Below are 72,089 nucleotides of genomic sequence, written 5' to 3'. Positions count from 1 at the left end.
CACTGCGTCTTCCACCATGCTTCCTTTACTTTATTTGTTGCCCGCCTATATTTATTTTTAACTTTTTGTGCATCATTTTGCCTAACTCTGTGTTGTACATTCTTCCATTTTCTCCTCTCATCCATCTTTGTAAACATCTCATCGGTTATCCATTGTTTCCTAGTCCTTTTCGCGGTAACGGTTCCAATAGTGTCTTTTGCGGCTTTAGACAACCTATCCTTGATACCCTCCAATTTTTCATCGATAGTCCCAAGCTCTTTGCCATCCTCCATGATTTTTTCAACAGCCTGATGATACTCCTTCCTTGTCAATCCATTTAATATTTCCACATTCCATTTTCCGACCCGCCGCCGCATGGGTGACCCCTTACAAGGAGCAATTATTATTACTCCGGCCAGTACAGTTCTAGGGGTCATGGGAACGTACAAGCCCTTACACCACGTCAAGGTTCTTGTCCGGGGAGGGTGCGAATAAATATAAGAGGGTCATCCGGAAAGTAGTACCCGTTCGTGAAATAAAGACACAAAAGTAAATATTAACAAACATAAAAAATTTTATTTGAAAGAGGATACTTTAAACTACTTCTCAACATAAACTCCAAGCAAATTAAGGCATTTGTCATAACGTGTGACAAGTTTCTGTATTCTTGCTGCATAGTCCTTCGCCGCCAGCTCATTGAGATACGCGAGGGACCCATCTTGCACAAATTTTTGCATAATGCAGATGGTGTTTAACAATTTCATGAACAATTGTTCGAGAAACATTGGGAAAATGCTCACAGATGTCATCAATTGTGACGCGCCGATCGTTCCTCACGAATTCGTCAACTGAGCTCACCAGTTGGTCTGTAATGACAGACGGTCTCCCCGAACGCTCATCGTCGTGTGTGTTCCCCCTCCCCATGTTGAAGTTGCGACACAACCGCCGAACAGACGACTCGTCCATTACATTGTCTCCATACACCTCCTTTAATTGGCGATGAATATCACATGGGCGAACGTTTCTTGCATTGAGGAATTTAATCACTGCCCTCACTTCACAACTGGCGGCGTTCTCAATTTTTTTAAACATTGTAAACAATCACAGAAACAACACAGGCAATGCTAGCGTCACGCAACTTGGCTCAGAGAAGGCAGACAAGCCACTGAAGCTATCTGACCTCGTCCAGCGGCTACTCGCGTCGTCAGCACTTCATGCGGCACGAACGGGTACTACTTTCCGGATGACCCTCGTAAATATATACACACACACACACACATATATATATATATATATATATATATATATATATATATATATATATATATATATATATATATATATATATATGTATATATATATATACTCATATATACAGAAACAGATATAAGGAAAAGGGATAGGAACACACATAAAGGACGAACACAATAGAGGTGGTGAAGGCGGAATCGAACGGATCACAAGAGTAAAAATATTAAGAGCAAATATTAAGGTTAAGAGCATCCGCCCGGCAAGTGGAAAGATCCAAGGTTCGAGTCCTGGTCAAGGAAATATATTTACTCTTGTGATCCGTTCGATTCCGCCTTCCTCACCTATATTGTGTTCGTCCTTTGTGTGTTCCTATCCCTTTTCCTTATATCTGTTTCTGTATATATGAGTATTTATTCGCCGTTTGGCGGGATTTCGTGTTTGAATGTGTGTATATATATATATGTATATATATGTATATATATATATATATATATATATATATATATATATATATATACTCATATATACAGAAACATATATAAGGAAAAGGGATAGGAACACGATAGAGTTGGGGAAGGCGGAATCGAACGGATCACAAGAGTAAAAATATCTCCTCAACCGGGACTCGAACACCGGATCTTTCCACTTGCCGGGCGGACGCTCTTAACCACTTGAGCTATCGAGGATATGTAATTTACCCTGAGATCCGTGGGTCTTATATGTCGCCAAGCGCCCCGATTCTTTAGCCAAGAGATGGCGTCAGGGGGCTGTTTCACCCACCAAAGGAGAAATAGACAATACACAAGAGGAAAGGACAGTGGTTAGAATTCATACAACATCATACAGGAAAAGAACAGTGCGTTTCGTGGCACGCATAGCCAGAAGAAAGAGATGAGCCACATTGGCCAAATACACATTCAAACACGAAATCCCGCCAAACGGCGAATAAATACTCATATATACAGAAACATATATAAGGAAAAGGGATAGGAACACGTATAAAGGACGAACACAAGCCCGGCAAGTGGAAAGATCCGGTGTTCGAGTCCCGGTTGAGGAGATATTTTTACTCTTGTGATCCGTTCGATTCCGCCTTCCCCAACTCTATTGTGTTCGTCCTTTATTCGTGTTCCTATCCCTTTTCCTTATATATGTTTCTGTATATATGAGTATTTATTCGCCGTTTGGCGGGATTTCGTGTTTGAATGTATATATATATATATATATATATATATATATATATATATATATATATATATATATATATATATATATATATATACTTCATTTTTCCTAACTCTGTTCTTACATTCTTCCATTTTCTCCGCTCATCCATGTTTGTAATCATCTCATCCGTGATCCATGGTTTCCCAGCCCTTTCGCGTTAAAGGTTCCAATAGTGTCTTTTGCGGCTTTTGATAACCCTTTCTTGATACTTTCCCATTTTTCTTCGATAGTACTTAGCTCTTTACCATCCTCCATAATTTCCTCTACCACCTCTTTGTATTCCTTCCTTTTCAAACCATTTAATGCTTCTACATTCCATTTTCTAACTCGCCGCCCCTGCCTTATCTTTTTGTAACGGAGGCTAATTTCATAACAACTAAATTGTGGTCAGAGTCCGCATCCGCTCCCGGGAAGCTGTGCGACTTTACTACACTGTTCCTAAACCTTAGTCTAACCAGGATGTAATCTAGGTTATAACTTTCTGAGTCACCTGGCATTTTCCATGTATACCTGCGTCTTTTGTGGTGTCTAAACCATGTGTTGGTGATGACTAGCCTCTGTCTCCCGCAGAACTCAACTGCTTGACGGCAACCGCTCATTGGCTCTCGTAACACTAGTGGACACGCACAAAGACACAGAAACACACAAAAAAGTAAAGAAACTCACAAGTTTTGATTTTTCGGTAGTATATCGAGGATGAGAGGGATAGAGTTCTAGTTCTAGAGTTTTTGGCAAGGTATATTTCCATATATTTATTCACTGGAAAATATAAATGCCAATCAATTCATTTGCCTTTGACCACATTTAAATACTATTTATTACACGGCCTCTAAATTCAAAACCTTTAAAGACATACTTTAAAAGCCCCGGCCCGCATTTTTAATGATACTACTTATCAGTCCGTTAGTTTTCCCGTTCCAATTTTTACTCCTAATTTCTTTCCCCCCCACATTCCCCTGGCGGTGGACATAACATGAGTGGAAGACAGAGCTGGTCGTTAAAAACAAAAAACACTTCGTAGACAAAACTTAATTGAATGACCTGACCTTTTTCTATGAGAACATCGGAAAAGGTCAGATCATTTTATAAAATTCCCTGGAATACGTAAAGTGATTGAATCGTTGAAAGACTGGGCGAGGAGTGTGGATGAACTTCGTGCGAGGAGGGCGGGAGTCTCTCTCTCCATTTTTAAAGTGGCTTTTGAAAATGCAAGACAGCATAAAAATTAGAACCCGTCATGGGGCTCTGAAATGGCAAACTCAGGAAAAAGAGTACCTAGTCTGAAAGTTGAAACGGCGGAGGGTTTCAATTAATCCTTAAGCTTGCGCGACGCCCAAAATCCTGAAGAAGGATCCACGCCGCGTTCGGGAATTATCGTCACCCAAAAGGGAAATGATTTGACCGAAGACGGGACTCTAGCCAAGAAACAGAGCGAGGAGAAGCCTGGATTAGGAAAACCGACGACATATGCTACCATCCCGTATGTCGCCGGAACGGCTGAAAAAATAAGTGAACTCCTACGGAAACATAACGTAACAACTAGGTTTTCCACAGCAAGAAATATCAGCGACATCATCTCTAAGCCGAAGGACCGAATCCCCGATCTCATGCACGATGGCGTATATGAGATGAAGTGCACGTGTGGGAAGTCCTACATCGGCCAAACGGGAAGGTCCATCGGATGCAGGAGCACCGAAGGGCCTCACACGGATAGCAGTTCCGACTCTCGGCAATTGCCGAATATGCGTGGCCGACACACGATTAAGCTCGACCTGATGAGAGTGCTCGCAAGATGGAGAGGTATTATTTGTCGAGACTCAAAAGAGAAGCGGTAGAAATAATAAAGAACCCAAACAATTTCAACCGTGAGGACGGCTACACCCCGACCCATGGAATAGGGTGATTCCTATTCGCCGCCAAGAAAGAGCCAATTGGAGAACTCCGGCCAGTCAGCGTCTCCTATATTATTATTATTTAAGAATTACGTTGCAATTAGGCAATTGTCCTGATGGCAACGGTCAAGTTTGGTCAATGATCAGTCTTACAACGAAAATTGCATACATACACGCACTACAAAAACAGATAAGAGACAAAATATTCTTACATACAGTGACACTTCCACATCAAATACAAAATGCCATCCACATCACATGCAAACAATATTTTAATAACTACAATGAAGTTCATTACCCAGTGGCTGCTTTACATTTATACTTAAAACTTCTAAAATTGGACGGAAAGGGCTCAAACAGACCTCCAGGCACCTGGTTCCAATCAATAATAGCTCTATTTTAAAAAGAGTATTTTTTCTTATTGGTTTTTTGCGTCCTTATTTTTATTTTGAAACTATGGTCGTTTTTTCCCTTGAAGTTAGTCTTTTCTATCTCTTTCCATAAATCTTCCCACGCTTCGTCCTTCTTAACAATTCTATACATCGCGCCTAACCTGCTCCTTTTTCTTCCATTTTTCACACTCTCCCATTTCAATATATCCAACATTTCCGTGGCATTTTATGCTCTTTTTTACCTTTCGAGTACATATCTCGCTGCCTTTCTTTGAACTTTTTCTATCTTTTTAATATGTCCCATCTCATATGGGTCCAATACTATGGACAAGTATTCTAGGATAGGGATAACCTTATATGCTTTTCCATTTGTGGCTACGCTGCTTCCTTTTAAATTTCTCATTACCCAATGCAGTACTTTAAATACACAGCGGTCAAATCGCGACGTAGATACTGCTACCCTCTTTTGTGCCCTTTTAATGCTATTTTCCACCCCGTCTAGGAGTCAATCCTAAAAGGGAGTTTCCGTATTGTTGTTCTTAAGTTTCCATTGTATCTTACTGAAATAGAAACCTTTAAACCTGAAACCGAACGATGGAGATCACTTTGACCTGAAGACGCCTCGAGGCACGGGGGCGAAACAGTTCAACACGCGAAGGTAATTCCCGGGAGCAGCGCGGATCCTTCATGGACGGAAAGATTCGTCCAATGAAAAACCGTTCCTTAGTTAATATTAAAATATCTACAGGTAACTTCCTCGACCTTAATGATTTCTTCGTCTTAATTCGAGAGAGGGAGGAATTGTCTATAATTTCAGCGAATCAAAATTGCGTGTCCTTAATTAATTATGGGAGCACGCGCAGAGCGAGATTTCATGGATGAATTAATCCTTAAGTAGCGAGATAATTAGACTCAGAAATGCGAATCCGCTCGTGGATAGCTTTAAATATCCGCGGAGAGTTCAAGCTTTAGCATTGATTAAAAACCAGATCGGAGGAAACAAAGCACTAACGGGTGATGCGGACATAATCATTTGTCCCTATCCAAATGATTCATGCGCTTTTTTTCCGAATATTTACTTATTTTGGAAACATTTGTTTAGAAAAAGTTTAAAAAGTGCAACATAAGCTATTTGAGTAATTTCTAATCACTTAACGCCAAGGCTCGTGGGCTGGCTACAAGGATGTATTCACGTTGTGCATCAACAAAAATAAACGGTCGGATACTTTTCAAACGCCTGCAATTTAGGTCGAATGCAATTTTCATTATATTACTAAAGCACAATGACAAACCTTCTGCGCAAAATTTAAGCCAGCAAAACGCCCGAACCGAGCTGTGTACATGTTTGAATTCTGTCGAATCCTTTTAATCATTTATAGCTCAGAACACGTCGGATGCGACCACTTACTAACAATAATCTTTTCGGAAGGATGCTTTATATCGTGAAGATGTGGGCATTATGGCTCCTTGGTGGATCGCTTTTCCCACCGAAACTTCCCTTTACAGCTTCCGTTTACACCAGAACCGTCCAGAATGTCACCTCCGCTTTCGGGTCGCGTGAGCACCAGTGGAGGGCGCCGAATGGTCGCTGTACTGACGCGCACAGCATAGGTCAGTACGCCTCGAGCTGCAGTGGTTGGAAGGTCGCACCGCTTGTCGTTTGTTTACAATAGCGAGTCAAAATAAAAAATACAATCGAAATTTTCGCCAAATGTGAAGTCCTTTCCGTGATCAGGATTTTACAGATAAAAAAACTTCGAATCTGCTGACATTCGTCGGGGAATGCGTGCTCTGTACGGACCAAATGTGATGAGTGGCAATGAGAGCTGTGCGTCCGTGCTGTCATGTGCTTAAGAGTGAACACAAATGCCCATGATGATGGCAGAAGTGGGACCCCCGCCCGTCGGTGATGAGCAATAAACTGCACCTGAAAATTTGAGGAGAAAGTTCGTGAAAACCGGCGTTTTACGATACCCGAAATTTTTAGATTTCGATCCACAGAATTCTAAGACTGTTGCGTGGAAACAGGACTGAAAAGTAAAGTCACAACATAAATGTTTTGTGCTCGTCTCGATGATGTATTTCAAGATGCCGCCATCGGTTGATGGCGATCTCAAGCGACAGAATTTTATGTTGATGGAATTTGTAAACTAGGTCAGAGATATGACAAAGGATTAAATCTATTAGGTGAATGTATATAAAAACAAGATATGTGTGGTTTTGAGATGAAAACAATTAAGTTTCAGCATCTGTTTCAATGTACTTTTAATGGATAAGCAGAGGTTACTTTCTGGACAGCCCTCGTACTTTCGTCGTCCCTTGCTATCAATTTCCGCAGCGGTGACCCACTTGTGGGTGGGGGTCACTCCTTCAGCCAAACCTTCCTCTGATTGGGAGACCTGCATGTAACTCGAAAGAGGTGACAACAGTGCTGAGGCTAAACCCTTGCCTCTACGACTCTCATGCAATGGCCATGCAAGTTTACAAGCGAACCATCTACTGATGAGACTTGAATGGAAATTCTGCCTGAGTGAATTGGCGTTTGATGATATCGCCAGCAAAAAAACATTCTCGCCTTTGCTCTTCATGAGACCACCTGGCACAGTTCGACCATTGAAGATTTAGAAAACATTTTACACGTAAGTGACCAATGCCAACCGCGACAATACGAAATGAGTTGGTACGGAAAACCATGTTGACTCAATTTTATTTTTATTCTTACTACAAGTACTTGTAGTTTTATCTTTGATTTCAGCAACTAAGCTTCTAATACCGATTTCTAATAAACTCGTAATATTCAGTAATGTTGCAGGATATTAATGAATAATAATATAATTTATGTCTCGTATCAACAGGGCATTTTCGTGAAAATATTACGGAATGAATGCATTTAAAGGAATCACAGCATCGCCACTATTAGGGTCCGTCCATTGAATAAAACAAGTACCTTCTTCCTTTTCCAAGATTATTCGGGTCTCCCACCGGGTCCACGTTCGTAGGGTTGCCGACGTTTCGATGGCCGAGTCGTCCATCGTCTTCAGGGCATGTCGGTACTCAGGTATTTGGCCGCCTTATATAGTTTGGTCGGGGGGTCAGGTCACGTCTGATTGGTCGGACGCTTTCCGCCTCTTGTTTTGCTTGATGTTCCTCAAAATGGGTTTCCACGCGTTACTGAGGGAGTATCCGCTGTCTCGGTTAATGGATTTGTTTTCGAGCCGGATCGCTATTGCTTCCTTAGTCAATCTTTCCCAGAATTTTTCTTCTCGGCAAAGGACCCTTGTCTCCTCCCACCGAATGCTATGGTCGGAGATGATGCTGTGCTCTGCGATGGCTGACTTCTCAGGTTGGCACAGTCTGAGGTGTCTTCGGTGTTCTTTTAACCTTGTAGCAATGGTCCTTCCGGTCTCTCCCACGTAGACTTGGCCGCACTCGCAGGGTATTCGGTATACTCCCGGGGTCATGAGGCCACAGGGGTCCTTTGCCCTTACTAATTCGTCCCTGAGTTTGTTACAGGGACGGAAGTAGGTGTCGATGTTGTACCTCTTCAGTATTCTCGTGACCTTCCCCGAGACCGTGGAGACAAAGGGTAGACCCGCCCTTGCCAGTGGTTTTGGTTCGGCTTCCTTCGGTGTGGAGGCCCGCGGCTTGACGGTCCTTTTTAGCGCCAAGGCGATTTCTCTCTCGCTGTAGCCATTTTGCCTGAAGGTGTTCTTAAGGTGCAGCAGCTCCTTGTGAAGACTTTCTGTGTCAGATATTGCTCTTGCTCGGTGTATAAGCGTTGATAGAACCGCCATTCTCTGGGAGGGGTGATGGTGACTTCTTCCGTTGAGGTAAAGGTCTGTGTGCGTCGGTTTGCGGTAGACGCTATGTCCCAATGACCCGTCTGCTTTCCGGTGGATGAGTATATCGAGAAATGGAAGGCTATTGTTGACCTCCACCTCCATGGTGAACTGTATATTTGGGTGCAGGCTATTCATGTGCTCCAGGAACTGCTTGAGGGTCTCCGATCCATGCGGCCAGATGATAAATGTGTCATCCACGTACCGGAAGAAACATTTAGGTTTGAGAGGGGCTAATATTAGGGCCTTTTCTTCGAAATCTTCCATGAAGAAGTTGGCGATCACAGGAGACAGGGGAGATCCCATTGCTACCCCATCGGTCTGCTCGAAGAACTCGCCATCGTATTTGAAGTACGTGGAAGTCAGTGCGTGGTGAAAGAGATTCACCGTGTCACGATCAAACATGGCTTCCAGTAGTCTGAGAGTGTCTTTGAGAGGCACGCGAGTGAATAACGACACCACATCGAGGCTGATCATGAGGTCTCCTTCTTCGAGGCGAAATTCAGCCAAAGTTTTAAGGAAGTTCAGTGAGTTCTTGATGTGGTGTTCACACAGTCCGACGTGAGGTGACAGGATTCCGGTGAGGTGTTTGGCCAAATTGTATGTGGGTGACCCAATGGCACTCACGATGGGTCTCAGGGGTACGCCGTCTTTATGAATCTTGGGTAATCCATAGAGTCTAGGAGGAGCAGGTGCTGGAGGAGACAGTTTTCTGGCCGCATCTGTGGGAAGGCCTGTCTTCTTGATCAAAGCGATCGTTTTCCTAGTGATGGAGTCTGTAGGATCTCTGGTGAGTTTCTGGTACGCTTGGTCCCGTAGGATGTCCTGCATCTTATGGCGGTAGTCCTCGGTGGTGAAAGGGAACCATTTTGGAACGCTGGATAACGCAAAAGAGGCCGTGAAGAGGTGCCTGAACGAGATTAATCGGTTGGCAACGATGTATCCGTGCGCAAGGGTACGTTTTAGAAGAATTTTAGGAATTATTATTCTAATCTCCAATAATTTTTTTCCTAGATTTATTATACTTATTTTTGGAACAGAGCCTGTGTATTCATAGCATACTAATACAGTATCACATAAACCATAGCGACGAGACCGCTTGCACATTGCCTGGCCAACCCTAAATAAAAAGATAATTCATTTGGGTTAACAGAGCAGTTTTCCTTTCCGCATTCCTTAGTGGATGCCCGAAATTACAAATTCAGAGTTTAATATTTTTATCACATTAATCCGAAAACAGCGCTTTGACGTTTACATTGGACTGTTACCTATGATGCATACACCAGTAGAAAGCGTTTATAAACACCCAAGTTCTAGATGGAGAAAAAATAGGCGGGAATCGAACCCGCGAACTATGGGTTGGCAAGGGATGACGTTACCCCACCGTCTTCGGGGCCTGGGTCGAAAAAACGAAGCAAAATAGTGGGTCGCTCATTCCCTAGGTTGGCGTGAAGTACGGTCCCTTAAAGAAAGAATTCGGGCGTCCACACGCATTCGTTCATTTATTCCCCGGCGGCGGCCGTCTTCGTTCCACCAACCGTCGTCATGGTCACGCGACCCTCCCCCCCCCACCACCCCTCCCCCCACATCACTCCCTCTCTCATCCTGCGAAACACTTACGCCACGGTTTACGGCAAGGGTGGTAATCACCCCTTGGGACACGGAGCGGGTGTGTCAACGGCATTATTGAAGGCACACTTGGTCGGAAGAACACGGGGAGTCCATATGACTTGAGGAGGGGCGAGGAGAGGGATGATGCCCGGCGAAGAGATAGCGCCTCCTCGCGTAACGAAACTTGAACGTCGTCCAGCGTTATGACCACGCCCTGCGGGTGGGGGGGGGGTTGGGTGAGAGAAAGAAGGGTGAGGGGCGACAACCCCCGGGTGCGTGACGGTCGAGTCTCCCATGTAACCCTTTTCCAGCCACCTTGGCCCGGTCGGGTGAATCAGCGGAGGGATGAGCGTAGGGGCGATTTAAAGTCGCAATTGAGGCGGGGCGTAGACGGGAGAGGAGGAAATGAACGAACGCCCCGGGGAGAACGCAGATCCCCATCAAAAACATCACGGAAGTGCATCAGTATGGGAGGAGCAGTAACACGGTATCAGTGAGCACATTTAGTATCCGAAAGAGGTGCAATTAACTTCTCAAGAGTGCCCGCATTGCTCGTGGCAGGGAGCACGTACTGTATGTCCTGAATTGTGTTTCGTGCATTCGCTAGTAAAATATTTAAGACCACTGCGTCAGGCTCCACGCTTCGTGCCGTAAAATTCATTTATGGCATCCTTTCCCTCCAATTACCGCCAATAAAGTGCACCTGGCTGCGAGTGCGAGAATGAATGCGTTCGCTGGCTCGCGCGCCTCCGCCTTCGCCTTCGTCCTCTGCCCCCTCCGGTTGGCGCGGGCGCCAGGAAGGTGCTTTGTCGGGGAGGGACGCTGGTGATGGACGCGGCAGGGTGGCAGGATGGCAGGGTTGCACCACCAAGGTTCGATTCTAAAGGAATGTCGTGTGATCAAAACCAAAGTCGTCGACCAGCAAGCTGGCTAGACGTGGAACGTGCGAATGGAGTGCACTTCACGGCCAGGGAATTGCAAATTAGAGCATATAATGATTTTGTCTACCCGGGTTTGGTCAACATCTTTATTTTTAATTATAATGGATAAGAAGAATAATCTGTGTTAGATTACTGCGCTCAAAATATGGTAACATTTAGTAATAAATTAATTAAAATATGCTAAGCCGCTCACTGTGTTATTTTCTGAGAAATGAAAAATAATAACCTTGTAGTTCAGCGGAATCACAAAGTTATTATTTTATTCATTTCTAATATGAATCGATTTCACAAGTTTACGCCTGAAACCATCAATTCTCCTTTGAGAATTATAAGAATTTTGTGCAAAAAGGCATCTCCAAATATTACCTTGCTAAAATATCCATTTATAGCTCTCTCCGATTCAATGTATGATTAAATATTTTGATTCATTATTCATGTCTTTGGGAAAACATGAAAGAAATCATTTTTTACGAACGGTATATTCAACATTAAACTCACATACAACGAGCCATGTGAGGTCTGCCGAGTATTCTACGAATAAACGAAGAAGGATGTGCTTGGCGATTATTAATTTTATACAGGTGTAAACATAATGTAGAATGAAATATGCACTACAAGAACAATAGCAGCCGAATGCTATACGTTTAAGGTGAACATGCAAGAAATCACATACACGTAAGTAGAACAAAGAGTTGTGTTTGAATATGAGATGACCGAGACAAAATACTCGTTGAATAAGGGGGAAATGAAATGAGAATGAACATAACGAGAGGGCGAGAAACGAAGCTAGGAACCTCTAGTCGAAGGACTATTGACAATGCTATTTGAGAAAATAAAATCCAAAGGAAATTCCACTCCTTATGAAGGGCAGCCGTGCAAAGAGCAACAATTTCTCAAATACATCCAGGAAGCGAGATTTACGAGCGAGAGAAGCGCGTCCTTTGATCCCTATTGTTCAAAATAGGTTCACAAAGGAGAATAAGATCTCCATATTTCAAAGATGATGAAATTTCACGGCAAAGGGACACTTGGGGGTTGCGTCCGCCCAAGGACTCGCCCTGTGAGCGGATTCCGAGAATAAACTAGACTCGGCCAAGGGTTTGCTCTTTGAAGTCCACTCATCTTCCTGGCGGCGAAGTCGTTTAGTCTGACGTTTGAAGGAGGGCCGGGTCGAAGCGCGGAGGACGTCACCCCCGAGCGAAAGAGGAGGGCTCCAAGGAGGAAGGGTCCGGGGCCTCGATGGTGCCCGGGCCCCCATTAGGTGTGCCCGCTTCTAAAGAGTTGAATGCGGAGAAGGAGCACTCAATAAACAGGAAATTCAGGTAAATTACGGAAGATCACCGTCAAGACTAAACTAATAAGTTAGCCGCCGGACGCGCTCCCTGTCATGAGGTAGTTTTACATTTCAATTCATACTACTCAATGCACACGAAATGAATGATGTAACTACATTGACTCAAAAGAGGCTAACTGGAAAATTTATATCATTATCGCGTTTACTTACAATGTTAATACGCACACTATTAACAGTAGTGCACCCGACAACATCAGAACTAAGGGAAATTATACCGTACCAGTGAACTCCGCTAAGTACTCGACACTCAAAGAGTACTAGAACCGCAAGTAATGCAATAATCTATTCGTCAAATCCACATTTATTTTGCCCCTTCAATGAGTCTAACAAACCATTTCTCTTCCGCCTCCCTCCCTACCTCCCGCTCTTAGCTAATGGTTTCTCCTCTACAAGTAACAGTATTCAACATTCAACTGCCTCTCATTACATGTAATCAGTATCCACTTTTCCTGCCTTCAAATTATTCCTAAAAGTCTCCTCTTTTATCATACCTAAAATGTCTAAGAATGCAGCTTTAAGAAGACATTTTTCAAACAAGTGTCCGGAACAATTGAAAACGACAAAACCAGGGACAAATGTAGGTAGCCAGGCGCTAGTCAGCCACGTGCGTTGTCATTTCTTCGTTATTTTTTTCTAGAAGATATATTCGAATGCCTTGAAAGGTATTTCAAACTTAAGACAATGCAGTGCATGCCTGAAACGTCTCTTTTTATTTGCGAGAAGTTGGTGTATTCTTCCCGGTCAATGTTTCCCTTCTGTATGGCCCCCGCAGTACGGAGAGAAATCACCTTACATGCACATTCCAGCCCGCAGCAGCATTGCGATTGTCCCGTTCAATGGCTTTGAAGAAGATCCGATCAATGAAACCTAATGCGTCCTCGCAATGCAATCGTATTCTAGGGAAAGTACGAAGCCTCAAACCGGGAAAAACCGGATGAGTAGGTAGGTATTCGAATTCGCGGAGTCTCCAGGCGGCACCAGGAGGGCTCTTAACCGGAGGAGCATTTATTCGGGCGAGAGAGAGGGCCCCAAAGGGACCCTAACGTCTCACCCCCCTTTCCAACGACCACCCCGGGCGACCATCGCGTTTGGTCTCCGGGGTCTGCGAACACCGCAAAACCCCGATTTATGGCGCACTCACTTGCTTGCTTTAAGCTGTGGCATATCTCCTACCCATGGAACATTTCACTACCCCTCAATATTATTCTTGTAAATATTCTTATTAGGGGCATTTGAAGACTGATCTAACATTTAGAGCATCTAAACTTCTAAAATCCTCAGATTACACGACACGATTATCTAAAAAGGCTAACCTAGTAGTAGTATTTTAGGGGAAGGAGGCGACCGACAGCTGAGGTCATTTACACCATCAGGGATAGATAGGAAAGGATGAAGGGTGGAGAGTAACCCGGCGTCGGCAGTAGCCTATTCTTTACGAAAGGCGCCAAGGGGTCCGCAGCTTAACGTCCCATCCGACGGACGGCGTACTCACTCAAAGTGCCCTCCACAAAGCACCTCAAGTAGGGATCAAGATACCTCTGAAAAATATTCAACACCGTCGGGATTTGAGCCCGGGCCCTCTGGGTGGGAAACCAGTATGTTAGCCCCCGAACCCTTGATATCATTAAGTAGTCTGTTTTTCCCCGACAAATTTCATCTGAAATTATGGTGTTATTCACGCCAAATGCAATTCGGACACTTCAACATAATACTATTTCTTAGGAAAACTTCCGAACTGAATAAGGAGCATGCGTGACATTTGTTTCTTTCATGTCGCTTTCTTATTTTTAAGCGAAGTTCCTTGCGAATTAAAATACGTTAACAATAGGCAAGCGAAACCCCAAAATATCCATAGTTTCCACTGAGATGCGCCAAAAAAATTGACGAAAGACACGAGACCCTTGAAGCATTTTCATTGATTTGACATTGCGCGCTACACGTTAATTTAATGTTGCAACATTTAATAGGAATTAAATGTGTATGAAATATTTTACAAATATGTATGCATGTCCATACATGTAAATTATAGCAGGGAAATGCGTTAATACACCATATAGTTACAGTAAATATGCATTAAGTAATTGCGACGGGTTCTTCCATCGTTCGGAACGTAAAATTTTAAGGAATTAATTAATGGAACGTTCATTTTAAGGAATAATTTTAATGTGGTGGTATAACAAGGCATTATGAAGGGATTACTTTATTCACTTTACAATCCATATAGCTAAATAAAAGATTATTAAAATTGGCGTGCAGTTTACTATAAAGTCAATATGTGCTAACAACCTTTCGTTTCGTCTAACTCGCTATCACGTAGAAAAGCTGGGTAAGGGCGAAACCATGCCCCAACGTCTCCTGCTGGATTACGGCTGTCGTATTTTGACACTGCAGAAAATGCGCTACTTTCAGCCTCAAATGTCTCAATTAAACAATTTTTTTTCATAAATATTCTCTTTAGAATTTTCCTAGAGAATTTCTCAACCCAATATTATTCATTATCGAGCATCCTCCATTTAATGCCGTTTTTTAGCACGTTTTGCATTTGAGCAAAAAGAAGTTTTTACCAAAAAACTCTTTTTGCTCAAATGCAAATTCCTGCCAGCAGTGCGATGGATGTCGGGATGTTTATAGTTTGCATTTTATTGTTTTCACAAGACCATGAAGCAGACTGCCGCGTCTGTGCAATTTTCGCCAGTGCAGACAAACCGGAGTGTTGATGTCACGTATGAAGCATACGTTACCAATTGTTTGGACCATTTAAGATCATATGGGTCTTAACGATGAGCCTAGACTTTACCCTGCCTTGATCTACGCTAAAAACCTGTGGTAGTAAATCCTGTTTTAAAATTGAACCCCCAAACAGCATCGTAGCAAATAGATGTGAGCAAATCAAACGCATCGATTCCGTGATAATGTCCTAAATTATGGTGGATGAATTAATCCACAGAATCACAAAGAATCGGACTTGAAGACGATTGATTGTTTTGCCTACCGGGATATTAGAGCCGTTCAACTCGTAGAGAAAAAATGAACTCTTTCTTAAACTAGCATCGTCAGAGAGTGGTGGTAGCAGAGCTGAAATCGGTACAAAATATCTAAAGAACTGAAAAGATTGAATAGTGTAGAAGTATGTAATCTTGTCATGTACATTATTTAACTAAAATAATTGTTACTTCAACGATCTTTTCAACGCTAATGAGATCCATCACCGGTCCCAATAGTCCTCGATCCCTCGTCAAATAACGATGACCAAATTAATTATCGACTGCCTCAGCCATTCCTAATTTTTTCCTCTGCTAGAATGAACCGTGGGTTCTGTACGTACTCATCCCGTACAGCATTCGACTCTTCCTCAAGAATACGCACCACTGGGTTTGCTACCCAAATCCTTTCTCTCATTTTTAAGGCTCTTAAAGGAGAAAACTTATCGCGAAAGTGTCGACATCCATCGGGAGAAATCGTAACAGTAATGGCCTCCTTTTATTCTGTTAATTTCGATAAAAACAATGTTGAATATTCATTCTTTAGTCATAAAAATGGGCTCGCTGGCTTTCCCGCAAGCGCATTTTTCTTTTCCCATGTCATTAATTGACTGCGGCAGCAGAGCGATGGAATCAGCTTCAAAGTTGTTTATTTGAGAATTGAATTAATTAAACCAAAGCAAAAGATTTCATATTTCATCGATTTCGTTACCAGTTTGGCGAAGGGAAAAGGGTTGAAGGAAAGGCCTGGGAAGACAAAAACGCGGAATACTGTCTTCTTTGTCTTCTCTCTAAGGCATCATAATTTTAAATTTTCATAATTACTGTCGTTCACGCAACGTGCAAAAGGGGTTTGAAATCAACGAATTTATTCGGAGAAAGGCGAGGACTACTCAATCTCGAGTAGTCGAACTCGGCAGTACTATATGTTGTCTAAATTAGAGATTAAACGTCGTTTAAACTTGGCTTACACTGACGGAGATGCAATGGCGCTTGTGATGAGGGTTGATCTAAAGTAACGGCGAGATCACGCATAAAAATAGCGAAATCCCTTTTTTCAACAACATGTCCGTCGTGTGCTTTTTGTTCGGTTTAGCAGACGCCTGCCGGCAGTTTAACTTGACTCTTATAACTTCTAGTATTTCCAAAGTTTGGAGGTGCCTAAGGAGGTGACCACAGCATATACTCATTTTCGATCCGAAAATTCCAAATTAGTGGAAAATAAAAAGGGATGAAATTGCAGCGTTCATATTTTGACTGTTTATTTCTTTCTTGTATCTTTGAATTGACCTTAAAAATGTTGATAAACCATTGCTACCGTAAAAGAACCAACTGAAAGTATGAGATAATAGATCCTTACCTACTGCACCGAGGTGCGTTCTCACAGCATCTATGAATCTACGAGGTATATCTCAAAAGTAGTAGGACTAGTCGATTAAAAAATATTTAGCTGAATTCTAAAACATGTCGTGAGTCTCTCTTCCAGTTTTGCTTAGTTTCGAAATCACGTAAAATTTGATGGCGTGCAGGTCTTCTAATAACCGATTCATGGCGGAGTGTAACGAAGTCACGAATTGAGGTTTCGCCAACGAACGATCCTCACTCCGCAACGGCTGGGATCCAATGGCCACCGACATCCAGCCTTTCCTTGAATCCGGCCAGAGAAACATCCGTCCGCCCGTATAACCGGGGAAAAAATAAACACTACTACTTTTGGGACAGACCTAGTTCATCCCAATTCGTTGCTTTCTGACAGCATACATGTATATATCCCAATTCCATGTTTTCCATAATATATGGAATTTAAGTACTCATAGCTGTAAATTGGCATTGCTCTTTTTTATTTCAACTCAATATCGATAATACTTCCGCCAATTCATTGTGCATATTTAGGAAAAGTCTTCCCAAGGATGCATTTGAATCAAGTGTGCATATATAAATGCTCCTGTATTATCATGAGTATTGTGTGCGTTGCGCGTTAAAATTAACCTTCCAAGTGGACCAAGGTAACCTCTACGCATGAATCACCGCTCAAACAATACTAATACCCTTAAAGAGCGAAAGGGGAACCCTGGACGATGGCCTGGATACAAAGCCAGGGTAATTCTGATCTGCTTGATTTAGAGATGGCTTTGCACGCTCGCGATGACGCATGAAGATGAATAAATGAGGCAATGAAAGATTTCCTGCGCACGAATCTCGCGAGAGTCTTGAATAGAATGCAGCCCCGAGAGGAATCATAAGGTGATAATTACCAATCACCGATCATCCGATAATTACCCAGCATGGATCATGTTTCATTGGTGATTTTTAAAGACGAGTAAATGCGCTGCATTCATGGTACCGCATGTAATCGCTTCTCAAGTGACGACATACGATGCATGCATGCTGTATGAATGTGACATTCATTTAACCATTGCCGGTGGCGAGCTGGACTAATAGTCTCCCCGCCCCGCCATGGGAAAGACCCTGGCAAAGGAAACGGTCACCTTAATACCCTGAATAATGATAGGATTACTCAAACCACACGGCCAAACATCAGATTGCCTCTCACTCCCTATTTATCAAACTAAGCATCGGGATTAAAATGTAATTTTACTCTGTATGCTTGCATCGAAACACTTAAATATAATTAAAGTTACCTAACATCACCAGAATCTATGAATAAATCGATATTTTGTTTCAACTGGTAATTTAATGCAATAGGCTATAATTAAACTAATTGGTTATGTTGCCCCAAGAATATTTTTAATGGCTTCCTTTCCTCATTCACGTAATTGACATTTTTAATTTGTACTTGATCATAAAATGTATTTATTAAATGTATTTCATTATGATTAAAGCGTATCAGTAGATTTTGCGGAATTCCCACGCATGCGCTTTCCTGCAGCGAGTTATTTTTATTAAGGACTACAAACGAATCTTTATCTTATTTATAAAACAATGTACAAGGTGTGATCAAAAAAAGACTGGACTGGATTTATAACTTGTTTATTTCGACGGATACAGATTAATCGAACTTGTCGCCCTCAAAGTACATGCCTTGGCTGACGACACACCTTTGCCAACGTTCCATCTGGCTCTCGAACCCTGCCTGGTAAGCCGCCTTAGGGATCCTCTTCAGGTCCGCCGTACAATTAGTTTTAATGCCCGCAACAGAGTCGAATCGGCGCCCTTTCAAGGTTAATTTTAACTTTGGAAACAAAAAATGTCTGAGGGAGCCACGTCTGGAGAGTAGGGTGGCTGCGGGATCACGGAAGTTCGGTTCTGGCGAAAAACCGACCTCTTTCGGCTCACTGCGACCCTCAGCCTCTTCATAACCTTAAAGTATAAATCTTTGTTGACAGCTTCACATTGGACCGGGACATGCGAGCTTTCTTTGGTCGCGGAGAATGAGGACCTTTCCACTGAGAAGCCTGGGAATTTATCTCCGCATCATTACCGTAAACCCAATGGTTTGAAGAAACCCGACCTACATTGGTTTTAAGAAACTCTGGGTCGGCATTGGCTCGATTCAGGAGTTCCAGACAATTATCCACACGTTCTTGTCTCTGTTCATCAGTCAGCACCCGCGGGAAGAATTTCGTTGCGACGCGCATCATACCCAAAATCTGTCAAAATTGTCTGACAGGATCAAAACTAATGCTCACTTCCTCGGCTACCTCCCTAACATTCAAACGGCGTTTTGCCTGCATCAAATTGTCATGGCTGGAATCTGTCGAAGTGGAAGGCCGCCCCATTCGCGAATCTTCATCTGTCGAGGTTCTGTCCGATTTAAGACGACTGTACCACTCAAAACACTGGCTTCGACTCATAGCTTCATTAACAAAGGCTTGCTGAATCATTCCAAATTTCTCCGCAGCACTTTTGCCAAGTTTGAAGCAAAAAATCACGCAGACACGCTGTTCCTCTGGCTCCTTCATTGCTGCTGCCGTTGCACGCGGCGACGAACAGGTTAAGACACGTACCGCTGCTGCTGCGTATCGGCTCGACGTAAACAAACGCTACACATCTCGTTCTAGTCATCAAATTTGTCGCTAGATGGCGCACTGTGTGTCGTTTTGATCTGTGGAACGGTTTGAGCAGAATAACATCAGTCCGGTCTTTTTTAATCACACCTTGTTTATGGTTGCATACATTTCATTTGATCAAATCATGTCTTCCAAAACAAACTAAAATCATATTTATCACTGAATGACATATGTTTAACCTTGTTGTACGAGTGGAAATGCACAATTATCCATATTGAACAAAGAAGGAAATAAAGAGAGCTCAAGACGCCGTGACATGGTTTTTCTAAGGTGAAATCTGATATCATGAGCCCTGGACATAATGGCTTCATTTCTACCAGCATGGATTAAATTATGATCACTGAACGAAATTATTTAGATTTTGAGACCTTTCTTTTAGTTCTAATGACGTAGAAGTAGATAAAAAAATAAAATCTAATTATCACCCGGAAATCGTGTTAATATGTGATTAATAATGTATGTTCCATATCAGTTTCTTTCACTGTGGATTTCCTTTAGCTCCTCAATAAATACCGTTCGTTTAAATGGATTAACTCAACCGTTCCTCTCCCGGCACTATCTCCGTTCCACTCGGTTGAGCAAGAATCTCCAGCGTTCTTTCCCCGCGTCCCAGCCCCATCCAATTCCTCCCCCCCCCCACATCCACCCCTGTCCCCCCAGGACCCTGGTGGACAAATACATTTTTTGGTCCACTGTACACAACCGTAGGAAACCCCTCCCGAGTCTCATTCCGGTCGACTAGTGATGGTTGCCACCGCCCCTCTCTCTCTCTCTCTCCCTCCTTCCCCCCACCTTCCCCTTTCCCCCTCTCCTTTTTCCCCCTCCTCCCCCGTTGAGACCGCAGATCGGAACCAAGCTGCCACTCGCCACTTTTCGACACCTGATGCTGACATTCAACAGCGAGCTCGGAGCTGTAGCTCAAGTGATTGCGGGATGCCGTACCCATGCCGAACCCTCCCCGAAGGGTTTACAATACTCCAGTTTCACTTCGAGTCCCCGAACGTCGCTCAGAGTCAGCGACCTCACTCAGCTCTGTGCCGGGCGCACTACGGAGGGCGTGAACTCACGACAGCGATGGCCTAACACCGTCACCAGCTGCGACCGAGGAAGGGTTAGCGGGAACGAGTTTGTCCGATCCTCCCCGCATTAAGGAGACAACGCGCAAACAATTTTGCGAACACACATCCTCTCCGTACACGACGCAAACATAACATATCCTATCAGCTACGAGAAGTCCAATTGCATTTTGACAGTGAGGTAAGAGCGTGTCCTCATTTGCAGTGTTTAGATGTGTTACATTTTTACCATCGAGAACTGAGCGTAAGATACACATCAAACGCTCCTTCCTTCGTCACTGACGTCCCTTGCGATTAAATGTGGGCTAAGGACGGACCCTTTAAATTATCGAGCCCTGCCTCTCCAGCTCGTCAAATGTTCAATGTACCCCTCCCTCATGGAACCACGTGAATTCCCTTTCCATACTCCTCTAACCTAACATTCTCCATTCATTCGCCATCCTCTCCCTCCACCTAATCTCATGCGTCGTCCTCGGTCTTCTTCCCTAGAGGTCGTCTTTGTACCATGGTCACCTGGGAAAATCTACAGTCCCTACGTTTTCTGGCCATAAGGTCTTTTTTGAACCATAGTGTACTCTGGCAAATATTGAGGTATTTGTTGATATTTTTAAAGCTATTTCACTTCGGGTACCATTTTCCACTTAAACCACTTCTTATGTAAAGCTTAAATTAGGCTTCCCATTTATCGAGAAACTCTTCACTTGCGTAATCCTTCATCGACTTTATTTCCACGCCTCGCTCATTGAACATGTATGAAAACACTTGAGAGTAACTAAAAACTCTCGATTGAACGACTGTCAGTTGTTTGACCATTAGCAAGTGTTTATAACACCGTAATGCCTCCCTCGCCTGTTATTTCCACTCCGAAACCAGGCCCCTCCAATTGATTACGTTGAAAACTCTGGTGACAGCGGAGCCTATTATTGCCCATTCGGATTTTTCCTCTGCAGCCATTACTGGGCAGGTTTGATTCGCGTATAGTTTCCGGCTAGGCAACATTGGCATAAATTTCCCGCGATCCACCAAAACGGTGTTTGGCAGGGGGCGCAAGCACCAGGGGGGGAGGGTAAATAATAGCTTGGATATGGGAGACAAATGGAAAAGGGAATTTGTTAAAAAACTATCCATAAACGTGTAAACTTGAACACATGTTTGATGAAGACCAAATTCAACAGAAGCGTTAATTCATCAAAATAAACTAGTCACTTGATATGCGAAAAGAGCGAATAAAAATGAACTACTACTATCCATGCGACATGCCGACACCAAAAAAGGACAGATATGAAAAGCATACGGTCCATATACTATATTACTTTCACTTAACGATGCACGTGCTCCCATGGATTTCCCGGCTCTTCCTACATCCGAACTCCTCTGCGCCAGTCGTTTGCTCGACAGCGCAATACGTAAGTATTCATGATTTCATGTCAGCTTTTTCCATATGAAACTATCATCTAAAAGGACTCATAAATATCTGATTAATGAATATTTCCAGGATGGTTCAAATGGACCAAGTGAAGACTTCTGACGAGACTTTTTTCTCGCTAGATTTATGAGTACGTAATTAAAAAATATGTAATATTTCTAATTTCCCCTAAACTATATATATATGAATCCATGCTGATTTCCGGGAATTACCGTCGCGTAGTTTAGTTGGTGGACAACTACACTACGCGACGATAATTCCCGGAAATCAGCATGGATCCATCCATCCCCGGACTACAACCTTGACGTGGTGGAAGGGCTTCTGCGTTCCGATGACCCCTAGAGCTGTGCTGGCGGGAGTAATAATTATTGCTCCTGGTAGGGTCATCCATGCCAGATAGGTCGAAGGTTAGGAGCCAGACGAAAGGTAGTCCACGCAGCGTCTGTTCCTCAGTGAGGCGGCTGCAATGGCGTCCGACCCCAGTGGGGCGGCCAATAAGTGATGGTGTCACGTTAAAAACACTATTGAGAAAGGCAACGGGAAACCACCTCAATTATCATTCCCAAGATGTAAATGATGGTCACTCCTGAGATTTTGAGTCCTCGCAACTACGGGGCTCGGCCCAGTCGGCCGTGTGTCGTGCCCAGCAGCGGGGGAGGCAAGGCTTCCGCGGTCGTCATCCCACGAAACCCTTGCAAGGGAAAAACAGCAGCAGCAGGACCGAAGACAAAGGAGAAGAAGACCAAATTAGATAGAATAGCAACGTGGAATGTTAGGACAATGATGGGGACAGAGAAATTGGAGAATGTTAAGCCAGAGATGGAAAGGTGAAATATAGATATTTTAGGTCTATGCGAGGTGAGATGGAAGAATAAAGGGGATTGGTGGAGTGATCAGAATAGAATAATATACAGCGGCGGGGACGAGAGACAACGAAGGGTTGCCATAGTATTAGATGAAGAGGTAGGAAGATGCGTATGCAACATAGAGTAGGTAACAGATAGATTATTAATAATAGAGATAAAAGCAGAACCGACGAACTTGGTTATTATTCAGGTATACATGCCACCGAGCAACCATAAGGAAGAAGAGGTCGATAGGATATACGATCAGTTAGAGGACATACTTAATCGCGTGTGTTCCCGCAGGAAAACATTTGATAGTGATGTGGGATTGGAATGCGACGGTAGGCGAAGGAAGAGACGGTGATGAGGTGGGGGACTACGGATTAGGCACGAGGAATGACCGCGGGGAGAAAGCAGTTGAGTTCTGCAGGAGACAGGGACTAGTCATCACCAACACTTGGTTTACACACCACAAAAGACGCAGGTATTCATCGAAAATGCCAGGTGACTCAGAAAGGTATCAGCTAGATTATATCCTGGTTAGACACAGGTTTAGGAACAGTGTGATAAATTCGCACAGCTTCCCGGGAGCGGATGCGGACTCTGACCACAATTTAGTTGTTATGAAATGTAGCGTCCGTTTCAAAAAGATAAGGCAGGGGCGGCGAGTTATAAAATGGAATGTAGAAGCATTAAATGGTTTGAAAAGGAAGTAATACAAACAGGCGCTAGAAGAAATCATGAAAAGGAAGTAATACAAAACGGGCGGTAGAAGAAATCATGAAGAATGGTAATGAGCTAAGTACTATCGAAGAAAAATGGGAAAGTTTCAAGAAAGGGTTGTCTAGAACCGCATAAGACACTATTGGAACCGTTAACGCTAAAAGGATTAGGAAACCATGGATCACGGATGAGATGATTAAAAAGATGGATGAGCGGAGAAAATGGAAGAATGTAAATACAGAGTTAGGCAAAATGAAGCAGAAGCCTCCTTTGGTCAGCCATCGTGACTTCCGCATTTAAGCACCAGGCGCCCTTCACAGCAGCAGCACTCGTGGGATAATGGATCTAATCCCCGTAGATCCCCAATATGGCGGAGGCGTCACGGCAAACGTGTTCGCTTGACCAAGCCGCTGCCACCGATAGATTGTGCTCTCTCAAGTAATCCAGCAGTGAAAATATCAGACGATTGTCACCTCCCGAATTGGGCGAGTTCTCGGGGAAGTAAGTGTATGGTGCGCGATTCCATTCAAGCGGGAGGGAGGCGTACCCCAAATTAAAGCGTCGTTTGCTGGGGGAATATAAGTTTCTCAGCGCGAGGTGTCGGCAATCGTCCACGTGCCGTGGGACTGAGAGTCGCGTTTCGCCCGTAATGCGGACCAATAAAGTGGTTATTGCTCCTAATCCTCTCCGAGGGAGTTTCAACTGTTTTCCTCGCTGCTGCCATCTGTTTTGAACAATGAAACTGGAGCCGTTTGGGTGGGATGTTCGAGTGTTTGAACAGAGGGTGTTAATCGATATAATAATAACACTAAAACATTAGTGTTACATAATCACATCAAAATAAAACTCGGTTTCATAAGAAGTTGCTTCCTGAGAGTATGTAAAAGAAAAGTAAATGTTGTTAATTCAAATAAAAACAATATTTGGAGTGATATTTATTGTTGGGTTTGAAGTAAAATTGCCTCGGAGAGCCAAAGAAATTTCTCTTTCTTCGGTACGCTTCCATTTGCAACCTACCTTTAACGATACACTACCAGTAATAATAATGACTTAAATTCTAAATACTGCAGCCTCATTTTAGGTCCATTTTAGCAAAGCTTTAATTGCTGAATGTCGTAATTTTAAAGTTAAGAAATTGTCATCTCTTTACATTAGGCTTAGAATTTGTGACGTCATAAATAATACTGATAATTTTTCATGTCACCTCTAAAGTGCAATCAAAGCTCATCATCCTGAAACGCATTCTAGTTTTTGAAAGCAGTTTTTAATCCCAATTTTACCACAAAAAACTTTTGCAATAAAATCTTAGAAACCGCCATAAGTTTAAATGTCGTCAATTGTATATTTTTTCTAAACATATATAATGAGGAGGCAGGGAAAATGTATGAAGGACGTATTGACCGGCATTGGGATGTTGAAGACTGTAATGGAGGGGAAAACGTTAGGCAAACGATGCAGAGACAGGAATAGAATAGGGATGTTAGACGGGATGAAGGGAGGTACAGAGATGAAGAGGGGCTTGTTGCAGAGTAAGGTGAAGGGTTGTGTTTTCATTGGAATAACAAAATGTTTAAAGGTAGTTGTATGCTCGTATGTACATGTATACATTTCCTGCCTCCTCTCCCTTGAGAAAGGTGGCTTGTACCACCGAAAATTCGAAAATGTGTCAGTTCCTTTTCTTCTTTGTGTATTTCTGTGTTTTTGTTCGCTAGTGCTAACTTCATATACATTATTATTCACATCCGTGAGACTTTCACATAAGTTTTATATATATATATATATATATATATATATATATATATATATATATATATATATATATATATATATATATATATTTTATGTGTGTGTTAGATGTTCACGTTGCAAGTTACGTGAAAAGTAATTTTAAAATATTTATGATAACTTTTCACTGACAGTGGCAGTAGAAACGTAATTTTATCTTTCTCCGTAAAATAACTATTGTGGTAATTCTGCTGTTCTTCATATCGTCAAACAAGTTTTATTTATGAAATTTGCTAGAGCTTCACTTATTTTAACGCAAAACTATGAGTCTTCCCATCCAAACTCTTTTAAATTCACAGCAATGATAAACTGGATGCCTCAGAAATTGAGGGGAAAATTCCCTTCTGCAGAGTACAAAACATTCCTGGAGACTCGTCCCCAGTCCAGCTGCATATGCTTCCAGATGTTTCAGGAATTCATCCACTCTACTTACGCCGGGTCCATTTTCCTTATTTTTCAGGAAGATGGCATGCGTGGAATTACACCCGTAATGGGTTTTTCTTAAATTTGTAAAGCACTATCGGAGATATGCGGGGATCGATTTTCGAAACTGTCTTCCGGTCAAGTCATATCTCCAGACAAAATCCCAATTCAAATGTAAAGAAGGTTTAATTTGAAAAATGAAGTTTTTAATTTTTCTTTTGAATGTGTAATTTAGGCTCATACTGCCGATTTATTTTTGCAAAATACCGTTTGAAAATTCCTACTCGTGGGCGACCAATCTTAGAGAGTGACGTCAAGGGAGGTGCACATGCGATTTCAATCCGCACGCCGCATTGTTTCGTTTGCCATGTAATGAGTCTGGGACGAAGCGAAAAAATGAACTGTCCAATCCCTTCTCTCTGGTAATCAATCTGAAGGTTGATTTTTTGACACGCGAGAGAATAGAACTCATCCCAAACACGCTCCAAGGCTTTTGAGAGCCATGGATCAAGTGCGACGGCGGGCCAACATCCTTCGCAACCACTTGCACTCAAAATAATCCCTATCCGGAACAAATTGAGTAGCTTCAGGCGTGATGTGGTGGAAGTCGAACATTTTGAATAACTGATCGAAGCACTTTTCCATTTGATAAAATTTTTATTTTACGACCGGGTTTCGATGTATTACATCATCATAAGGCGATAATGTAATCCATCGAAACGCGGTCGAAAAAAAGAAGTTTATCAAGTGGAAAAGTTCTTCGATCAGTTATTCATTATCCCTTATGGATTTAGTTAGGATTGTCTATGGACGTCACACGACATTTGAACCAACTTTGAAGTTAATTGCCAACCAGTTCAACGCCCCGCCTAACTTTCCTTCTAAGGCCTAATTTAAAGCATTCAACGGATCTTACGAACAGCGTGTACTAAACAAGCACGCAATGTTAGTAAGACCTTATTGTGCTACCAACATTATCAATACAATAATGCTTTGTGTGTACTTGAATAGGAATTCACGGCATTTTGTGAATCGTGACTTGTAAACCTGTTGATAGATATAAACTGTCAGCTTTGTTTAAGCGTGTCTAAATCTCTTGTTCTCTCTCCTCCTTGATACTCATGAATTTTATTTTTAGGCATGGAAAAAGTTAGAACTATTATTGACTATTCGTGTATATTCTTTGTCTCTTAACCCAGGGTACAAGGTCTGTCCCAAAAATAGTAGGACCGAGCCGATTAATAAAATGTATTTCCAGAATTGATAAATTCACTGTTCGTCCACACACACCGCCGCCAGCGGGTTCGCCAAGCCTCGTACGCATTCTGGAAGGTGGCACTCGGATTGCTAAGCTCCCTCACCACGACCTGTTTCAACCCTTCTACTGAGTAGTACTGACGTCCTTTCGGCACGGGTTTGAAGAGGGTAAAGAGAAAGAAGTCTGATGGGCATTTTCTAAAAAATTTGGGACCTCACTCACATGGCCTGGAAGCTCTTGGCAGATACGCAAGCGAGTTTCCTTTCGCTCGCCCGATAGCACTCGCGGCTCCAACAGCGCACACGCCTTCATTCCGATGTTCTCGATCAAAAGTCGTTACACATCACTTTAATGGATGCCAAGTTCATGAGAAACCATCCGAACAGTTAATCTGCGATCACTCTCCAGCAAACTCTTCACTCTTGCAAGAATTTCGACTCTTTTTGAGGTCGAAGTGCTTCCTGAACATTCGATGTCTCGAACATCTTCTCTACCCTCCCGAAACGACTTGTGCCACTCAAGAACATCCGATCTTCCCATGACGTTTTCGCCATATGCTGCCTTGAACAATCATAAGGCTCTTTCACGGTTTTGCCCAGTTTTGAAATCATGCAAAATTTCATCATCATCATGCAAATAATGATGGCACCGCTGTTCTAATAACCGATTCATGAAGCGTAACGAGGTCACGTTATAGATGTTCCGCAAACGAACGATCCGCACTCCGCAATGGCTGGGATACAACCGACACCGGCCACCAGCCTTTCCTGAGACTCCCCTCCCTCGAAACCAACCGGAGAAACCGCCGCCCGTCGGCCCGTCTATCCGGGAAAAAAAGTCATACTACTTTTGGATCATACCTTATAGAATATTCATGGTTTTTATGCGAGAGAAGCACTTCGCATAATCCACATTCAGGCTTTTTATTTGCCGGCCAAGGTTTGGACACTACGCACATTCATTTCCAAGAAAACCTGCCTCGGAAATCAAATTTGAGAGCTAGTATCTTTGGTCAATCAATTTTTTGTGTGGTTTCAAAAGATTTTAATATGAATGTGCATAGGTATTGCAATTCCAAAAATAGACGCGCGAGTGTATTAAATACAGTTCTCGTAAAAAAATTCAAAAATACTCGATTGCACATGAAATGTAGCATTGGGCAGGAGGAAATGTGAGCAGAAGGAGACTTATCCGTGGAAATCAGTTCGTCGAATGTATGTCAAGGGAGTTGGAGTGGGAGAATGACCGTTAATGGAAAATGAAAGTGTGGCGTGAGATAGGGGACACAAATGCTGGAGTTTTGGATGCGGACGGAGGGCTGGAAGCGCAAACACTGCGGGAGATATCGAATGGGGAGAGCGTGGCGGATGAGCGAATGGCGCTCTGCGAATGTGGGGGTGCGACGCCGCCGCACCAGTCCCCAGATGGCGGGGCAGTTATGGGGAGGGAGAGAGAGGGGGGGAGGGGGGAGGAGGGAGAGGAGGGCATTATTAAGAAGACAAGAGCAAGAGGGGAGTCTATTTTGAGGTGCGCCGGAATGTTAGAAGAACTTGGGCGATATTTCGAGGGAATGATAGAATAAGGCGCCTGTCTTTATTCTTGTTGGCTGAAGGGTGTGGATGGTTCGATCTTGAGTAAAGATCGAAAAATAAATGAATTCAGCAGGAAAATGGAAGGAACTAGACTCCCTAGAAATTGGAGTAATCCGTGAAAAAACACAAAGAATGATGCACCATTGAAATAAAACAAACAAATAAATAAATATATATATATATATATATATATATATATATATATATATTAATAATCTAACGTCTTTTTTTTCTTATCTTTTTTTCTCAATAACCTTACTCAACGTCCCTGTCATCAACTCCCTCCTCCTCGTGAAAGCCTCTTTGCCTAGCGCAATTCTTCTCCTTACGTCCCTACTACTTTGACCGAGTTGGTCCAAAACACTTCCGAGATACGTAAACTGTTGTACCTGCTCTAGTTTGTGCCCATCTATCTTAATATTTAGCTTAGCCTTTTTCTTTCTAGAAAATCGCACAACCTTCGTCTTTAATCCAACCCCGGATATTGCTATCTATGCCATATGCTTCTAGCTTTGCGAGTAGTTTACTGTGAGGTACTTTGCCGAAGGCTTTCTTAAAATGCAGAAAAACCGCGCCCACTGGTATATTGCTCTCTCCCGAAATAAGAATATCATGAACACATACGTGAACAAATCATGAACAAATATGTACGGACTGCGATATTTCAAAATATTTTAGCAAAGTTGGAGTTGATGTAATTACTGTATTGGCTCTAGTTATAATGCAATGCCGAATCACCTGTGTGATTAAAGACCTATGATGATATTTCAAAAAAATAAAGAAGTACCTATGACTTAAAAGGCTAAGGCTCAATGGCAAAAAAATGCCATGCTATCAAACCTTAATGTTTATAGGATGCATACAAAATTGACTATGACGTGAAAAATGCCTAGGACAAGAATCTGACATCATTTAAGTATTATCATTCGTTGTGATGAAGGCAGAAAAGAGCACTTCATAAAAAGATATTATCTGATTAAGGAGGACTTTTTCTAATTTGACAACCTGTAGTTGTTGATTAGTTTAGTGTTTGGCATGCGTCAACTCTTTTCAAGGGATTCTATGTTTAATTCCAGTCATACATGTACCAATATATTCGAAATTTCCATTCCTAAATTCCATCCTAGGTCTTCCGCTTCTATTTGATGCTGATGACCTTTCCAGATTCACATTTACCTACCATTCTCAATGTCTTAGCAGGCGTTTTCTTAGCCTGCTGCTCCTATATTCGTCAACTGGTACTTTTCCCTCAATCTGTCAAGAATATTTGCATCCATTCATAGCATCCAGGTACTCCCACATTTACCATGGTTTATGCTCCCTAACTTATACGGTACAGACATTTCGTCTGTCCATCCAGTCTACTCTTTAGTAGCTACAATAAAAACATTATTTTATGACAAAAGGCTAAATTAAAAACTGCACGCAACCTGAAATGTATGTTAGTCTACAGAATATATTTGACAACTTACGCCTGAAACAATGCTTTTCTGCCCAAAACTGAACCCTTACTATGGTAGACATTTTCCGTGTCTTATTTTGTGCTCATAAACCTTGAGTCAATTCCTCATATCCCGAAATATTTCTAGAGTAACTTCCTTTTCCGAGATGGGTTTAAAAGTCTCCCCAACGAGGGTCCCTTGATCAGATTGAGTCCCTTTAATATACTAGTAAGTCACAAATTATCCCAAAAAATATTTTCCAATGATTTCCTCAAAGTGTTTTTCCTAATATATTCTTCGAAAAGAATATTTATTTCAACCAGCTAGCTCGCATGATTTTCCCGCCCCCTTCTTTTTTTTAACCTCGCGTTTCTTCACCCGAGCACCATTTCCCCGAACTAGACCTAACCACTGACACTATTTCTTAAGTATTAGGCTTCCTGACCGATTCTTGTCCACTTTCCTAAATGTTTTTTAAACCAAAAGCGGCTAATCTATCTTAAATCATATTGGACGACATTGCCCCCGACTACTTTTTCCATGACTACAAGAGTCTGGAGAGATGTAGAACAAAAAAGCACGAGGGGCTTAAAAATAACGTCAATGGGAAAACCGACGAATGAAATTACTGTATTAATGACGACGAAAATGATTTACAGGAAAGCGAAGAGAAAGGAATATTAGAGAGAAATGGGAAATTAAACATAAATTTCCTTCTCTTCCTTCTTTCTCCTTCTTTAATTATTCTGATCGGTCATTTTCTTGTCTAATTTACTTAGTAAAATTAAAAAATTAAGTAAAATTGAAAAAGCTGATTTTCCTTTCCGTAACGGATAAGTTACTCCCAAGTCAAGCCTTAAACGCCTATACCTTTCCTTTTAGTTAATGACAGGGTTATCTCTTACGATAAATTAGAAGGAAATTACTGAAATATTGATGTAGCACGAATTCGACATGTGCAATCGATTAACTACTACAAGCATCAGAAAAATCCAAAACTACACACCATTGCCTCCTTGCCGAATATCTTCATTTCCTTGAGTCACAGAAGATCCATTCGCTGGTAATCAAAAGATCAGAACAGGATACTCCCCGGTTGAGGAACACCCACACGAGATATGAAACTTTCGCTTCATTTCATTCCCATCTACACGGCCCCGCTTACTCGCTTGTTCCAAAACTTAAACGATGGGTTAATCCACCGCCCTTGTTCAGGGCCTTCTGATGCCCACCCAGCCGAGATAAACGGCTAATCCAGGGCCGAGTTTAAGGGGTGGAAAGATAACCCATCCCCAAAACAACTCAACTGTAAAACTTTTCATTGAATCAATTTTAGCTGTTATTCAAATTTTTGTTGTTTAAAAAATATTTAACATCCGAAGAACCAAATTAAATGTCTATGGGGAGACTTGATGAAAGGCTCTTTACGCATTCCTAGATTCGCCACTGGTCTCAAAAGGTACCTCATTGAATGCCTGCCAGTCTAATTACGGTGGCCGCAAATGCTGAATTCATTTAACAGATGTTTTACTATTTATACATGTATATAGTATGTATGCGTGTGCGTATATAAAAATACTATAAAAAAACCATAAACGAAGTAATCAACACGAAGGTCGGTTTAGTAGCTGATGGTAGAGATCACCCAGTACAAAGCCCTATACGAGTGAAAATTCACACATCAGAGTAAGGGGGCCAGTTCCTTTCCCTGTGCCGGTTATGATTTCCCAGGAAGACCTGGTACCCGAAAAATCACTTAAGCTTCGGTGGAGCTGCAGGTGCCCAGAGTGCCATGCCCGGGAATCGAACCCGCGAACCTCCGGTCAGCAGTCCAACGCTCTACTCACTGGACTATCGCGACCCAAATCTAAATTACACACATATTTATATATATATATATATATATATATATATATATATATATATATACATATACATATACATATACACACATCCCTCCCCGGACTACAACCTAGACGTTGTGGAAGGGCTTGTGCGTTCCGATGACCCTTCTAGCTGTGCTGGTGGGAGTAATAATAAATGCTCCTGGTAGGGTCACCCATTTCAGATAGGTCGAAGGTTAGGAGCCGGACGAAATGTAATCCACGCAGCGTATGTTCCTCAGGGAGGTGGCTGCAATGGCGTCTGACCCCAGTGGGGCGGCCAGTAAGTGATGGTGTCACGTTAAAAACACTATTGAGGAAGGCAGGCGGAAACCACCTCAATTATCATTCCCAAGATTTAAATGATGTACAATACAGAGAATTTGAGTCCTGGCGACTACGGGGCTCGGCCCCGTCGGCCGTGTGTCGTGCCCGGCAGCGGGGGAGGCAAGGCTTCCGCGGTCGTCATCCCACGAAACCCTTGCAAGGGAAAACCGGCAGCAGCAGGACTGAAGACGCAGGAGAAAAAGACCAAATTAGTTAGATTAGCAACGTGGAATGTTGGGAAAATAATGAGGACAGGGAAATTGGAGAATGTTAAGCGACAGATGGAAAGAGGAAATATAGATATTTTAGGTATACACGAGGTGAGATGGAAGAATAACGGGGATTAGTGGCGTGATCAGTATAGAATAATATACAGCGGTGGGGACGAGAGCCAACGAAGGGTTGCCATAGTATTAAATGAAGAAGTAGGAAGATGCGTAGTCAACATAGAGTAGGTAACGGATAGATTATTACTAGTAGAGATAAAAGCAGAACCGACGAACTTGGTTATTATTCAGGTATACATGCTACCGAGAAACCATAAGGAAGAAGAGGTCGATAGGATAAACGATCAGTTAGAGGACATGATGGCGCATGTTCCTGCAGGGAAATATTTGAGAGTAATGGGGGATTGGAATGCGACGGTAGGCGAAGGAAGAGATGGTGATGAGGTGGGGGACTACGGTTTAAGCGCGAGGAATGACCGCGGGGAGAAAGCAGTTGAGTTCTGCAGGAGACAGGGGGTTAGTCATCACCAACACTTGGTTTAGACACCACAAAAGACGCAGGTATACATGGAAAATGCCAGGTGACTCAGGAAGATATCAGCTAGATTATACCCTGGTTAGACACAGGTTTAGTAACAGTGTGATAAATTCGCACAGCTGCCCGGGAGCGGATGCGGACTCTGGTCACGAATTAGTTGTTATGAAATGTAGCGTCCGTTTCAAAAAGATAAGGCAGGGTCGGCGAGTTAGAAAATGAAATGTAGAAGCATTAAATGGTTAGAAAAGGAAGGAATACAAACAGGCGTTAGAGGAAATCATGGAGGATGGTAAAGAGCTAAGTACTATCGAAGAAAAATGGGAAAGTATCAAGAAAGGGTTGTCTGATGCCGCAAAAGACACTATTGGAACCGGTAACGCTGACGGAACGGTAAAAGGACTAGAAAACCATGGATCACGGATAAGATGATTACAAAGATTAATGAGCGGAGAAAATGGAAGAATGTAAATACAGAATTAGGCAAAATGAAGTACAAAGAATTAAACCATAAATTGAGGCGGGTAACAAATAAAGCAGAAGAAGCATCGTGGAAATTGCAGTGTGAGGATATGGAAAAATTGCAGAGGAAGGGTGAAATCGGTGCGCCGTAGAGCAGAGTTAAATCTTTATCGGGAAGTAAAAGAGGGAGATCTATGGTAACAGTTAGAGATAAGGCGGGTAACGTAATTCCTGACACAGGAAAGATCCAAGAGAGATGGAAGGAGTATATAGAAGAACTGTATAGTAAAAAACTTCGACCAACAAAGTTAGACAGAAAAGAATATGTCGTACAGGAAGATAGCTTAGGTAAAGGCATACTAGACGATGAGATAAAAAAGGCATTAAGGGAGATAAAACTACATAAGGCCGTGGGGGTGGATAACATTCCTGGGGAACTATTGAAATGTGTAGGAAATTGTGGTAGGAAGAGGCTATATGGGCTGATCCGTAATATCTATGAGGATGGAATCTGGCCGGAAGACTTTGTGAGATCAGTTTTAGTTCCTATTCCGAAAAAGGTAAAGGCTACATCATATGAGGACTATAGGACAATAAGTTTGATATCCACGCAACTAAAGTTGTTCTCAGGATAATAAACAAAAGGATAGGGAGTAGGTCAAATGATTACTTAGGGGATGATCAGTTTGGGTTTAGGAAGGAGAGAGGTACGCGTGACGCCATTGCAGTAATGACATTATTAATCGAGAGGAATATAGAACACAACCAGGTGGTATTTGCCTGTTTCGTATATTTCGAAAAAGCGTTTGATAGAGTGAATTGAGAAAAACTAATGAGTATATTGCAGAAAATAGGAATAGATTGGAGGGAAAGGAGGCTAATCCGCAACCTGTACATGTCTCAGACTGTTCAGGTGCGGGTGGGAAACGGGGAGTCCGGTTGGGCAGTGCTAGGAAGAGGTGTATGGCAAGGTTGCTCATTATCGCCGTTGCTGTTCAGCCTGTATGCAGAGGAAATGATTAAATAGGCATGGGTTCGCCGATGGCCAAGCTTTTGTTTGTCAGTCAGCCAAGGGGTTGCAAGCATTGCTTAGTGAATTGGTAATTCAGTGCTACAAGTATGGGATGAGAATCAATAGTAATAAAACAAAGGTTATAAGATTTTCTAGAAAACAAAGGCTAAGTTAAACATTAAAACAGGAGGGCAAAAACTAGAGCAGGTAGAACAGTTTACGTATCTCGGTAGTGTTTTGGACCAACACGGTAAAAGTAGTACGGACGTAAGGAGAAGAATTGCGCTAGGCAAAGAGGCTTTCACAAGGAGGAGGGAGTTGAGGACGGGGACGTTGAGTAAGGATGTTAAGAAAAGACTCGTAAAAACTTTGATATGGAGCGTAACTATGTACGGAGCGGAAACGTGGTCATTGAAGCAGGAGGATAGACGTGGACTGGAGGCTTTTGAAATGTGGGTGTGGAGAAGAATGGAGAAGGTGAAATGGACAGAGAAGAAAACGAATGAGGAAGTACTTGGTATGGTGGACGAGGAGAGGGGTTGTTGGGAGAAATTAAATGGAGGCAGAAAAAGTGGATGAAAGGGGTATTGACCGGTAGCGGGATGTTGAACACTGTAATAGATGGGAGAATGTTAGCCAAACGGGGAAACGGAAGGAACAGGATAGGTATGTTGGACGGGATGAAGAAAGTACTCCGAGCTGAAGAGGGACCTGATGTAGAGTAGGATGTTGTGTTTTTGCTAGGGGTCACAAATTATTTAACTAGTAATTATGTCCATCTAAAAGCCCACGTTAAACGGTAGGTTACAATATATATGTGTGTGTGTGTGCGTGTGTGCGTGTGTGCGTGTGCGCGTGTGCGCGTGTGCGCGTGTGCGCGTGTGCGCGTGTGCGCGTGTGCGCGTGTGCGCGTGTGCGCGTGTGCGCGTGTGCGCGTGTGCGCGTGTGCGTGTGCGTGTGCGTGTGCGTGTGCGTGTGCGTGTGCGTGTGAGTGTGCGTGTGCGTGTGCGTGTGTGTGTGTGTGTGTGTGTGTGTGTGTGTGTGTGTGTGTGTGTGTGTGTGTGTGTGTGTGTGTGTGTGTGTATGAATGTTAACACTAGCGGACAAAGAGAAAAACGCAGAAACACACAAAAAAGAAAATTAACTCGGATGGAAGAGAAGGAAGAAAATAGGAAGGGAAGGGAATAACTTTCCTCCCTTCTCCCTTGAGAAAGGTGGCTTGGACCACCGAAATTTGTGAATTAGCTATTAAAATAATAAGCGAAAGAATGCCATGGGCTGGAATCACTTGGGTTTTTTTCTACACAATTAGCTTAATAAGCGCTAAGGATGTTGTTCATAGACGACCCGAACTTCGAAATAAACCAAGAAGGAAACGGACCCTCCCGAATCGGAATGAATGAATGTCTTACTCCCGGTAAAGCTTAATTCGCGCCAATGAGCCTTAAATTCGCATATCAAGCTGAATTTCGAGTCCATTCGTGTGTTGTCGAATTTATATTCAGTTTTCTAGCTGAGTTACGCGAGATCAATGATTGTATTCGTTTGATTAAATTTCGGACTCGCCCTTCATTATCCGCGCAAAATCTTTTCATGGTTCAGGGTAACCTTTGAAGTTATCGTTGATACACATCGTTTGAGCAGTATCATTTGGTAGAATGGTGTTTATGTTTCGGATGGACAAAGACAGAACCGCAAGTACGCCGTGTACCGCTACATGTCTTAGCAGCGCAGAGTATAGCGGAACTTCACATACGCCGCATTATGGTATACATTTATACCAGGACGCAGACAAATAACGTTAAAAGCTCCAAGTGATATTTGATACATCAAAATCATTGAAATTTGAAAGGTAAAACAAATCGGTGATTCAATGATATTTTCAGGGAAAAGCGTCATCACGCAATATTACTTAGTAGAAAAGCCTGAGAAAAACAATTTAACTGACCAATTATTTACTCAGTAATTGAAAACATTACAGAGTAATTGGGGGATAACTACGCTGGAAAACGCTATTCAATTTTCTTTCCTCTTCTGTTGTCTTTCCTACAGTGGAAATGCTGACCTAACCTTGGATTATCGGGAAAATGCATCATTGGCGTTGTTATGTAAAGCAAAATAAGTTGGCAATAAAAAATAGAGGATACACTTTTTATGGTGATAGTCGGAATTGGAGAAATCCTCGGCGCTCAAGTTACCCAGTTAAACCACGATGGAGGCCGTATCACCCGGCCATCCGGCGGAGTGCGTTCGGTAAGGGACTTACGAAAGAATTCACTATTTATGTATCATGGTTGCTTTACTCGGATTAAGTCTTCATCGAAAAATTGATATTTTGAGATATTTGTTGAATAGTCGTAAAAAATTGAACTTGAGATGATTCAAACTAAATGGTGTCCTTGACTACAGCACAATTGTGACATGAAGGTAGCGCAATGATTTGAGTGCATGAATTAGAGGCTAGGAGCAATCTCGTTCACGATTAAATAAAATCAGACTAGCTAGTTAAACACCAACTTAAATTAACATCCACCCTTATCTTAAAAACACACTTATTAATTATCATTGACGACTTTTTTTTAATTTAAGTATAAATTAATTTTGAAATGCAAATACGCAAATGGTTTAATTATGGTGGATTGAAATATCTTCCTACCCACTTCCTACTCTTGCAGTATACTACATATTTTCAAATTCACAACGCATTCTTTCCATTACAACTCAAAAAATTAAACAGAGAGCGACATTTCATTACATAATTAAAATTTAAATAACCGAGGAATTTAATTTGGTAATTTTTTTCCGGTTGACTTTCAGCTTCCCGCGAAATGAAATTTAATTGAAATTGCAACAACTACAAATAAATTAAACTAGAAATTACTCCCACTCGACTCGAGGGAAAACCCCGGTTTTTTGAACGAGTCATTAAAAGGTTTTTTATTGAAGAATTTTCATAAACAAGAAAAGTATGCAACAAGAGTAAGAATTGGAAATGACGGTGAATTACAATTTCACCAATGCATCGAATTCCGGGCCGCGTTGACATTGCCGTCCACCAGTTGTTCATTTCAATTCGAACACATACTCGTCTCACTCCGTGGTGCAGAACCTCATGAAGATTAAATTTTTCGCAACGAATAAATATACGAGCATTGTGTTTTCCTACGAACTTTTCCTTCTTATTCTCTGTTAAAGTACGATGGAATAGGAAATATATCATAGACATTATTTAAATTCTCCTGCGGCTCGACCCACACAACTGCTCGGTTATGCAATCCCGGCTGGTCGAAATCGATTCGATTAAAATATCCGAGGAGGCCGCCGGTGGGAGCTAAGTGAGTCAGGGATCCGGTGATCGTTAAATTGGCACTCAATGGGAGACAAGCGGCGGCAGGGGGAGAGTGGAAAAGGCTGTTGAAAAGTAATAGCGCGCCCTACGGCGGGGAAAGCCCTCCAGAAATTCCAAGGGACAAGGCCCGCAACGACGCCGTGTCTCTGGGGAGAGCAAGATGGAGTTCAACTTCCCTTCTTAAACCCTTCACTTTTCAAAGACACTATGAATACACGCACAGAAAGATTTTTGGAGTTTTTGATCGTCAACGGTAGGAAAACCTTGGAACAAAAACAGTTCGATACAGATTACACCAATTGAAACCAGGAAAGATATTATTATTATTATTCAATTTTGAGATAAAGGCATACAATAAAATAAATCTGATCAAAAATTTAATTATTCATGCACGGTAAATTGTAAATCCGCATAACAATTCTGTTCTCATAATCCAAATTCAAATTATCGTGAATAAATTTTGAGCATTAATAATGCCCTTCCAACGAATTGACGAACTGGACATTGTTCACTATTATTTGAAAACGTTGAGGGCTGGCAAATCAATTCAAGGATTAGAATGATTGACTTTCATAAGCTAAAGTTATATGTATTCAAGATAGTTATTTTGAGAAAGCCCACGCTTTGAAGACTCATTTGCCATTATATGCCCTCCACGAATGTAGTTTAAATAATGAAAGGTCCTAAATATCTTCATACAGCTACTGCCGAACCAACCAATTTTATTTCACCAATTAATTTTCTCTTCACCAACACACATTCTTCCTCCAGCTGAAAATGTGAATTTGAGGAAAGGTTTCAAGAACACTTGCAAATGTTTTCATTTTTCAGGGTTTTATGTATGTTACCAAAGATCAATACGTCAATATTTAACGTGCAGCTACGTAAAAATGTTTACATCAGCGCGTTATAAGCATTTTGAAGATTGACTTAATTTTTTGTCCGTGGTTATCTTTAAGATTTTTAAAATGCGACAGAAAAGCTGCTATTGCCACTCCGACCACATGCCCATCGCCCGTAACCCAACCGCCTCAAAGAGACGGAGCACCCGACTCCCAGCCTGGGGTTCGTCTGAGGAACGGCAAGTCGAGAGACGCACAAATGGGAGCTAAGGAAACGGATAAAAATGGTGTGTAGTGGCACCGTGATCTATGATACCCGAGGGCCAATATTTTCATTACCATTCTACTTTGAGAGACGCATTCAGAAGAGTGAGTGAGGGTGGGGTGCTGCAGCTACGTATACTTTATATGTTTAACTCTTGAGAGTCACGCTGAACAGACAGAAAATAATTAGATTGAGTACTGTTTAAAAACACAATGTAAAATAATTCAATGTTTTGTCGACGCCAAGAGGGATTTACTACGAACGCAAACTTACGATTCAGTGAAACATGTTAATGTTTAAAACTATAAATACAGTAATCAACCCGAGGGTTGGTTTGGTAGGTGATGATAGAGTTCACCCAGTACTAAGCCCTATAAGATGTGTGAAATTCACACATTATGGTAATAAGGGGGGCCAGTTCTCTCCCATGTGCCGGTTATGGTTTCCCAGGAAGATCTGGTATCGGAAAAACCATAAAGCTGTAGGTGCCCAGGGAGGCTTGCCCGGGAATAGAACCCGGGCCCTCCGGTCTGTAATCCAACGCTCTACATCTGGACTACCACGACAACGCTAATTTCACTTTTTTTTGGAAAGTGGAGAGATACGGAGTTTCCGAATTGCTCTCAGCTCAGATATTGAAAACGAAGATGCGGTCGCGTCGAGGGCCCAATTTGACAAATCAGTCAGAGTTGAGCTTATTTAGGTAAACGAAGTTTCGCCATGAATGCTTTGGGGCTCAATCCGCATCCAGAAGCATCTTCGAGCCAACACAGATTGGGGGATGGAACAGGAGGGATGCGGAGGCGAGGCAGGGCGAAAGTAAAAGGCAACATTAGGGGCGATGAATCCACGGAAATCCTCCCCCGCAAAGAGTTTTTAAGGCCGGACAAAATGAGCCTCCCCCTTCCAACGAATCTGTTTGCAGATTCCAACCCGACTACAAACAAGTTTTACTGCCTACGACAGAAATACCTACTCCGGGGACCTCGGCGCTTTCCCGCGCCCTCACGGGGCAGGAGGGGGGTGGCGAGGCTTATAAACCATTCTCGTGCACGACTCACCCTTAAATCTGAAAAAGGGTTTCCCTCCCTTCCCACTAAAGTAGGCACGCACCCGATATAAACGAACCATTTCCTTTCTTCGCCCACGGGGCATTTCTTCTTCCCCTTCCGACCATTTCGACTCGGCCAACCTGAATCACCATCGTATCCTGAATACTACTGCTTTCCCTTTTTTTACGACATGCCACACCCCGTTCCCAAAGAAATCTCTCACGGTCCACCCTCTTCAACGTCAGCGGCCGGCCGGCCACATCGGCCTCCTCCTACCCATCCGCCGCTTCCAATCCAAGGCTACCTGGGAGCACGTCACTCCCTTCTGGAGGCCCGCACTCAAAAGGGAGGGATATGCTCGCCTGCTGCTAAACTCAGATTCATTCCACGTTGCGGAATCCCAATTCGTCGCTGAACGAGGCGTGGAAGTGTCTCCCCACGGCGGTGTGTGAGGGACCACTTTCGAATGGGAACGAGGATTTTAATTCTAACATGTTTGCACGCGATTTGCTGGTGTCGAAGGTGAGAAGGGTGTTGTCAGTGGCGAGGCAAAACTTTAATTGTGGAGGGCAGATGCCCGTCGCTTCCTCTCCCAGAACACTCTTTGCCCTTGGCTTTGGAGCACACATGCCGCGCGAGCCTCTGTTGCCCCCCTCATTCGGCTCCTTCCTTTTCTCTTTCCCTCTCTTGCTTTCTCCTCCTTCTCTTTCGCACTTCCTTGGGACCGGCTCCTGGTTATGCCCACATTTGCCTCTGAATTACGCCACGGAATCAGTCGAGGATCTTGGCTAGACCTGTTGAACCGACCTAAGGGTTGATTACTGTGTTAATGGTTATATATGCGGACCCTTCCTTGACATTAAGAGCATGTATACGTCAAAATAATAGACTTTTCTTCCTTGGGATCAAATATTACCTACTCTACTAGAGTATTGCTTGTTATTTAGAAACGATCATTCATTCAAAATTTGGATATTATTTGCATAAGTAAATGCATCAAAGTAATTGAAAATGAGATTTCAGTCATTCTCTAATCCACAGTATAATCATTACGTTTACAAAAGATGGATATTCCACGAATCGGAGGAAAACGCGGTTTTTTATTTGATCGCGAAATAATAAAATGGAGAACGTGGCTCAGAAAGCTGTGGACACACTTAAAGGAGCATTCTCATTTAAGTCTCTCAACTCTCTCGAGTACTTCCTGGCTATATATTAAACGAAGTATGAGCATCATTGCAACCAAGGAGGGATGGGAATTTGCCGAGTGGAAATGGGTGCGAGATCCTTCGGGATCTTCTTCGATAGAACTCGGCAGCATGTCGAAAGTCATAAACTAAGGTACCCATGAGTGTTCAGGAAACAAGTTTAGACGAGCACTTCGGAATCTATGAAGAGTCGCCTGGAGTGGTGCGCCCTAGAATCCGCTCGGCAGGCGTGCCCCTTCACTCGCGCCAACAGCCTCCTCCCCTTCCCTCAACGAACTCTTTCGGATCAACTACCCCCATATTTCCCCGATGGGCGCATACTTTCGCTCCTCGCCTATTATCTTCCTCCGCCTTCTGCCCAATGTTTGCTTCGGACGCTCATTCCGGACCTTATGAAATATCAGTGGCGAGTTGACAAACACGGGATTTATCACTTTCTCTCCCTCCCCCCATTGCTCCCCGGCTGATACCACCCACCACATCCCCGAGACTCATATCCATGAACAGTCCTTTTGACCACTCGGCAATAACGCATCAGGTCGTCAAGGAGGCCGGCAAGGTGCTTAAATTAAAAACGGCTAACTCGGGCGAGCGTATTTGCCATAGCTAGACAAATGGGAGTGAATTACCATCAGAAAATAATCATGGTTGCTGAAACTGTTAATTGAGATCCTGAATTATTACTAGGAAGACTAAATACCTGAGGATAAGTTAACGCATATAATTCTTCGAGATCATATGGTAACAATTGCAATATTTTCTATTAAATATCTTAAATTTTCTCCTGACGTCATCATCAATTTTTATATAATTTCAAACACGAATGATAGCCAAATGGCGATCACATATTCACACGGACGCACGAGGAAAATACATACAATCGCACAGAAAATACCAGCCCATGATTGGTGGAGAAGGTGCGGATCACGAGCGGAAGAAGTTACCTTAACAGGCACCCATGAGCCATCGCCTTGACTCCGATTTACCTGTCGAGGAAACGTATTAACCACTGATGACCGTGGGGATTGATGTAACCAAGTGCTTTGGTTCTCTGGCCAGGAGATGGCGCCCGGGAGCTGTTTCGCCCACCAACGGAGAAGCAATGCGCCAACACATCAAAGGTCGCGCCATGGAAAATACATGGGCTCGGTCGTTCGCATGACTATCTATCTTCCTTGGCCTCCATCAACAGACTTTTCTCTCCCGCCTCATCATCCTGAAACCCTCAATTTGGTCCAGACACATCATTGATATTTTTCTCGTTTGGCATCATGGCATAGACTCCCTTAAAGCTTTTATCTTTACCCTCGATGCAACACCTCTGTTCCCTTCACATCCGGCTTTTCCTCCACTCAAATAACATCTCTGAGGTCCAAATCCCCCTCCTCAACCATGAATTCCGCACTCCAATCCATGTCAAATCCACAAAATCAAAAATATCTTCACTACAAAACAGTCATCCTGTCCACACTTAACATTCAATCCCGCACTCTCTCTCTCTCTCTATCCGAAGCCACCGTATCGGAAACAACGCTGATTCCCTAAATTGACTCCTGTCAAGACTTAATGTTTTTCTCATCTGACGTCGTGATCTAGACACAAAAAAACCTGAAAGATGCATTATCATCTCCATCCCATTAAAAGGAAAATGACGCACATCCCATTTGCAAAATCTGCTTCCCTGGTAAAATCTACTTTCCTAAAAATCATTTTCAGAGAAGTTAATCCCATCCTCTACAGAAACAAAAACACCATCAACCTACTTTCCAAATATCCTGCTGTAACATTTAAACGTAAAGAAGTTTTTCTGGTATTCTCAAAACCACTCAAAAGTTGTCCGACCCCGCGAAGGGGGAAAAGTAATAACCATCTAAATTAGTCTTGTGTGTAAACCCCTGGCACACCCTGGTGGTGGCTTTCAGGGTACTATGTACGTAATAATGATATTATCCCCAAATAAATCCACTCCAATTGCCAAAACCCCTCAGGCTCCATGCAATCCTGCCACATGCAAAGCCTGTTTAATCCTCATCACATATTCCCTTACGTAACATTACCTCCTTATTCCATCTCCCGTCCTTTCACACTTCTTCCTACATTTCACAAATTGACATTCATCTCCTACAAAGTGCACTCTTTCCAGCTTTTTAAATTGGCCAATTCACCACGCTAATTACTATAAGAATTAACAATCACAGAGCATCCTCTAACCCATCCTCTCCATTCGGATCCCTCCCAGTTCCCAGGCCACGGAGAAAGATCTTACTTCGAGTGCTTGAAGCCATAGGAATGCATACCTGTATTAGTCGGCTTTCTTTCTCTGAGACCTTTGGGCCACACTCAAACCCTGCAGCTCGAGCCAAAGCTAAATTTTCATTGAAAGGTTGACAGAAACGATATCATGGAAAGCACCTGACAACTGTTTTGTGCTCAACACCCTTCCAAGCAGAAAGCACCCGTGCTACAGTGCCATTCACCATTCGCCAAAACAGATGCGGTGCCAACTTAATCCATCCAAGAAATCTAATGCTGAATCAATCACTTTCTTCGTTTTATTTTAAGCGTCTCAGCAGTGCCTGGGTGCAGAGGTTGTCCCTTTGCAGTGATTATGGGAGGGGCAAATTGAAGTGGTGCACTGGTTCGGTTGGCTAGAAGAGTGAGATACGCAGTGGGCAGTTAAGAGAAAGGAGAGAGTCACGACTACGCCGTCTCATCCTTCTGTTGAAGCTTGTTCGCCAACCTCAAAAATCGCCAAAGTAATCCATGCTTTCTTCTTTGCATGCGCCAAGGGACACCCAACTTCATCATAATGGTGTTTTCCAGACATCTCGTGGGAAAGAGATTTTCTCATCACCAGAGATGCTTCTTTTTCTCCGTCGGTATTCCGCACAAAAGCCAAGCGCCCTTTACCAGTCTTCTGCTTCACACACCGAATTCAGTTTCGCGTATTTAGATGTCAGGCTACGGAAAAATAGTCCACATTCGTCTATATTACATGCATTTTGCTGTATATGGCTTTTGATGATTGATGGAAGTCTAGCCTTCCAGCCGAAGCTCGTTTCGTCTCGTTAACCGATTCACCGAAATTCTTCCTTAATAGTAGTATGCTATGCACGGAACCGTTCAAATCAGCCCTTGCGCAAAATGTTCAACTCCTCATTCAAACACAATTGGCAGGGTCTTTTCCTTAATCAAGGTGCCATTAATACGGATAGTTTGAGATCGTGCAAATTTAATACACTGGAAAACCACCCAGTTCATTCCTCCGTATTTCCCTCGCCGTTTCATTTCCACTACACGTTTCCAGCTACTACTCACGGTATTTCAAAATATCGCTACTCCAATTTTGAAATTCCTTTCATCTCAGTTTTCCCACACTTGAATAATGCCCCTAAAATTCTCTCCAATCGTCGTTATCTCGTTCTTTAACCATTTCCTCCAAACTCAAGGTAATTCTGTTCCCCGGTATCTTTGACTCGCGGGTCGTCGTTAGCTCGTCACCAAAAGCGATATGCCATGAGTAATACGCGAAGCAACTGCGATAGGCCCCACTCCTTGAGAGGACAATCATTCTCCCTTGCGAATGATTTGCGTGTTCCAAAAGACGGGACATCCACGGAGACGATTAAGCTACCACCGGACACCCCGTGCGAAGCGGCACGAGCCGTGCGGAGTGGGTTCAGCCCTTGGATGTGCCCTTTGTTCCCTTATCTCTGAAGGCGAAGCAGTGAGGGGCGCAGAGAGGCTCCTCTGATCCCCAGAAGCCCCGGTTATTCCAAATCCACGAGCACTTTCTGTCGCCGAATTGAGGGATAATTATGTTTTCATTAGGGCGTATTACACATCTGCCTGCACCTACTACATACTACCCCAAAAAGCCACCATAGTGGTGCGAGGCGGATGGTGTTTAGCCACTCACCACACGGAATTATTAATTTGTGCATACAATTGAATAGATGTAAGCTCATAAAACTTGTAGGCAACTCTCGTACAAATACAAGCCTACGTACAACATTCTATAGGTCTTGCGTTTGAGCAATTCACTTAGATCTAATATTAAGGTTAAATTGATATTTCCTGGCTCTTGAGTTCGGTCTTAAATGAATTATAAACGTTAAGTAAACTTTTTGGGGACATCCGCACCATTTTTGGGCCCTAAGACACTTGTGGACACGTACCAATGCGTCCGTGTGTTTGTGAGGGGGCGTGTGTTCTCGGTTAATTTCGGGCACGTTAACTAAAAGAAACATTTGCCTAAGTAGCACGAAAATTCGCATTGAACAGCACTATTTAGAGAAGAGTAGAACTCATGAGAGTTGGGTCAAAATACAACGAAAGCGAGTTAAATACTTTCATTACCGCGCCAATGGCGCCGCCACACAATGAAAACACATAATAAACAGAGATCTAACAACTATTTCTATTAAAAGTAAGAAGTAATTTCTTGAGCACAATTTATTTATCTAATTGAAATTTGCCTTCAATTGTGTAATTAATTGAGAGCATAGGCTTGAGTTGCCATACGGATAAATGATTAATTATTATACTATCTCTTGCAAATTAAAAATCTCATCTAGCACTCAATTTTTTAAAATTTCTTTTCAATTTTTTTGTTTCCGACTATCACTGTGAAAATGTGTTCACTCGTGAAACGGCGTCTTTGGAGCCGAATATATCTCCTTCGTTGGACAACTACCAGATCCAATACATCTCGAAAGGAAAAAAATCTCTAACACAATATACTTTAAAATTAATACTTAGAGAATATGACAGTTTTAAGCCAAGCTCCTCTTTATCTTGGCAAAGATAACTTTTACATATACATGAGTAAATTCATTTAGTGGTCGTCAATTTGAATCGCTTTCTTTACCATTGTTTATAAATTAAAAAAAGAACTGTAAAGATGTAAGATGTGGGCCGGGTCAGATTTTTGTAATCATATTCCGTTGATTAAATGGGAGTTACGATTAAATTTAAATGAATGCGTTTCGATAAAATTTAGAAGGAAATATTTTCACCAGAAAACACAATGTACAAGGTACCAACCTAATAGACGCAGAATCGGTAAAATACCAGGGTGTAACGATGGCTACGGATATATCCTGGAGAAAATGCGTTCGTGAACTTTGCGGAACAGCTAATAAAAAGTTAACTTCATAAAAAGAATACTTGGAAATAAAGAAATTTTAATGGAAGGGTCAAGAAGCTTTGTCATTTAACGTTAGTTAGGCCCCACTTTAAGTGCGCTGCAGGTGTATGGGATCCTCATGAATTAGGTTTAATTGTTAAACCAGATAGAGTGAAACGCAGAGCAGATAGGTTTGTGAAAAATTGTCATGAACAAGGTTGCATTGTAACAACAGTCTTGGAAGAATTAGGCTGAAATCCGCTAGTTGACCGTGGGTTTATAAACAGGTTAAATTTAGTTAATATTTGAGGCAGGTTACTTATCTGATGATGTAGAAGACATATTACAGGCCCCTCCTTACTGTAGCACATCTGATCACGTACATAAAATCAGGGAGATTTATTGTAGAACAGTTAGATTTAATATTTTTTTTCTTCAAACCATAAGATCTCATAATGAAGGTGACAGCATTCGTGTAGGAGATAATTATCATTGTTAGCGTACATACATATTTATCGATATCCTGCATACTTCTTCCTACATGTTATTCTTTTCATTTAAGAGACCATATCTTTTTTTTTTAAACCCTCCCCGGACTACAACCTTGACGTGGTGGAAGGGCTTGTGCGTTCCGATGACCCCTAGAGCTGTACTGGCGGGAGTAATAAAAATTGCTCCTGGTAGGGTCACCCATGCCAGATAGGTCGAAGGTTAGGAGCCAGACGAAAGGTAGTCCACGCAGCGTCTGTTCCTCAGTGAGGCGGCTGCAATGGCGTCTGACCCCAGTGGGGCGGCCAGTAAGTGATGGTGTCACGTTAAAAACACTATTGAGGAAGGCAACGGGAAACCACCTCAATTATCATTCCCAAGAACAATGTGATGGACAATAGAGATATTTTGAGTCCTGGCAACCACGGGGCTCGGCCCAATCGGCCGTGTGTCGTGCCCGGCAGCGGGGGAGGCAAGGCTTCCGCGGTCGTCATCCCACGAAACCCTTGCAAGGGAAAACCAGCAGCAGCAGGACAGAAGACGCAGGAGAAAAAGACCAAATTAGTTAGAATAGGAACGTGGAATGTTAGGACAATGATGAGGACGGGGAAATTGGAGAATGTTAAGCGAGAGATGGAAAGGGGAAATATAGATATTTTAGGTCTATGCGAGGTGAGATGGAAAGATAGCGGGGATTACTGGAGTGATAAGTATAGAATAATATACAGCGGTGGGGACGAGAGCCAACGAGGGGTCGCCATAGTATTAAATGAAGAGGTAGGAAGAAGCGTAGTCAACATAGAGCAGGTAACGGATAGAATACTACTAGTGGAGATAAAAGCAGAACTGACGAACTTAGTTATTATCCAGGTATACATGCCACCGAGCAACCATAAGGAAGAAGAGGTCGATAGGATATACGATCAGTTAGAGCACATGATTGCATGTGTTCCTGCAGGGAAACATTTGATAGTGATGGGGGATTGGAATGCGACAGTAGGCGAAGGAAGAGATGGTGATGAGGTGGGGGACTACGGTTTAGGCACGAGGAATGACCGCGGGAAGAAAGCAGTTGAGTTCTGCAGGAGACAGGGGTTAGTTATCACCAACACTTGGTTCAGACACCACAAAAGACGCAGGTATACATGGAAAATGCCAGGTGACTCGGGAAGATATCAGCTAGATTATATCCTGGTTAGACACAGGTTTAGGAACAGTGTGATAAATTCCCACAGCTTCCCGGGAGCGGATGCGGACTCAGACCACAATTTAGTTGTTATGAAATGTAGCGTACGTTTTAAAAAGATAAGGCAGGGGCGGCGAGTTAGAAAATGGAATGTAGAAGCATTAAATGGGTTGAAAAGAAAGGAATACAAACAGGCGGTAGAGAAAATCATGGAGGACGGTAAAGAGCTAAGTACTATTGAAGAAAAATGGGAATGTATCAAAAAAGGGTTGTCTAAAGCGGCAAAAGACACTATTGGAACCGTTAACGCTAAAAGGACTCGTAAACCATGGATCACGGATGAGATGATTACAAAAATGGATGAGCGGCGAAAATGGAAGAATATAAATACAGAATTAGGCAAAATGAAGTACAAAGAATTGAACGATAAATTGAGGCGGGCAACAAATAAAGCAAAGGAAGCATGGTGGAAGACGCAGTGCGAGAATATGGAAAGTCTGCAGAGGAATGGGGAAATCGGTGCGCTTTACAGCATAGTTAAATCTTTATCGGGAAGTAAGAAAGGGAGATCAACGATAGCAGTTAGAGATAAGGCCGGTAAGGTAATAGTTGACGCAGGAAAGATCCAAGAGAGATGGAAGGAATATGTAGAAGACCTGTATAGTAAAGAGCTTAGACCAACAAAGTTAGACATTGAAAAGGAACATGACGTAGAGGAAGATAGCTTAGGTCCAGGCATACTAGACAATGAGATAGAAAGGGCATTAAGGGAGATGAAACTAAATAAGGCCGTGGGGGTAGATAACATTCCCGTGGAACTTTTGAAATGCTTGGGAAAATGTGGGAGGAAGAGGCTATATGGGCTGATCCGTAGTATTTATGAGGAGGGAATCTGGCCGGAAGACTTTGTGAGATCAGTTTTAGTTCCTATTCCGAAAAAGGTAAAGGCCACGTCATGTGAGGACTATAGGACAATTAGTTTGATATCCCACGCAGCTAAGGTTGTTCTCAGGATCATAAACAAAAGGATAGAGAGTAGGGCAAATGATTACTTAGGGGATGATCAGTTTGGGTTTAGGAAGGGGAGAGGTACGCGTGATGCCATTGCAGTAATGAGATTATTAATCGAGAGGAATATAGAACACAACCAGGAGGTATTTGCCTGTTTCGTAGATTTCGAAAAAGCGTTTGATAGAGTAAATTGGGAAAAACTAATGAGTATATTGCAGAAAATAGGAATAGATTGGAGGGAAAGGAGGCTAATCCGCAATCTGTACATGTCTCAGACTGCCCAGGTGAGGGTGGGAAACGGGGAGTCAGGATGGGCAGTGTTAGGAAGGGGTGTAAGGCAGGGTTGCCCATTATCACCGTTGCTGTTCAACCTGTACGCAGAAGAAATGATCAAAGAGGCATGGGAAGAACTCGAGGTAGGAATGAAAGTGGGCGGGGAAGTCGTAAAATCAGTTAGGTTTGCTGATGACCAAGCTTTAGTTTGTCAGTCAGCCAAGGGGCTGCAAGCATTGCTTAGTGAATTGGAAATTCAGTGCGACAGGTATGGGATGAGAATCAATATTAATAAAACAAAGGTTATGCGATTTTCTAGAAAGAAAAAGGCCAAGCTTAACATTAAAATAGGAGGGCAAAAGCTAGAGCAGGTAGAACAGTTTACGTATCTCGGTAGTGTTTTGGACCAACACGGTCAAAGTAGTAGGGACGTAAGGAGAAGAATTGCGCTAGGCAAAGAGGCTTTCACAAGGAGGAGGGAGTTGATGACAGGGACTTTGAGTAAGGATGTTAAGAAAAGACTCGTAAAAACTTTGATATGGAGCGTAGCTATGTACGGAGCGGAAACGTGGTCATTGAAGCAGGAGGATAGACGTAGATTGGAGGCTTTTGAAATGTGGGTGTGGAGAAGAATGGAGAAGGTGAAATGGACAGAGAAGAAAACAAATGAGGAAGTACTTGGTATGGTGGGCGAAGAGAGGGGTTTGTTGGGAGCAATCCTATGGAGGCAGGAAAAGTGGATGAAGGGGGTGTTGACCGGCAGTGGGATGTTGAAGACTGTGATAGAGGGTAGAATGTTGGGCAAAAGAGGAAAGGGAAGGAACAGGATAGGGTTGTTGGACGGGATGAAGGGAGGAAGGAAGTACTCAGAGATGAAGAGGGACCTGATATAGAGTAGGATGATTGATTTTGTGTTTTGTTAGGAGTAATAAAATATTTGTTTGGTAGTTGTGTCAGTCCAAAAACCTACCTTAACCGGTAGATTACTTTAAAAAAAAAAAAAATCTTTTTAACAATTCTACAGCATGATTTGAATATACGTATCCTGTTATTGAATATTGTTGCATATAGGCACTTTCCTTCTTGTGAATAACCTTGTAATTAATCGAGGGTACGATCAAGCTAATATTTGTGTAGAAGTAACATGATTTGATATTGCATTTGGTATTGTTATCTTTTACGAGTAGTGACCTAACAACCACCGGCACACGCCATTGCGGGGGCTTGCGGGGTGCTAAACACACACACACACAAACACACACACACACAAACACACGCACACAAACACACACACACACACACAAACACACACACACACACAATCACACATGAAACCTGGGTCTCGGATTTCACAACAGTTGCGGTGAGCAGATTGTTTACCTTTCCGATTTTGTGTCAATTCCACCCTCTCCCTCTCACTCCTACCATCTTCTCTCCCCTCTAGCCTCTCCTCTCCCCCAACCATTCCTCTCTCCCCTCCTGCGCCTCCCGCTTTCCCTTTCCCAAGGCCACATTCCCTTTCTCTCACATCCCTCACCTCTCCTATTCCAGCAGTCATTACTTCTATTTCTTCCGATGAAGACGGATTTGAATTCCGTCGAAATATCAAGAAATAACGCGTGAGATCTTTTTATATTATTTGTTGCTGCCAAAGTTTATAATATATATAAGCCTCTTTGCCTAGCGCAATTCTTCTCCTTACGTCCCTACTACTTTGACCGTGTTGGGCCAAAATACTACCGAGATACGTAAACTGTTCTACCTGCTCTAGTTTTTGCCCTGCTATTTTAATGTTTAGCTTAGCCAATTTCTTTCTAGAAAATCGCATAACCTTTGTTTTATTAAAATTGATTCTCATCCATTACCTGTCGTACTGAATTTCCAATTCACTAAGCAATGCTTGCAGCCCCTTGGCTGACTGACAAACTAAAACTTGGTCTTCAACAAACCTAACTGATTTTACGAAATCTCCTCCGACTTTCATCCCTACCTACAGTTCTTCCCATTCCTCTTTAATTATTGCCTCCACAAATACATTGAACAGTACGGTGATAATGGGCAAACCTAACTTACACCTCTTCCTAACACTGCCCAACCGGACTCCCCGTTCCCCACTCGTACCTAAACAGTCTGAGACATGTACAGGTTGCGGATTAGTCTCCTTTCCCTCCAATCTATTCCTATTTTCTGCAATATACTCATTGGTTTTTCCCAGTTCACTCTATCAAAAACTTTTTCGAAATATACGAAACAGGCAAATACTTCCTGGTTGTGCTCTATAATCCTCTCGATTAAAAATCTTATTACTGCAATGGCATCACGCGTACCTCTCCCCTTGCTAAACCCAAACATACCTTCCCCTAAGTAATTATTTCCCCTGCTCTCTATCCTTTTCTTTATGATCCTGAGAACAACTTTAGCTGCGTGAGTTATCAAACTTATCGTCCTGTAGTCCTCACATGATGTAGCTTTTACCTTTTTCGGAATAGGAACTAAAACTGTCTTCCGGCCAGATTCCTTCCTCATAAATGCCACGGATCAGCCTATATAGCCTCTTCCTCCCACATTTTCCTAAGCATTTTAAAAGTTCCGCGGGAATGTTATCCACCACCAAGGCCTTATTTAGTGTCATCTCCCTTAATGCCCTTTCTATCTCTTTGTCTAGTATGTCTGGACCTAAGCTGTCTTCCTCTACGTCATTTTCCTTTTCTATGTCTAACTTTGTTTTGTCTAAGTTCTTTAGTATACAGTTCGTCTATATACTCCTACCACCTCTCTTGGAACTTTCCAGCGTCAAATTGAACTTTCCAGCGTCAAATGATTTTGTGTTTTGTTAGGAGTAATAAAATGTTTGTTTGGTAGTTGTGTCCAAAAACCTACCTTAACCTGTAGATTACCTTAAAAAAAAAAATATATATATATATATATATATATATATATATATATATATATATATATATATATATATATATACTATGTAGATATAGATCTGCAAAAGAGGATTTTCAAATATAACTCTCTGAAAAAAGTACCAGTTGATCCGGCATGTATTTTTAACCAATCTCTGGGGACAAGCGTGGTCAACATTATAAGATTTTTTAATAACTGCGGGAGATGCCGCGTTATAAACCTATCCTGGTTTCATTTGCTAGAAATAATTAAAATGCCGAAATGTAAGATAATAAATCAGGTTTCAAAATTTCTTCGCGACATTCGCCTGCATCGGCGCGAAATGCACCCGCGCGAAAATCATTCGCCCGCTGATTCGAATGATATTTCCCCAGCAATTTTTGCTTTTTAAGTGATTTATGCTGAGTAGACATGCGTGAAATATACGATAGGTATCCCTTTAAACATTGCTCTTGTTTACAACATGTTCCGCCACCGACAAAAAGGCCAAGTTTTCAATGGCCGCCTTACGTCGGCACAGTGGCAGAAGCAATAGACTGAAGAGCCAGGAGGACCTCTGGCGGAGATGAAAGACGAGCGGGGGGAGGGGAGGGGGGATCGTCGGAGACATGAGACAGCGCCCTTTTCGCCGGATGAAAAGAATCTGCCCTTTGCGGAGGAACGGCGTGGTTCCCGGGAAGGAGGGAGCGATGGCGCAGGCACATAAACAAATTCGCTCTTCCGCGAAGCGTAAAAAATGAGATTCCTCACATCGACAGTTACTTTGATTTCTTTTCCCTTTCGATAAAAAGGTTTAAACAATTCCCGAATGGAACTCCCCCACCCCAACGTATGGCGCGAGAGAGCGCGTCAAGAGGTTTTTTAGTCTCGTGGCAGAGAGAGGGAGAGAAAAGGGTTTCGGTGACGTTTCCGCGAAATTTTCAAATCCAAAAAAGGTCCATGATGGAAGGGCAGCGGATCGACCGACGCGCGGATAGCAATAATTTAATTTTTTTAATCACGATGGAACCAGCTGCGAAACTCATGAATATGGGGTGTGCATTTGTTTTTCGCCAGCTACCATGAGTAAATCAAAGATTTGAGTCGAGAAATGAATTACCCTTGATCAAAAAGTTCCCGGAATAACCACCGTGTGGCGCTCCCATCGTTCCGATTTGAGTTCTGTTTTTTTGTTAAATTGGTACATCTGTTGTTGATATTCCCTTTAAATCTTAGTGTCATAACTTGACATTTGCAAAAGTTACGTAGCCAAGAGTACATCTATCTCTGTGTGTGTTGGCGATTTTTTACAATTTCAGAAATGGATTTAAATTTGCAACAACGAACTTGTATTAAATTTTGCGTAAAAAACGGATTTAGTGGCGCACGGACGTTGGAAATGTTGGAAAAGTGTTTCGGCAACGATTCTCTAAAAAAAACGGTCGTTTACCAGTGGCAGGAGCGGTTCAGAAGTGGTCGTGAGTCAATCGAAGATGATGAACGCAGTGGCAGACCATCGACATCGAAAGTCGGTGAAAAAATTGATAAAGTAAAAGAAATGTTGGTCAATAACCGCAAATTAACCATCAGAGAAATAGCGGAGGACTTGAACATTGCCTATGGATCCGCCCAAGACATTGTGGTTAATGATTTGGGTTTCCGTCGTGTAGCAGCAAAGTTGGTGCCAAAAGACCGCAATTTCATGCAAAAAAGAGACCGTGTTGACGTCGCAAAAGACATGATTTGCGAGGCTGAATCCGATCCCACATTCATCAAAAGGATCATTACTGGAGACGAGACGTGGGTTTATGAGTACGACACGCAATCCAGACATCAGGCAAGTGAATGGCGTTCACCAAATGAGCCGAGACCAAAAAAACCACGTCGTTTTCAGTCAAAAAAGAAGGCAATGCTGACGGTTTTCATGGATTACAACGGTGTAGTGCATCATGAATTTTTGCCAGAAGGCCAGACAGTAAACAAAGAGTATTATTTGGGCGTTATGAGACGTTTGCGTGAAGCAATTCGCCGAAAGAGACCAGAAATGTGGGCAGAAAACTCGTGGATTTTGCACCATGATAACGCACCGTCGCACAGTGCTATCATTATTCGTAATTTTTTGACGAAAAATGCAACAAATACCATCCAACAGCCACCGAATTCACCTGATTTGGCTCCCTGTGACTTCTTTCTGTTCAATCGAGTTAAAAAACCATTACGGGGAACGCGTTTTAGCAGCCGAGAGGAAGTAATGGAAAAATCGCAGGAAGCACTGATGGACATACCGAAAACCGACCGTAACTTTTGCAAATGTCAAGTTATGACACTAAGATTTAAAGGGAATATCAACAACAGATGTACCAATTTAACAAAAAAAACAGAACTCAAATCGGAACGATGGGAGCGCCACACGGTGGTTATTCCGGGAACTTTTTGATCAAGGTAGTATTACTCGTATTTTCAGCTGTGTCCTCTAGAGTATGGACTCGAAGGCTCCCCGGTTCCGGAAGGTCCGTAAGGGTACGCGTGTAGGTTTCATTGACGACACTGAGGGTCCAATGGTGGTGTCCTTTGAGGGAAAATTTAACTTTTAAAGGGAATAGGAATAGAAGTCTGCTTGTGCCAAGTCGGGACTATAAGGGGGTTAGGGAATCGTCGCGATGTTACAGAAATACTTCTCAAGCAGACTGACACTCGACTCTGCTCTTTTGGTCGTCCGTCCAAAGACCTTCGGGAGGACGAGTTTAGAGGCGCAGATTTTTCGCATCGCCAAATTTTAAAGTGATAATGGTGTGTGCACTGTCATTTTATAAATGCCAATCTGAATTCATTTAGCTCTTTACGCATACATTAGGAAAACGTTGTCACCGATACTTTTTAAGAAACATTGTCCAGCCCATTGAACACCGGCGTCATCGACACGTAGCTTAGGGGACCGGGGTTACGCTGGCCAGGTTAGGGGTCAGACGAGCCAACGTAGCTGGTGCCAGAGGGGATGCGGGGCGGACTGGGGACAATTATTTGAGACGAGCAGAAGGGAAATGCAAATACTGGACTTCGTAACTAATAAATAATAGCCGATCCAGACGAGAGAGCCAATCCCACCTCAACTTTCAAATCTCTTTTTTTCAATATAAAATTCAAATTAATTTTTTTCCATAGTCGTTGGTTTCTTTGGCTCCGAATAGATTTGAATGCTCAAGTGAACGCCGGATGTAAATGCGAGGTGCAGAGTGGTTTTGCACCCCGACAATGTCGCGTGGGACACCAAAACATTTCTCCGGAGAGCATTCGAGAAATAGATCCGATTCGAGGAGAAAGATGCTCAAGGGGACGTAATTTGGCCGCTGGGGGGATACGCGCCGTCGAGCGTATATAGCCCCAGTAAAAGCATTTCGAAACGTCTGCACGCTCGACGTTGCCGAGGGTATTTTTATTTATCAGCCGGAGAAGGGGAAGGGAAATGGATGTGTCCGCCTCTCTTCATAGATAGCGGCTGAGATAATCTCGAGATAGCACGAGGTCAGCGGAGTTGATGAAACTTCCCACGCACCGGAGGACGGAGGCATTAGGATAAGGAAATCTCAGCGCGGACGCGGCATTATCATAACCGGCGATGTGAACGGTGAGCGGAGTGGAAGAGACGTCGGGAAATGGACCTTGGCTCTAGTCTAAGTACACCCACCCTATGAGTATATGTTGACGGATGACGTTGGCGACCAATGAAATGCGTGTTTCACCTTGGGGTCAAGACCGCAAGGTGAAGTAATCGCAGCACTCTAACTAGATGAAGACGTGAAATCAACTACATCGGGGGCTAATTCCAACTTCCCCGCCAGTACAGAATTACTAGGAATTGTTATTCTATACATTAGAGTCGTGGAGAATTTCCACGTCAATCAAAAAATTGGCGATGCCTAGAAATTCAATTTTTTTCAACTCTCTCCGTCAATTGATAATCATCCACAACTAAGTCCCATGTGATAGTTTTATGCAGGGTAGGGCAAACGGCGAAGAATTTCGGAACTGCTGCTTAAAACAAATAGAAAAATTAATTAACACACAATGCTTTCCTGAAATTCAGTAAAATATGTCTGGAGTATATTTAAAAATTGACGAAAAATCATAAATTATTATTTTAGAAATAGTATTTTAAACTTTTAACTATCATTTAAGCAATTTAAGCATTGTTACCAATGTAGCAATTTCAGAGTGATTTCAACAAAACCATTCGCCCCGGCTGGGAATCGAACGCGGACATGTCAGCCCGAGTGCTTCCGCCAGTAAAGCCATCGAGGCGAACTCTGAAATTTCGGCATTGAAATGTACACTAGCGGATGGCTCCGTTAAAAGTTACTCTTACGGCATCTCCCGCAGCTTCTTTGAAATTTCAATGCAAAGTCACTTTTATCGAAAATCGGATTACATAGCATATCAAATCCTTAGTCTATAAAAAAGAGTTAATCAGTTTAATCGCGCACGACAACGGAGTCAATGGGATCATTTAAAGTCCATCAAACATACCGATTGAAATTTCAATTGCGTGAAAATCTGCGAGCATTACTTCTTCATAAAATCACTTGATGAGACTCAATTTTGGACGGGTAGACATCGGACAAACAAGTGTTCATGAAAACGGAAAGAGCGGCCCAAATTGGAATTGTTTTAATTCGTTGACTTAACGAGGGATGTCGCATGGATGCTGCATTTCAATGCATGTTTCTCCTAACACAACATTTCTGAAGAAAAAAGGGTAAGAAAATGTAAATAGAATATATGAGGATCCAAAGTTAAAAGGAAATTTACGAGCCTTTCGTACCAACGTGTTGAGTTTGAAATTACGCGTGCCAACCTAATAATGTACGTATTGCTTTCCTGAAGCAAATTTCATCGCATCGAACATCGCCATTACGACTGCTTAAGTCAATTCCCTCTCATAATATGGTTATCACGTTATTCTCACAATTTTAAAAGCTTGCAAAAGAGCTTAAATTCGTACATCGTTTGGTGCATCGTTTGTTCCTTTTATCCATTAAATACAAAATAATGATGTAATTCTGTTGACGACCTTATATGTGAGACTAGACATGTTTTCACGCGCAACAACACGCGACTGAACTCTAACAGCATCCTTCCCATGCCACAGGATGGATGGCACAGCAAGATGGGTTCTCAATCGAATTTCCTGAGATATTAATATTGGCCGTTTAATGCGTCAGAGCTGGGATTCACCTCGGGTGTAACGGCAATCCATTTCCAGAGAGTGAAGCAAAATTAAATTGGTCCGGCAAACACATTTTACACATATTATTAAGGAAAGCCACATGTATCGTAAACAGCGACATAACACGCTGGATATAAAGTTGCTAATATTACATAAATAATCAAATGCTCCCTTTTCCGCCAACCCGGGTTCGATTCCCGGGAAAGCAACTCTGAACACCTGCAGCTATACCCAAGCTATGTGATTTTTCGGGCACCAGATCTTCCCGGGAAACCATAACCGGCACAAGGAAAGGAACTGGGCCCCCTTCCCTGATGTGTGAATTTCACACGCCGTCGGGCTTAGTACTCTACCATCACCTACCAAACCGACCTTCGGGTTGACTACGGGGTTTATGGTTTATATATATATATATATATATATATATATATATATATATATATATATAGATATATATATATATATATAATATAAAGATAATCTACCGGTTAAGGTAGGTTTTTGGATGGACACAACTACCAAACAAACATTTTATTACTCGTAACAAAACAAAATATCCATACTACTCTATATCAGGTCCTTCTTCATCTCTGAGTACTTCCTTCCTCCCTTCATCCCGTCCAACATACCTATCCTGTTCCTTCCGTTTCCCCGTTTGCCTAACATTCTCCCATCTATTACGTTCTTCAACATCCCGCTACCGGTCAATACCCCTTTCATCCACTTTTTCTGCCTCCATTGAATTTCTCCCAACAACCCCTCTCCTCGTCCACCATACCAAGTACTTCCTCATTCGTTTTCTTCTCTGTCCATTTCACCTTCTCCATTCTTCTCCACATCCACATTTCAAAAGCCTCCAGTCCACGTCTATCCTCCTGCTTCAATGACCACGTTTCCGCACCGTACATAGTTACGCTCCATATCAAAGTTTTTACGAGTCTTTTCTTAACATCCGTACTCAACGTCCCTGTCATCAACTCCCTCCTCCTTGTGAAAGCCTCTTTGCCTGGCGCAATTCTTCTCCTTACGTCCCTACCACCTTGACCGTGTTGATCTAAAACGCTTCTTAGATACGTAAACTGTTTTACCTGATTTCCTTATTTAACGTTTAACGCCTATTTCTTTCTGAAAAATTGCATAACCTTTTTATTCATATTAATTCTCATCCCATATCTATCGCACGGAATTCCTAATTCACTCCGCAAGGCTTGCAACCCATTGGCTGACTGAGAAACTAAAACTTGTTCATCAGCAAACCTAACATTTTACGAATTCACCGCCCACTTTCATTCCTGCCTCCAGTTCTTCCCATGCCTCTTTAATCATTTCCTCTACATACAGGTTGAACAGCACCGGTATTAATGGTAAACCCTACCTTACACCCCTTCCTAACACCAGACTCCCCGTTCTCCACTCGCATCTGAGCAATCTGAGACATGTACAGGTTGTGGATTAGCCTCCTTTCCCTCCAATCTATTCCTATTTTCTGCAATGTACTCATTAGTTTTTCCCAGTTCAATCTATCAAAAGCTTTTTCGAAATATGTGAAACAGGCAAACACTTCCTGGTTGTGCTCTATAATCCTCTCAATTAATAATCTTATTACTGTAATGGCATCACGCGTACCTCTCCCCTTGCTAAACCCAAACTGATCATCCCCTAAGTAATTATTTCCCCTGCTATCTATCCTTTTGTTTATGATCCTGAGAAAAACTTTAGCTGCGTGAGTTATCAAACTTATCGTCCTGTAGTCCTCACATGATGTAGCCTTTACCATTTTCGGTATAGGAACTAAAACTGTTCTCCCAAAGTCTTCCGGCCAGATTCCTTCCTCATAAATACTACGGATCAGCCTACATAGCCTCTTCCTCCCACATTTTCCTAAGCATTTTAAAAGTTCCGCGGGAATGTTATCCACCCCCACGGCCTTATTTAGTTTCATCTAATTTTATGCCCTTTCTATCTCCTTGTCTAGCATGCCTGGACCTAAGCTGTCTTCCTCTACATCTTGTTCTTTTTCAATGTCTAACTTTGTTGGTCTAAGTTCTTCAGTATACAGTTCGTCCATATACTCCTTCCATCTCTCTTGGATCTCTCCTATGTCAACTATTACCTCACCCGTCTTATCTCTAACTGTTAGCATAGATCTTCCTTTCTAACCTTTGCTGCACAGCGCACCGATTTCACCCTTCCTCTGCAGACTTACCATATCCTCGCACTGCGTCTTCCACCATGCTGCTTTTGCTTAATTTGTCGCCCGCCTACATTTCTTGTTCAATTCTTTGTACTTCATTTTCCCTAATTCTGTATTTACATTCTTCTTTTTTCGCCCCTCATCCATCTTGATAATCATCTCATCCGTGATCCATGTTTTCTTAGTCCTTTTAGCGTTAACGGTTCCAATAGTGTCCTTTGCGGCTTTAGACAACCCTTTCTTGATCATTTCCCATTTTTCTTCGGTAGTACTTAGCTCTTTACCATTCTCCATGATTTCCTCTACCACTTGTTTGTATTGCTTCCTTTTCAAACCATTTAATGCTTCTACATTCCATTTTCTAACTCGCCGTTCCTGCCTTATCTTTTTGAAACGGACGCTACATTTCATTTCATGACAATTAAATTGTGGTCAGAGGCTGCATCCGCTCCCGGGAAGGTGTGCAAATTTATCACACTGTTCCTAAACCTGTGTTTTACCAGAATATAATCTAGCTGATACCTTTCCGAGTCGCCTAGCATTTTCCATGTATACCTGTGTCTTTTGTGGTGTCTAACACAAGTGTTGGTGATGACTAACTCCTGTCTCCTGCAGAACTCAACAGCTTTCTCACCGCGGTCATTCCTCGTGCCTAAACCGTAGTCCCCCACCTCATCACCATCTCTTCCTTCGCCTACCGTCGCATTCCAATACCCCATCACTATCAAATGTTTCCCTGCAGGAACACACGCGATCATGTCCTCTAACTGATCGTATATCCTATCGACCTCTTCTTCCTTATGGCGTCTCGGTTGCATGTATACCTGAATAATTACTAAGTTCGTCGGTTCTGCTTTTATGTCTACTAGTAGTATTCTATCCGTTACCTTCTCTATGTTGACTACGCTTCTTCCTACCTCTTCATTTAATACTATGGCACCCCTCGTTGGCTCTCGTCCCCGCCGATGTATATTATTCTATAATTATCACTCCAGTATCCTTGGCATATCTTGGCATGGCTTGGGTGTCATTGGCAGACAACAAATCTAGTCCCCGACTAAAGGCGAGAGATATTCACGAAATAAATCTTATCTTATCCTTACTATGGCGGCAAGTTGGGAGACCTTAGAGGCCCCGCAGCGAAAGGCCTTGTACAACCGGGGACGGACACTACTGGCGGTCACAACGATCGGATGGGGCGACGCACTCCGGATGACGGCCGAGGCGCCAGTCAATTTACTGCACCTACCACCGGGCTTCACCCTATCCCAAACCCAGTCGACTCCGCCGCCAGCCCAGCCGCAATATCGTCCCTTTCGAAACCCCCCACCTCGTCAACGGGGCCGAGGCCAGGGAACAAGAGGCAACACCCGTCATCAGCCTGCCTGAGCGCCCCATCTCGCCCGGTGAGGAGCAACTGCTACGCTGGGCCGCCTCCGGCGAACCCGAGGACCCAGCGGTATGGGAAACTTCATCCTCAAGCAGTTCCGACAGGCCTTCCGACCCGGGTGACGACACGGACTCGGGTGTCAACAACGAAGAGGACAACGACCAGGAGTCCGATGCCTGGCGTTGGAGAGTCATCCCAGACCAGGAGCCCGCCCTGCCAACCGGCCAGGAGGACCCGCAAGAGCCATTCGACCTCCCAGAACCCGAAGATCAAGCGGCCCCGGAGGAAATAACTAAGGTACCAACAGTGGCCCCAATTAAACCACATCCATACCCACAACGGGTAAACGAGGTCATCTCTCGCACAGGAGCCAGCCTACCCAAACCCACGAGTGCTCCCTTTGTTAGTTTACGCACCCGCCCCACTCCAGTTATGGACAAGTTCATTGCAGCCTTCCTCGACGCAGGAATAATTGTTTCATAGCCTACCAAATGCAATTTTAAATGTTTTACGATCCCGAAACCGGACGGAGGCCATAGATTTATACAAGACCTCAGCCCGTGGACACCTTTCGTCCGAAAACCTAAATTTTCCCTTCTAGGACCAGCAAAAGCATTAGCCACTATCCCTAAGGATTCCTTCCTCCTAAAGTTAGACCTCACAGCGGCCTTTTATCAAATTCAGGTCAATTGCCGGCATTGGAAATTCCAAGGCACCAAGTATAAAGGAGAAACATACGCATTCACGCGCCTGCCAATAGGCCACCCGCTGAGCCCGGCCATCTTACAAAGGAGGGCGGAGGATGTGTTGTCCCTAACCAGAAAAAAATTCCCAGTGAAATCGGTCGCGTACCTCGATGACTGGCTGCGACATATCGGATAAGAACAGTGCGTTTCGTGGCACGCATAGCCAGAGGAAGAGATGAGCCACATTGGCCTGATACACATTCAAACACGAAATCCCTCCAAACGGCGAACAAATACTCATTTATGTAGAAACACATATAAGGAAAGGGGATAGGAACACATATGATGGACGAACACAGGAGTGCTAGAGAAGGTGGAATCGAAGAGTAAAAATATTTCCTAGACCGGGGTTTGTACTCAGGATCTTTCCACTTGCCAGACGGAGGCTCTTAACATATTGAGATGTCCAGGAAACTTAATTTACACTGAAATCTGCGTTGTTTTAAGCAACCAAGTGCCCCGATTCTTTCCGATATGATGTTGTATGATTCCTTTACTACTATCATGTCCTTTGGGTGTCTTGTCTAATTCTCTTTTGGTAGGTGAAAGAGCTCCCTAACGCCATCTCTTGGCCAAAGAATCGGGGCACTTGGTTGCTTAAAGCATCGCAGATTTCAAGGTAAATTAAGTTTCCTGGATAGGTCAAGTGGTTAAGAGCCTCCGTCCGGCAAGTGGAAAGATCCGGAATTCAAATCCCAGTCTAGGAAATATTTTTGCATTCGTGATCTGCTGGATTCCACCTTTCCTGTGTTCGTCCTTTATGTGTGTTCCTATCCCTTTTCCTTATATGTGTTTCTATATAAATGAGTATATATATATATATATATATATATATATATATATATATATATATATATATATATATATATATATATGTGTGTGTGTGTGTGTGTGTGTGTGTGTGTGTGGGTGTGTGTGTGTCAGAAGAAATATTCAATTTGCCACTCTGGCCAGGGTTTTGGTTCAATGAAAACGGCAAACAGCATCTAATTGCAGCTTGTTTACCAACAAATAAACATGCATATGATAACATTTTTATAAAATAGCTTCTTTTGGAATATGCAATTTCGTAACTCCAGGGTGAGGCGGTGGACCTTGAAGAAGAAGCCTTATAGAGCGAATTCCTTCACAAACTCATTTAAAAAATCCAGGCAAATGAATAAGAGTTGACGTGAGAAGAGAGATAGTATTTTTTTAAATATGTTACACACAAGTGTCTGCTGGAGATATGAGTAATTAAAATATGTGAAATCCCGATACCATAACCTAACTCTCAATTTTACGGTCGGCGCAATAACCATTTATCGCTCGTCGTGATGGAATACATATGGCTATATGTAGAACTAATTATTACTGGCAGAATGGAGAGAATATAAACACGGTTTACCAATAGTTCGTGATCGGATCCGAGTGAAAAAGGTCTCATTCGGGAAATTGAGAAGGTTCAACGCCGGGCAGCCCGTTTTGTAAAAAATTCCTACGATAAAACGCAAAGCGTCACCGAAATGCTCATGGATTTGGGGTGGGAATCATTGGCTGAGAGACGATTCAATGCAATATTGAAATTATTAAATAAATTTAGATCCGCATGTTTCAGCACCGAGGTCTCGCAAATTATTCGTACTCCTACATACATTGGTCGCTTGGATCATGCATATAAAATTCGGGAAATAGATACCAGAACTAGCCGCCTCAAGGACTCCTTCTTCCCACGGACAATACGGGATAGCAACTGCAGGGTTATAGATAGCAAAAATTCCACTTGCCACCCTCAGCGTCTAAAAAATAATTAGTTGTATTTAAATGCATGCTCTTCCACTAACCTTATGTGTTTGGCTATAATAACCCATTCTTTCCGAATGACCTCATTCGTGTTTCGTTCATCTGTTTTTAAGTTTCCCTTTCAATCCCTCGTCCCTCTCCGCGGGGGGAAATTCCTGCTACCTGCTACGTTGGGTCGCATTCCCTGCCTTTTACAGACTCTTTGGGGGTAGAGTGTTTCGTGGTGCATTTTCATGTGGTGTTTCAATTTCTTGCTTGTGTCCTGGCTTCCGTGTTGTAGGATGGCTTTCGTGCTGCATCATGGGGTGCAGTTTTTTAGTTGTTCTGCGGTATATGTGTTTGCATGAGTATTGGATGAAGGGATTTTTGCATGAGTGTGTGCGCTGCTGTGGGTGTAATTTTCGCTGTTGTTTTTTTTTGCATGTGGTATTTTTCCTTTTTACGGTTGGTGACCTAACACCCCCCGCCACACGCACTTGTGGGGTATTATGTAGATGTAGATGTAGTTTGTACATGGATGTTATTTGGCTGACAGCATATTTCCACGATTAACCAAGGAATAAATGTAACAATATTCTTCATTTTTCTCGCAAGGCAATGTATTATTGTATTAGCTTATTAGTATGATTGAAGTATGCATATGATGAACCAGTAAAATAAATTAAAATTACTATTCTAAGAAATTTCATCAGAGAAGACAAAAAGTCATTCCTGCATCTCATGGAGTTGAACAAATGTCCGTCATGTCACAAACAGGTATTGCACTTAGACATTGCATTTAAAAACATATCAATTTACTTCGCGAAAGAAAAAAATGTAAATGATAAAAAAAGATTCGTCAATTGTTGAGTAAATTTTTTGATTGGCACCAATCCATTTCCCGTGGAAAATGATCGTCTCCAGCCATTGTCGATGGCAGCAGCCACTTCATACATATTGATTGGCTTTTAGAGTCAGCAAGTCAACAGATAAGGGGGACTTGGCAGAGAAAATCCCTGGACTAGCTAATTGTACCCACCGGAAGACAATGGCGCTGCCTCGGGCGATACTCTGGATTTGATTGCACCTTGAGTGATCCTCATGCATAATTTGAATCCTTGCAAACAACTGGTAGGGAAGTCAAACACCAGAAGAGAACAATGGCTGTCGTGGCATGTTCTCTTCAGGTCGTGAGGGTTCGCATAGGATATTTAAATCTTAACAAACAAAAATTATCACGAAATAACGTCGCCCGTGGTGTAAGCAGGCATATGTCTATTTGCGTGGGTTCAAGTGTGTTCGATTCAGAGAAACTCTCACGTTTCAAATGCAAAAGCTTGATAATTAAATGCGAGAGTACTTGCAAATTGAGTCGCCAAAAAAGGAAGACTGCTCTGTGTCATGCTAATAGCTTATAAAACAGTTTTGTCGAGTGTCGGCGCGAGGTTAACAAATTCAGCAAACATACGGGCACTTATGCTTAAACATGGATAAAAAGCACCACTATTAGAGGCGATATATCTTCTGACCACATCCTGACGAGCACATCAACTCCTTCCCAAATTGAACGACAAAGTCTCAATACTTAAAGAAAAGGTTTGGCCTGTCGATTTTATTATTTTATTCCAGGACGTACAAATGCTTCGTGCAGCCATTGGAATAGGCAAGCGAGATCACGTCTCTCTATTTACCGTGCCCTATGAATGCATGCCTATCACACCGACACAAGCAAATACTATTTTGAATTTAAAATACCAAGATATGATACTCATTTAACCTGCGCTTAACATAACTTTCATTTATCTTTTTGAAGGCAACTTCTCATTTTTTACGAAAGGAACAGTCGGCGATTCAGCATATTATATTAATGTTACGAAAGCTTCTATACGTTTTCTCTGGTCTAGAACATTTTACAATAACCTATTTCTAATTATTATTAAATGGCCTAATTTTATTATTAAGCCCGGTCAGTAGCAAAGCGCTCGACCCACTGGAATAACACGACCATACAGATTAAAGAACGAGGCAAGAGAAAACAGAGGAAAACGCAACGACATGAAAAACGGGAAAAATTCTCAATCTACAACGGATGGATATATTTTATATTTAAATCCGTGCGTTAATCTTCATAACTAAGATCTGTGAAATGCCCTGGAACAATTTGAAAGTTAGAATCTTTTTCATGGATTTAACTCCGAGAAAATTTAACTAAATCTTGATTTTATTTATTAATAAAGATAACCTGAAATCCAGCCAAACGCATGAACATTTGGGGAAGTGAAGAGTCAGGGAGAAGTTATTCTACGTTTTCCATTTTTGTAAATACGCTTTTCATCACAAAAGCAGTTTTAACGCAAAATGAATTCGTACTAATGAGCGGTTAGAAGTGTAAATTAATTAAAATACATTCCGACTCGCCTTTTTTAAAAACCCTAAAATAGAGGAACTCATTGTTTGCACGCATGCACTCAAACAGCGTAATTATTTGGCACACTGCTGTTTAAGGAAGGTTTTGGGTGGGGCATACAGTTATATTTCTGAGCCTATTCTAATGAAACATAAGCCTTATAATAAACTCCTCTTCAATTCCGCATATTTCCTTTCTCCATTCATTCCATCCAACATGACTTTCCTATTCTTGCCCCTTCCTTGCTTGTCCAACATTCTCCCCTCACTCCTCTCACAGTTTTCAACCCCCCTTCCCAATCATATCGCCCCGATTCCATTTCTCCTGCAGCCCCAGCTTTTCTCCCAGCAACTCCTCCCCTTTCACCCTTCTCAACAGCTCCTCGTTTGTTTTCCTTTAGATCCACTGCACCGTCTCCGCAACCAACCCGTAAACCAACGCAATTTCAACCCGTAAATACTATGGAGAAGTATACGTAATAAACAATTTTACTGGTTTATTCGGTAATAACATTTTTCCTAAGTTTGAGCAGATTTATCCAACCCGATGACTACTACTGGTAGAGCTCCGGGTGGAATTTTCCAAAACTTGACCTTCCCCCCACCCCCGGCGCCCCCCATGGCGCCTGCAACTACGGCGCTTCCCCGTCTACTATATTCAGCCTTCTCCGCACTTCTCTCCGGACCCTTCCTCCAGACTTCCTTTTCCTGTCCGGCGAGCGAGGGGCCGCCGGACAGAAAAAGGAAGTCCGGAGGGAGGGACCCCGCCCCTCCCGCTGCCACCCTCGCACTCTTCTTCCCTCGAAGACAAACCCGCAGCATCCCTTGGGATGTGCAGAACCTTCGGGCGTGAGGCAATCCAACTCGAATTCCAATAACGAATAATGGCGTTTTTAATTTGTTTGAATGTCACTGCTCACTGGGGCAAGTCATCATCAAGGTCTCAAATGAGTCTTAAATAAGCACAAGGCATCCATTAAACAAAGTGAGCTCCCCTAACATTTGCTCGCTCATTCCATCGGTTCGTCAGCCCCCTCCAACCCCCAATTCCACTGCACATACATAGTAGGTGTCGAGGGCTGCTTTCTCAGCCACAGGGACGCGAACGTACTTCACGCCCAACGCTCCCAGCATCCGAGTATTTACGTACCTGGATGGACCAAGCGGGTCGAGTGTCGCATGGGGGCCCACGAGTCATGGGGAGCCTCCACGGCGGGGGTTGAAGGATTCGCCATGCTAGTTTATCAATTATTCTTCGGATTACGCATCATGCCTGCATGGCGCCTGGCATTCTCGCAATGGAATCCTCTCCACCTACTTGGTAGTCTTTGATGCTTTCATTGATTTCTTCCAGTCAGAAGAATTTACTACATTTTAGAATAACGCTCAAACCCTCTACTTGCATATTGCTTCAATGAAACGAAATTCTAATAAACTACTCGATGTCATTTGTTATACCAAAGGATGATGTTACTGTATTTACTTTCTCGTAATTATAAAAGCTTCGTACTATGTACTTTCTAACGTTTTGAAAATTGCATTAAATTATGATTCACCTGTAAAATATTGTTAAATGTTTGCGCTAAATAGATTTTTTATCCCAGTGTGCTTGTATTTCTACATCAAAATCGGCATCTACATGGAACCCCTCAAGCCGCCGCAGGGGCGTGTTGCGGGGGGTGTTAGGTCACCACTCGTAAAAGAGAATTAAGCCGTAAGTAATTCCCACGAAGTCTAGCCAATCTACACACACATAGTCGTATCTATTCATAGAAACACCTTTATAGCTAACACGCATGCAAATACACATACTAACAACTAACATACACATGCACCTACGAATTTACCTCATGTCTACACAACGTTTAATCCTGCCCTGACTTGGAAATTGAATATTAATCTAGTGACTTTTATTTCTTACCATTATGATTCGTGATTGTACGCGGAAAGAACAAGTATTTGTATCTACTAGTATCTGCACTGGAATCTATCTCCCTTAGCATTTTTTTGTGGCCTGACATACCTAAATGGTGTGGGGCCAGGATATTTCCACTACCTCCGTCATTTCTTCATGGAGAGGGAAGTGAAATCCCAGATTCGCCCTTCTGGTCCTCCTCACTCTCTCTCCCTCCCCTGCCCCGGCAACCAACCCCCCCCCCCCCGCCGCTTCACACCTCTCTCCCTCTTAATTTTTGTCCTTTGAAGTAGACGTGTTCTCACGATTTATTACGCGCAGTTAGTATGAGTGCCTGTTTTCGTGAATTTATATGATTATTTTGACGACATAGGAAGCGATATTACTAGCAAACGAAAAACGTAACAAGGTTACGCTGGGCTGGCAAGGAATGACCCAGTGGGACTTCAGAAGAATCGCCTTCGTACAACAAACAGTCCTATCATGCAAGTGAGAATGTGTTTCGTTAAAACTCGAGGCGCGGTGGTTGTTAATCCTGCAATCCCTCCTCCCTGTCCGTGGGTCTCCCCATCCCTAAACATGCTTCCCATCATAATATCCCTTTCAACCAGTGCTATAATGTTTCCGTCCCAGCGTCCCTTCTCACATCCGATGACCCTTTAGAATTAAAAACTCTTGAAATGGCATTCATTTGGCTCTGTATGGCCTATCAGCACCCGGGCCTCAATGTCGTTCACTGATGGGAATGGCCTGAATTGTCACTTTGTGGAAGTGATGCATATCGGAGAGTTGAATACTTTGTTTTTCCGCATGAGTTTTGATGCACTTGGCCTTTGGTTCGACTTGCAGGGTCTTGATCACGACTTTGTAAGTTGAAACCTGGGTCTCGGACGTTGCAATAGTTGCGGTGTGCAGATTGTTTTCTTTTCCGATTTTGTGTCAATTCCACCTCCTCCCTCTCCCTCCTTCCCTACCTCCGCTCCCCTCTCCCTTTCCTCTCCCCAACCATTCCTCTCACCCCTCCTCCGCCTCCCGTTCTCCCCTTCCCCTGGCCCCCTTCCCTCTCTCTCTCACTCCTCACCACTACAATTCCAGCAATTATTACTTCTATTTCTTTCAATGAAGACGGAGCAGAATTCCGTCGAAATGATCAAGAAATAACGTGTGAGTGATCTTTTTATGTGTTTCTATATTGTTTGTAGCTGTCCAATTTATTATATATATATATATATGTATAAATATACATATATATATATATATGTATAAATATATATATATATATATGTATATATATATATATATATATATATATATGTATATATACATTCAAACACGAAATCCCGCCAAACGGCGAATAAATACTCATATATACAGAAACAGATATAAGGAAAAGGGATAGGAACACATATAAAGGACGAACACAATAGAAGTGGGGAAGGCGGAATCGAACGGATCACAAGAGTAAAAATATTTCCTCAACCGGGACTCGAACACCGGATCTTTCCACTTGCCGGGCGGATGCTCTTAACCACTTGAGCTATCGAGGATAGTCAATTTACCCTGAGATCCGTGGGTCTTATATGTCGCCAAGCGCCCCGATTCTTTCAGCCAAGAGATGGCGTCAGGGGGCAGTTTCACCCACCAAAGGAGAAATAGACAATACACAAGGAAAGGAAAGGACAGTGGGTTAGAATTCATACAACATCATACAGGAAAGGAACAGTGCGTTTCGTGGCACGCATAGCCAGAAGAAAGAGATGAGCCACATTGGCCAAATACACATTCAAACACGAAATCCCGCCAAACGGCGAATAAATACTCATATATACAGAAACAGATATAAGGAAAAGGGATAGGAACACATATAAAGGACGAACACAATAGAGGTGGGGAAGGCGGAATCGAACGGATCACAAGAGTAAAAAAATTTCCTCAACCGGAACTCGAACACCCGCCCGGTTAAGAGCATCCGCCCGGCAAGTGGAAAGATCCGGTGTTCGAGTCCCGGTTGAGGAAATATTTTTACTCTTGTGATCCGTTCGATTCCGCCTTCCCCACCTCTATTGTGTTCGTCCTTTATATGTGTTCCTATCCCTTTTCCTTATATCTGTTTCTGTATATATGAGTATTTATTCGCCGTTTGGCGGGATTTCGTGTTTGAATGTGTATTTGGCCAATGTGGCTCATCTCTTTCTTCTGGCTATGCGTGCCACGAAACGCACTGTTCCTTTCCTGTATGATGTTGTATGAATTCTAACCCACTGTCCTTTCCTTTCCTTGTGTATTGTCTATTTCTCCTTTGGTGGGTGAAACTGCCCCCTGACGCCATCTCTTGGCTGAAAGAATCGGGGCGCTTGGCGACATATAAGACCCACGGATCTCAGGGTAAATTGACTATCCTCGATAGCTCAAGTGGTTAAGAGCATCCGCCCGGCAAGTGGAAAGATCCGGTGTTCGAGTCCCGGTTGAGGAAATATTTTTACTCTTGTGATCCGTTCGATTCCGCCTTCCCCACCTCTATTGTGTTCGTCCTTTATATGTGTTCCTATCCCTTTTCCTTATATCTGTTTCTGTATATATGAGTATATGTATATATATATATATATATATATATATATATATATATATATATATATATATATGTATAAATGTATAAATATATATATATGTATAAATATATATATACTTATCCCTCCCCGGACTACAACCTTGACGTGGTTGAAGGGCTTGTGCGTTCCGATGACCCCTAAAGCTATGCTGGCGGGAGTATTAATAATTGCACTTGGTAGGGTCACCCATGCCAGATAGGTCGAAGGTTAGGAGCCAGACGAAAGGTAGTCCACGCAGCGTCTGTTCCTCAGTGAGGCGGCTGCAATGGCGTCTGACCCCAGTGGGGCGGCCAGTAAGTGATGGTGTCACGATAAAAACACTATTGAGGAAGGCAACGGGAAACCACCTCAACTATCATTCCCAAGATTTAAAAGATGGACAAAACGGATATTTTGCGCCCTGGCAACTTCGGGGCTCGGCCCAATCGGCCGTGAGTCGTGCCCGGCAGCGGGGGAGGCAAGGCTTCCGCGGTCGTCATCCCACGAAACCCTTGCAAGGGAAAACCAGCAGCAGCAGGACACAAGACGCAGGAGAAGAAGACCACATTAGTTAGAATAGGAACGTGGAATGTTAGGACAATGATGAGGACAGGGAAATTGGAGAATGTTAAGCAAGAGATGGAAAGGGGAAATATAGATATTTTACGTCTATGCGAGGTGAGATGGAAAGATAGCGGGGATTACTGGAGTGATAAGTATAGAATAATATACAGCGGTGGGGACGAGAGTCAACGAGGGGTTGCCATAGTATTAAATGAAGAGGTAGGAAGAAGCGTAGTCAACATAGAGCAGGTAACGGATAGAATACTACTAGTGGAGATAAAAGCAGAACCGACGAACATAGTTATTATTCAGGTATACATGCCACCGGGCAACCATAAGGAAGAAGAGGTCGATAGGATATACGATCAGTTAGAGGACATGATCGCGTGAGTTCTTGCAGGGAAATATTTGATAGTGATGGGGGATTGGAATGCGACGGTAGGCGAAGGAAGAGATGGTGATGAGGTGGGGGACTACGGTTTAGGAACGAGGAATGACCGCGGGGAGAAAGCAGTTGAGTTCTGCAGGAGACAGGGGTTAGTCATCACCAACACTGGGTTTAGACACCACAAAAGACGTAGGTATACATGGAAAATGCCAGGTGACTCAGGAAGATATCAGCTAGATTATATCTTGGTTAGACAGGTTTAGGAACAGTGTGATAAATTCCCACAGCTTCCCGGGAGCGGATGCGGACTCAGACCACAATTTAGTTGTTATGAAATGTAGCGTACGTTTCAAAAAGATAAGGCAGGGGCGGCGAGTTAGAAAATGGAATGTAGAAGCATTAAATGGTTTGAAAAGGAAGCAATACAAACAAGTGGTAGAGGAAATCATGGAGAATGGTAAAGAGCTAAGTACTACCGAAGAAAAATGGGAAATGATCAAGAAAGGGTTGTCTAAAGCCGCAAAGGACACTATTCGAACCGTTAACGCTAAAAGGACTAAGAAACCATGGATCACGGATGAGATGATTATCAAGATGGATGAGGGGCGAAAAAGGAAGAATGTAAATACAGAATTAGGGAAAATGAAGTACAAAGAATTGAACAAGAAATGTAGGCGGGCGACAAATTAAGCAAAAGCAGCATGGTG

Source organism: Hetaerina americana, unplaced genomic scaffold (genome assembly GCF_022747635.1).
Source record: "Hetaerina americana unplaced genomic scaffold, ioHetAmer1.1.p SCAF_7, whole genome shotgun sequence".
Taxonomy (NCBI): domain Eukaryota; kingdom Metazoa; phylum Arthropoda; class Insecta; order Odonata; family Calopterygidae; genus Hetaerina; species Hetaerina americana.
Note: the sequence above shows the minus strand (reverse complement) of the source record.